The sequence below is a fragment of the Opisthocomus hoazin genome, chromosome 3 (assembly GCF_030867145.1).
Source record: "Opisthocomus hoazin isolate bOpiHoa1 chromosome 3, bOpiHoa1.hap1, whole genome shotgun sequence".
Taxonomy (NCBI): Eukaryota; Metazoa; Chordata; class Aves; order Opisthocomiformes; family Opisthocomidae; genus Opisthocomus; species Opisthocomus hoazin.
Window position 1 is genome coordinate 46,497,169 of NC_134416.1, and position 72,089 is coordinate 46,569,257.

The 72,089-nt window shown below is 41.1% G+C and overlaps 1 protein-coding gene across 1 annotated transcript; it reads left to right on the forward strand.

Annotated features, from left to right (window-relative positions):
* The first annotated feature begins 17,507 nt into the window (after positions 1-17,507).
* OPRK1 (opioid receptor kappa 1) lies at positions 17,508-44,112 on the forward strand. The gene is made up of 4 exons (XM_009937685.2): positions 17,508-17,924; positions 18,424-18,749; positions 32,179-32,531; positions 36,844-44,112. The coding sequence occupies exons 2-4, from the start codon at positions 18,490-18,492 to the stop codon at positions 37,374-37,376; spliced, it is 1,146 nt and encodes a 381-aa protein (XP_009935987.1). The 5' UTR covers positions 17,508-17,924; positions 18,424-18,489; the 3' UTR covers positions 37,377-44,112.
* The last annotated feature ends 27,977 nt before the right edge of the window (positions 44,113-72,089 follow it).

A 72,089-nucleotide genomic window follows, 5' to 3' on the forward strand; every position in this document is an offset into this window, starting at 1 on the left:
CCGGTCTTAGCACTGAAGACTGAAGCAAAGAAGGCATTCAGTAGCTCTGCCTTCTCGGCATCCTCCATCACCAGGACACTCGCCTCATTCAGCAGCGGCCCCACGTTGTCCCTAGCCTTCCTTTTGCTGCTGATGTAGTTGAAGAAGCCCTTCTTGTTGTTTTTGACATCCCTTGCCAGATTCAATTCCAAGTGGACCTTAGCCTTCCTCTTCGCATCCCTGCACGCTCTGACCACATTCCTGTACTCCTCCCAAGTGACCTGTCCCTCTTTCCACATTCTGTAGACCGTTCTCTTCCGCCTGAGCTCCGCTAGAAGCTCTTTGCTCATCCATGTGGGTCTCCTGCCTCCTTTGCTAAATTTCTTTCTCAGGTGGATGCACCTATCCTGAGCATGGGTGAAGTGATGTTTAAAGAGCGACCAGCACTCTTGGACCCTCCTGCCTTTGAGAGCCCTGACCCACAGGAGTCCTCCAAGTAACTCCTTGAAGAGGCCAAAGTTAGCTCTCCTTAAGTCCAAGGTTTTGATCCTACTTATCACCCTGCTTCCTCCATGCAGGAGCCTGAACTCCACCATTTCATGGTCGCTGCAGCCAAGTCTACCTCCAACCTTCACATCCTCCACCAGTCCTTCCTTGTTTGTTAGTACAAGGTCCAGCAGAGCGCCTTTCCTTGTTGGTTCCTCCACCACTTGCATCAGAAAGTTATCATCGATGCTCTGCAGGAACCTCCTGGATTGCGTGTACCTGGCTGTGTGGTCTTCCCAGCTGATGTCGGGGTGGTTGAAGTCCCCCACCAGACGGTGCACAGTAGGAGCGCCATATGAGGGAGAGGCTAACGAAGTAGGTTTTAAACAGATCAGGAACAGTTCCAGTACTGCTAGGAACACTTATTTTGTTTTCAAAGCATTTACTAGTTCTTAAAGGTCTCCAGAATGATCAGTGCCCTGGCTTGGCTTAGATTAGTTGTCGTGGGCACAGTACCCTATTTTAATATTTGTATTAGGAAAGTAGAAACAGATAGAAGTGATGTATGCCTAATTCCTTCCAAAGCAAGTACACTTAAAAATGTACTATATGATGAAGGGTTTAATAACATTGTGTTTTCCAAATGTCAATTTGAGCATCATTTATCCACTTGGAACAGTGCATTTTTGCCAATCCATTACCGCCTCTAATTCTGTGATTGAATGGTTCTCTGGGAATAGCATGTTGATTAACTTCAGTAGCAACTACATTTTTTCCTAGGCTGGAAGCATGTCATCTCTGTGGAACATATATAAACCAGATAGACTGCTGTGTGGGTTATACAGCTTTGCATTCTAGATTAGCCATGAAGATTACACTAACCTCATTGCAAAATAAATGTTTGTTATCTGTATATTTTTTCTAGTAGTAAAAAAAATTTACTTGCTATCCATCCTTCGTCCCCCTGTCAAATATTAAATACTTTATTTAACCATGTTCATAATCAAACTAGGCTTGAAAATAAAAAAACCCCATGCTTTCACACTAAATTAATGTTTTTTTCCTTAGACACTTATGCATGGTGTTTAATTTATGTAGATTTAATTAGAAACACTCAAATGCCAAAGTAACGGTCCTTCCAAACTCATATATTTATTAGCAGGAAAGAAGCAATTCACCAAACTCTTGTGAAAACTTCTGTGCAAGGTTTTCCATGTAAGAGTTAGGTGAAAAACTGTTTAAAGATTTTTTAAAAAGGCAGAATATGCAGTTAGGAACAACTCAGTGTAGATAATGTCTATCTTTCACATACTAAAGTTTCCCTTATAATGTTTTCTAAAACCCATAAATACTGGAAATTACAGGTATAGTCATGATGGTGAAGCATTCAATGGGTGTTTTTCTGTTGACTGGAAAAAGGTCAGGATTGTCCTTCTATTTTTACTCTAGCCTTTAGCACCTCAGTTTTATTAGTCCTGTTGGCTACTGGAAGTACCTAGGTGGTTTGTGAAATAGTGTCTTTTTTTATCTCCAAATACATTATTGGACCAAAGACTACAGTTTGGTTTGAACAAATCTTTGTTTTGCTAATGCCAAGAAAGAAGTTAATTTTACTGTAGTGGAGCTGAACCACCAGGCTGTCAAGGCATCTGCAAGCAACAGAAGTTTATCACACTGATGCTCCTGACTGAGACAGTGTACTCTCATGCCTGTAAAAGGTTCTCCATATTAGGCTGCAGAACAGAAGGTATCAAATGAGGGTAGCAAATAGGGTAGCAAACAGACTCCACCAGACTACAAGGACAGTATCAGTTGCACTGCTGAATAGCTGCAGACATCAAGGCAGTGAAATCACAGAGAAGCACAGGACTTCAAAGGATCCTTTTTTCCAAGTCTAATTTAAATTTATTTGGGGGATTTACTTCAGTGCATCTTTATTTTTATAAACCTATAAAATACCATTGTAACAAAGGATAATTTTATCATCCACTTTGTAATAAGGTGGAAAATAAGTAATTTTATGCTATTCCTTATGGACCTCGACCTAAAGTCTCAAGCTGCATCCGGAGAGGTTTAGGTTGGATATTAGGAAAAATTTATTTACTGAAAGAGTGCTCAGGCATTGGAACAGGCTGCCCAGGGAAGTGGTGGTGTCACCGTTCCTGGACGTGTTCAAAAAATGTGTAGATATGGCACTTTGGGACATGGTTTAGCAGCCATGGTGGTGTTGGGGTGACGGTTGGACTTGATGAGCTTAGAGGCCTTTTCCAACCTTAATGATTCTATGATTCTATGAAAAAGTCAACATGAAGGAAAGCATGAACATAATTCTTGAAGGTTTTGTTTGTGCGTTGTCTTGCTGGACGTTGCTTGTAAAAGAGAAGGAAGAACAGTAAGATAGACCATAAAATGGTAGTAGTAGCAATTCCCTGTAGTAGTAATTCCCTGTAGTCTGACTTGGAGAGGCTTGAGACCTGGGTGATTCCAGGCCAGGCAAACCCAGCCTTCTGAAAGTTACTGCCCTCTGGCTGGATTTTGGAAAATTTTCAGGATATATCATTCCAGTCTTTGCATTTTCAGCTGCATTTATTCTATGTTATTCAATTATTTCTGTGCTGAGTGGCTACTCAAAATAAGGATATGCTACAAAAGAAATTTTGAAATGGAATAGGTAGCAAAAAGTATTCAAGAAATCCAGACTATAATGTTTACTGTCTCTGTCAACAGGATAAAAAGTAATCACAGCCTATTTTCCTAGACTGCAATCTCTTTACAGAGACCCTAATTAAAAATCAGTGTTTCCATGTAGGTTCTACAGTTATTAGGTTTTATTCTAAGTAGAGGCAGCAGGCAAACAGCCACCTGCTTTTGTTCGCCACTGCCTCTTTATTTGTCTGATTTCCCCAGCCTTATAATCCTTTCCCCTCCTTTTCCTCTGTGCTTCTCTTTCTTTTCCTCCTTGCTGCCTCGGCACCAGGGCAGGACCTGACGAGCTGAGATTGCTGTGTTCAGGTGGAGTCAACCTGCTCAGGGTGAGGCGAGTCTATGGAGATGTCACCTTCCTCTGGTCTGACAAGTCTCTTCAAGGCACTTACTAAGTGAGATTTTTCAAAAGCTTTCAGCATAGCACCATTTGGGGAAATTTCCATATGAGCAGTGCTCTTGTAGCTCAGAGTGATTCCATTCTGAAAAAGATGAAGTCTTTCTGCTAAGAGATTTTAGTACCAGAGAGCCTCAACAAAATACAAGGCAAAACATAACTGCTTAACTTTGTTCTCTGAAGTGGCTAAATGCTTTACTTCTTTGCCAATTTATCTCAAAATTATTAAGCTAAAAGCAGAAAGTTAGCATGAAGAAAAAACACAGATCTAGTATTAAAAATTTGTCTGAAAATTGAAAAATAGTGTCTCAGAGAGGAGGAGGGGTGAGTGTCTCTACCTGCTGCATCAGTAATTTATTTAAAGGTTGATTTTAATCCCCCTGGGAACAGCCCTCCTCCAAGGGCTGTGGCAACGGGCAGAAGGAGACTTTCTTTGCTTGTGGTAGAGGGAGGTCATTCATCGTTATCCAGGGACTGCTGCTGATGCTTTTTTTTATGGCTGCTGTGGGGCAAGGCAGATGGGGCCTCAAACTTTTGCCTATTTTGCTGAATTTGGTGATTCAGCAAAAGGGCTTAATCCTGCCAACTAATTGTAGTCACCAAAGTAACTGGGAACATTTTTCAATAGAAGAATTTTTTTCAATGTTTATTCTGTTCTTCAAGTTTTCAGTGAAAGCATATTTAGACCACAGTCGTTTAAATGTGCTTTTAAAATATCATTCATTCTAGAAGTGTTCTCCTCGCTAGTCAGGCATTATCTGTCTTTTGTGAGTTTGATGACTTTTAACGACTGACAATTTAACTTTACAGGAAAAGGGGAATGACAGTGTTGGTAAAACTGTGTAAAACTCCAAAGATTTTTAATATTGCCTATCAGTGTTTTTTATATACAACTGTATTTATGCTGCATAAATGAAATACTTGATGCGTGTAGAACAAAAGCTTTTTAAGTAAGGAGGAGTTGCTAAGCTCATTAGGTTAGGACAAATTTGGTGCTCTAGAAGGTAAAAAAACCGTATTTGAACCAAGGAAAATATTACCTTCCTTCTACACATGTCTACGTCTCTATCTCATATGGCAAATATGTGTATAGTGGAATTTAAGTTTGGATCTCACAGCAAAGAGATGAGTACTTATAAGTTCAGAATTTAATTGCAGCAGAATTGATTGAAAAGAAAATATTTCTTTTCTGCTAAGTGTATAATGAAGAAAGACAAAAGAAAAAAACTTTCTTACTAGTAAGAATGGGAAAGATTTAATGCCAGTGCAGGCTGGGAGATGTTCATAGGAAGAAGGATATGTCTTCCTATAGTATTTCAGGAGCAAAAATATGTGTATCTTCTATTGTAGAAGGAGAGCTATGGAGATAATTACTTAACAGTGAATATATTACTTTTGAGCCATTTTTCAATTCTATTTGAATATCTGATAGAAGTTTAAAGCCCCATATTTGAATCCTCCCCAACAGGGGTAAATCATAATTTGGCAATTGTATTTCATATCTATGCTTGTTGCACCTTATAGATATATCAGTGTCAGAATTAGATGTGTCATCCTTTCTTATTTTCTGGTTTTCTTGTTTCTTGGTTGCACTGAGAAGGTCATAAGGCTAAACCACTTTGCAGATCTGTTCTGTCTCGTGTATCGTTCACATTTCCTAAGTGATCATTTTCAAGCCGCAAAAATGTATAAAGCCTTATTGAAATGTAGGTTTGATAAAATCATGTGCAATTCATTTACCTTCTGGGAAGTAAAATGAAAACTAGAAAGGCAAAGGGCCTATTTTTTCTTTGGTAATTGTAATTAATTGTTGCTTATATCTTTCAAAGCAAACTAGCAATGCAAGCACTAATTATCAATTATGTAGGTATTGAGTATATACTTTTATTTGTGGAAACGGGGTTTTTAAAACTGGTGACTGAGACATCAGATAGCTACTAGTACTGCTGATGTGCTCTTTCTGAAATTATTTTCGTGCACACAGATTAAGAATTCTTTCTATCATAAAGTTACACCACCAATAGGATATGGATTTTATACCAGTAAAATACCGGTTGGTCTAGAGTTGAATGGCTCACACAGTCCCTTTCCTTCTCCTGCATGGCAAAGAGCCGTATTCAGACAATGAATGTCACAAATTTCCTGAATATGCCGTTGGTGTGTGAAATACTAAGGACAGATGTTTCCACAGGGTATGGTGTTGGGCATGATTTTATTTTCTATCCTTCTTATTGATCTGGAATAATAGAAAAATAATCCACTATTTTAAACGGCCTGTCCCGTAGGGCCTTACTAACAGGGCTAATTTGACCAAGGCTTGCCTGTCTCTACTGGATAGCTGTTGATAGACATGGACTGTTTGACTCACTGAGGGTTCACAGGTCTGATGCATTATTAGCCTGTGATATTAACACAGGGAAAAAGCCTTAGGAAGAGGAATGACAGGAAAGGTTGCAGAAAGGCCAGACACGTAATCTGGTAAAGGAGAGAATAAGTAGAGGAAAAAAGAAGGGACTTTAAAGCCTGCTTCTAGTCCTCTTATTGATTCCTTCTGCATGTCTGGAAGCACAGTACACCCTTTATGTGTTTTCTCCGTCTTACAGATGGCAAGCCTTTTTACTGTATTTGCCTTACAGCAGTCTTGTGGTCCTTAAGCAGTTTGTAAAACACTGTGTTAGAATTAATCAGAGTGCACAAGATGCAGAAAGTCCTCATGACCAGTGGCATTTCCCTTCTTCCTCCATGCAGGACTGGTTCAGACAATTTTGTTGGCAGAATTTATCTAATTGTGGCCAGTTACACACAAAAAAAGGCCCACAGGGAAACACAAGGAGATATCAGGGATTTAAAAATCTTCTACCTACCTGGATACATAATTATGATGAAAATTACTTTAGTGGAGTGTAATCCCAAAATCCATTTAGTGCATTGCTATAAAGTGACGTCGAGCAATCACAGAGGGAAAGTAGTAGCTGTGTGTATATATGGTACATAGGTTCAAAAATGTTTAACCTGTATCCTCTCCCAGAAACACCTTCTCTCCAGAAGGAATTATTAATATGGAAATGGTAGTCTTATTTAGTGTTTCAAGTGACAAAATCTGCAAAAGAAAAATCATCATGAACATAATCTGCAAAATACTAAACAAAACTGGCCTTTAATTTGTTGAAACAAGTTGCTGCAGAAATGCTGTCTGTAGAAACTTGCATTATGTAAATAAGATTACTATTTCACCTGATTATCACTATCTTCTTACCTTAGGTGTGCAGAAATAGTTGAGTTACAACAGTTCATCATTAAATATTTATTGTATTTCTTTATGAATTTTTCTTCATTATACATCTATTTGCTATAATGTACTAACTCATAGGGGTAAACGAGCTGCTATGGAATAGGAATTACAGGGAGAACGGGTGACTAGGAAAACCAGCAGTTTGAATGAAGAACTAACAAGTCAAGGCAAACCATGGGCACAAAATACTAGTGTCAGCTGAAACACGCCACGGGTCTTCAGATTAATCACAGCGCTGAGGGATTGTAGGCTTTTTGAGCCAAATTGCCAGCTGGTAATTGCACAGTAAAGGCTTATCAGAGCTGAGTTACTAAGAAGCTTCCATGGCAACATCCATGAAAGAGGACCCTCACCTAAAACCCCGCGTGCCTGCGTGAAGCACCTCCCGGGGCGGTGGGACTGCTCTTGTCCGCGGGGCTGGGCTGAACAGCGGGGATGACCGTGAACTCTGAAGATCCCTTGTTATTCTGTTGCCATAGACACACAAAGGAAGAGAAAATCTAATTATAAAAACAGCTTATCTACTCTTTTCCCCCAAAGAAACCCAGGAATGTAACTGTTCGTGGCAGCCTTGGGCTTGTTCCTTTTTTTTCTGAGGCAAAGCACATACAACTGCAGAGGCCTCTTTTTGATTCTGTCTGCTTTCAAATGGTTCAGTGCTGTATAGTCCAGACTATATACAAAATTTAGAGTGTCACATCTCCTGTAGAATAATAGCTCTTCTCTATTCTTTCATCGTGTTCTGTTCCTAAAAGCTGGTCCTGTATTTTCAGTTTTTCTAATAATGGTAGGAAGGTTAAAGACAAGAGGTATCCTGCATTGTTCTGAAAAGCATGAAGAAGAACATCCCATCACTATCCTTTGCCATCAGTAGATCTGCCTATAAAACCCAGACCTTTGTTTCCTTGGAACCAGGAATCACCCTTGTGATTGTCCAAGACGATTTCTGAAAATCCCTTCTGAGATGACATGTGTACGATGTGATATCTGAAACAATACTGTGTGGGTGGGTCACTGCCATGCAGCATTAGAAGGATACAGATTTTGCAGTGCTGCAATAAATATTTTGATCTTGTTACACTTGCCTGTCTATTCCAGAACAGTAGGACATCTTTTATTTTGAAGAAGTTTTTCTTTATAACTTTTAGCCTCTTCTATATCAATTTAAACATCATAAATTATAAACCTGTCTTGCTAGAGGACCCATAATTGTGTCAAAATTTATTATTGACTGCTAACACAGTAAATTTAATCTGAATATTTTCCGTGACTTTCTAAACTCTTCATCAATTTAAGAGGTGGATTAAACATTCTACAAGCATCGTGTGGCTTTAAACCATCACATAAACACTTGGTAGAATTCAAGGCAAATATAATTCAAAATTGTTACCATTTAAAGCAGGGCAGCAATAAACTGAGTGGCAGACACTCTCTATTAACCCCCACCCTCCCACCAGGGGAAGGGAAAAAGGAGGAAGAGGGAGAGAGACTGAAAAACTGGATATAAAAGGTTTTACTAATGACACTAATAATATTAATAATATTAATAATAAGAGAAATAATGCGAAATATACAGAACCGATACTGAGTTTCCCAGAGTTGGGTGCTGGGTGCAGGAGTCCTGCCAGCAGCTGCTGGGCTGTACCAGGCAGTCCCGAACTGGACTCAGCAGCAAACAGGAGCTGGACTCAGGGGTGCACGGATTGGGATCTGGATCAGGATCTCAGGCAGAACAACAAGCAGGGTCCTCTTCAGAAGGCAACCATGGACGAAGAGAGCGAGACATTCATGATCCCCCAGCTTTGAACTGAGTATTACGTGGGAGGCATGGAATGCTGCATTGGTCAGTATCAGTCACCTGTCCTGTCTGCCCCTCCCTGCAAAAGCGACCATTTACGACTCCTCGCTTGCGGAACCTAAAAGGTCTATCGGTGACCTTGGATGCTGTAGTGATAACTATAAAGAGGGGCTTTTTTCTGCATTCTTTTCCTACCATTAGCTCAGTGTAACTATAAACACTAGGTGTTATCAGCTTTGGAGCAGACAGTGTCTGCAAAATATGCAGCCAGCTTCAGAAAAATGCAGTTACTTAGAGGAACTTAGCTGTAAGGAACATTCACTAAAAGAGAATCTGTTCTGTTTTAACCGAAGCCCGGACAAAAATCTACAGTCAAAACTTTAGATTTGAATGACTGAGGTAAGATACAGATTCACTCCTAAAAATTCAGTGAGATGATTTTATTATTCATGTTGAAACATTTAATATTTTTTACTAGAATTTACAGGTTGAATTGCTATTGGCAGTTTAAATGTGAATGTTCTGGATGAGACCAAACACATTCCTGGTGGAACACAGTATAAAGACAGGCTCACTTAATCAGCGTGTGGGAGATCGAGACAGTTAGTATATCTGATTTGGAGCAAGTAGGTGAGCCTTGGCCTTCTGCATGTCCAGCAAGAGTTTTGGCTACTAGACTAGAGAGCAATCTGTCTTTCTCTGTATATTTGTTTATCTACAGTGGACTGGCTCCAAGAGGACAGGCTAAAGCCTAAAGACGGGTTGTTTCTGTAACCCTAAGCACAAATCCATTTGCCAGCCTCAGCCGCTGGAGCTCCCTCTGAATCTCACTCTTCCTGTACGTGGATATATGCATCCATCTTCCACCTTCAGCAGTAATAAAGTGCAATTGAAATAGATAGTTTCTACAAAAATTGTGCTCAGGAATGGACTTGAGGAAAACCTGGTATACAAGACAGTGTCTTTGCCAGCTGGACAGGCTCAGCGAATTTGTTCGTTGAGCAAAATTACTTAGAACCACTGGATAGCACACCTACAAAAAGCGTTTACATTCTCGTCAACTGTAAGTACATTTTAGGATTAACATTGCTTTTAGTTATGATGCAGATTTTCTTAGAAACTGAATATCTGCGTAAGCAGCTGGTTGCTGTGCTCCATCTCTCTAAGATGAGTATTTCTTAGGAGAGCTTCTGCCTGTAGGATACAAATGAGCCAAAGGGTTACATGTTGTCAGGAACTGCATGCGTGCCTTGCGTTCTCTAAAGCTTATGAGTGGTTTGTTTGTGTGATATGAGATAAGCACTTCTATGCATGTTGAATGCCTTAAGCTTTAATAGCCTGTGTGGACAAACCCCAGGTTGTTCCATCTGTAACAGTCAGCTGTGTAAAATGCCTGACTGGCCAACTCTCCCTGCTGGTAGAAAGCAGCAGTTTCTGCCACTTTGCATGGCAGAGCCAGTAAGAAGTCTCAGGCAGTGTGTCTTCACTTAAAGCACGCTATTGAAACAATGAAAATAAAATCACCGGGCACAAAAATACTCTCTGTTCTTGAGGTTTCAAAGCATCTTTGCACTTGCTAAAAAAAATCCTTCGGTACACGTAGAACAATTAGCAACCTAACATAACAAGTAATCTTCTCTTAGCACGATTGAAGAGTACTTTGGAAAATTAGCTGGTATGGGATTCTAATTTATTCAAATAGAAAGAAACTGCCATTTGCTTTATGAATATACTGATAATTTGTAATAATAGGCCGTTATAATAACAGTAAAAGAGGTGAAATCAGAAAAAAGGTGAAGACAACCCAGTCACGTGGTATATACTTCAGTGCAATGTTTAAGCCTTTGATGATTTCCTTTGTTCCTCTGCCAAAGTCTTAATTTATACTGGATGTTTCTTTTTGGTGCCACTTGCTTGCACTAATGATACCTAGTCAACACTTTCTTCTTCTGTAGGCTTTGTTCAGCTGGCTTGCTCTTGCAATTTCCTGTGCTATGCTTTTCTACTGATTTTTGTTTCCTTCCCCTCCACCGTGTCTTTCAGAAATTAAATTTTTAGCCTGATGTTTTTACTCCATAAGCAGTATTACTGAATTTAGTGGCATTAAACGCAGTAAGTAATTGCAAAAAAATGGGCTTTTCTGTTTTATGTGACCTGCTTAGTACCCTTCTAAGTGAAGCATGAGTTTTCCAGTTTGAAACCCGACTTGGCTGTAAGCAACTGATAAATTGAGCCCTGACTCATTTTCTTCTTACATCACTCATTTAAACAAATGTCTCAAAAGACACATTCCCATATGCTGCAAAATATTGGCATGAGTTTTCAGATTCATTTTCACACTTAGTAATCTACAGTTTAGTAACAGCATAAAACAATACAGAGTAAAATGCCCATTTGTCCTCTTTGTGACATTTTGTACATGAACTTAAATGTCTTCCTGTCTTTACTTTCTAACAAATGTTGCTATTTCACACACTGAAGCAAATGGCTGCAAAAGGCTTAATGTATGTGCCTTGCTTTTGCATGACACCACTGAGTAAATATAAATAGATGAGGAGCTACTGGAGAGAGTCCAGCGGAGGGGTACAAGGATGATGAGGGGACTGGAGCACCTCTCCGATGAGGAAAGGCTGAGGGAGCTGGGCTTGTTTAGCCTGAAGAAGAGAAGGCTGAGAGGGGACCTTACGAATGCCTATAAATATCTCAAGGTTGGGTGTCAAGAGGATGGGGCCAGACTCTTTTCAGTGACGCCCAGCAACAGGACAACGGGCAATGGGCACAAACTGAAGCAGAGGAAGTTCCGTCTGAAGATGAGGAAGAACTTCTTCACTCTGAGAGTGACGCAACACTGGAACAGGCTGCCCAGAGAGGCTGTGGAGTCTCCCTCTCTGGAGATATTCAAGACCCGCCTAGATGCGGTCCTGTGCAGCCTGCTGTAGGTGACCCTGCTTTGGCAGGGAGGTTGGGCTAGATGATCCCCAGAGGTCCCTTCCAACCCCTACCATTCTGTGATTCTGTGAAATATAATCAGGGAACAAATTAGCATGGGTATGTGGTGTTGCCAGGCGAAGGGAGGAGGGAAAAGACTGTACAGGGCCTGGGCCCAGCTGCCCCTGGCATCTCCTTCCCCAGCCGGGGCAGCCACAGCAGCCTGGTCCCAGCGGGTGGCACCCGTGCTCGATGGCACTGTACCAGGGCACCTTCACCCACTGCTGCTGCTTCTTCCGAAAACAGCATGGAGGACGGGTACAGCACCCTCCTCCCGTGGGTGCTCCCACCCCGCCTGGTATGGGGCCCGTGGTTTTGGGGGTGTGCTCTGGCTAGATGGGCTCTCTCTGCAGTTTGACAAGTGGCCCTTGTGTTGGAGTAATTGCTTGCTGGTTCCTAACCCTTGGTTTGTTGGGGCTCAGATAAACTCAAATAACCTCAAGTAGTTCAGGGTTTGTTTCATGAGAGTCCGTGGTGCGTATGTATTTAAGTGCTCCTTCTTTCACTTCACTCCTGTTCCTGCACTGAGGAGACCTTTGTCCTGGTTTCTCCTGATACTCTTCACTCCCAGCATCACTATTAATACACAGTTCACTCCCACAGCTCGAGTCGCTTCTCTGTGGTATCAGCTGAGCAACTAATAGGACTCACAGATTAGTGGGGAAAAGGGAAGAGGGAATGGCTAAAGGAGCTTTAGCCTTCCCCACTCTATCCTGGAGCCAGCAGAGACTGGCTTAGGCAGCCAGTGCAGGCACAACCCCTTATTCAGAGAGTTAAATTCACCCCTCTTTTATCACAACACTGTTGTGCTCAAGCAATTAATTATGTATGAATGAAGATGCCAAAATCAGGAGTCAGAGGATGTGGGAGGGGTGAGGTTTAAGGGTTATGTATGTAACGTTCTTTTCTCTAGCTCCAGCTACACAATTTTGTTTTCAGTCTGATTCTTACTTCTGGCAGGGATCAGAAAAAATGAATAAACAATTCTAAGTCTGAAGCAAAAAAGGTTAAGATTTGGGTATCATTGGCATACAATCAACACAGTTCTTACCTCCTGAACATGAATCATCTTTCTTTTCTTGTCAAAAATCTAAAGAGAAGGCTCTCCAAGAGCTTGAGCACTTTAGGGAGAAGTCAGTACTTATCCCACACAATCCACCGGGATCATTCCAGAAAGAAATGATCAGACTAATCTTAAAGTGACTTTTATTTATTCCCATAAAACTTATCAATGGCATTAGCAGCATCTTGTGTCAGAGCTGAAGCTGAGTGGAGGTTCACATTGTGCTAGCTGATCCCTGTTCTCTCCCTGGAGCAGCGTACCAGCTACCAGCAGAACTGAGCTTCCACATGCTGGGAAGCCAACCTGCTGTGAAAGATCAGTAACTGATAGTGCCTCACAAGAGAAGTAATTGTAAATAATAATTAGACAGACTTTGCTTTGCTTGGTTTTGTTTTGGTTTTTATTTAGAAATATCCACCTGTATCAGATGATCTGTCTGTAGACCAGATACCTGTATGCGGTCTACAGATAGCTGAGGAATATTATAATTTTATCTTTTAAAGAGAGTTACTAAAAGTTGTTCTTCAGCCCATGTTCAGCTGCTTGCAGCGTCCTTGCATCTCCTCTGGAGTCACAGCTGCAGCCTGCTCCAGAAAAAAGAAGATACAAAACTTTCATCTGGGAAACTTGATGAAATGAAATGCAGGGAAGACAGCAAAGTGGTGACCTGCTTTGACAGCTCTGCCCTTGCTCCGAGGTGCTGGCCTGTGTGCCATAGCCTGCTGGGGAGTGGCAGGGTGACAGCAGAGCAGAGCAGAGCAAATAGCTTCTTGTTATGATCTCCTGAACTTCGTAATCCCAGCCACTGACCTCCTTGCTGCCAGTTACCTCCTGTCTGTACGACACACCTCCTTTTTTAAGCCCTAGGGTCAGAAACCTTTCAACACTCACCTAGTGCCACCCTGCAATTGGCAGTTTGAGGGTGGCTGGTCTCGCCCTACCCTCCCAAGGATTTTCCCGTGGACGTGTCTTGGGACAGGCCACAGAGGCTGTCCCGATGCTCTGGGTCTCATTGGGTTGGTTTCTGAAGGTAACAATTGAAACCTGTACTAGTAATTTATTCTAAAATGTAACACAAACTTCTACCATCTACAAATAAACAACAAAGCACAAATCTTGCATTGAATATTTACAGTATGCTATAACCAAAATACGTGTACAAAAACATATACTACATATACTTTCCTGCCTTTCTTTTTCCCCTTCCTCTCCCTTGTTGGTCTTCAAAGAGGATAAAATACACCATTTCTCGAGAGCTGTGCTCACACAGAGAGCTAACATTTCTGGATGCAGAGAGACAGGAGAACTTTGTTTCCCTGGCAACTGGAGCCACCAGAAAGTGTTTCCAACATCTCCTCCCTTTACCTAGGTTCACTATTATTGTAGCCTTTGGTCAATAAGGTAGTAAAACCAATTACGAACTAAAAAAGGCAGCTCGATTGCCTGCTCCACTTAACTCATCTGGCCTCCCTCCCAACCTCTAGAATAAAAAGTGACCTCTGCAAATGATCCTGTATCAAAGTATCCAGTGTTACAATTAATGGTTCAACTCTAAGATCTGCCCTATCCTGCACATTTGACTTAAACCTAGAGAGTGTCATGGTCTTCTGGGAAACAACGTCAGCGACTAAGCAGCTTTCACTCAAAACCTGCATGTGCTGGAGTGATGGAGTTGGATCTCTGCTACAGCAAGGTAAGCGGGTGCTGCGCAGAGTCGTGCCGGTGATTCAGTGCGGTTCTTACCTCTGAGTCAGGGCTGAATTAATGTCCTGCTACATTGTTAAGGTTTTGAAGCAGTGTGCTGACGAGGACGGCTCTTTACTTTAGCTTTTGGTAATAAAAAAGACAATGCTGAAGCCCTTCCCACCTGCTATTGTTAAATATCACACATCTCCCTCCCCCCATGTTCTTTATTCATTCAAAGAATTTCACCAGGATTGCAAAATAAAACACTTTACAGATGCAAAATTCCCAATTTATGGTTGTCCTTCCACTTAAATATAGCAATGTCATGTAGCTGATCTGTGAATGAGGCAGAGAGCCTGGGGAAAAAACCTGGTTGTGTAAATGCACATGTATCGTAGTGGCTAGGTATTGGGTGACTGAGTGTGGTATTTCCTTATGTTGAGGGCTGGAGTGCACAGGCTAAACAATGTTCCATAAATATAGAATTTGGTATCTAGTTTTGTATTTTAATGAAAAAAAGTCCAGGTGATTTCTCTTTTGTCGCCCAAACTCCAGCGAGGTGAACACTGATTCTACAGCGGTGTAGTGAAAAAATCTGGGGGCATGTGAGCCACAGGTTTGTAACAGCGGTGCTGGAGGAAAGTTGTAGCTGAGTGGTGAGATTGTGCTTTTGCGCTGTCTGTCTTCCCTAAACCTTTCCTTGCTTTCCCTTGAAAGAACAGGGCCTTTTTTCTAACGTGATCCCGCAGAGGAAATAGGGACTTCTGGGGTTGTTGTGTGGGCAGGCCGGGATAGGTCACCTGCAAACCCTTGCTTTCTCTTCCCTCGTGACTGCAGGGGACTCTTGGCCTTTTCTTCAGGACTATTGGAAAGGGCACAGAGGCACTGAGCAGTTAGGTGTTGAAGGAGAGGAAGATGGTGATGGAGCATCGTTCTTCCTCTGCCCTTGTTTTTTCTGTTGACATCATTGCAGGTCTTTCTAGTACCTGTGGTGAGACCAGTTACTGCTGATAATCCAGATTTTAAAGCTGTCATCAAGAAAGGCAACACAAGAAAGGAAAAGATTATTTTTAAGAGTTTATGTGAATTTGATTCGACTTTCAGAAGAAAAGGTATTTCTCTAGCCCACGTGCTTTCTTTCTACTGAATTGGAAAGGCCTACAGCTACCAAGAGCCAGAGATGAGCCTCCAATGTGAAGCACACACCAACAGGAAGCACCAGGCAAACCAAACGTTGCCTCTGACTCACACTACATTTTTCAGCATTGTGGCTGAACCCCACCTCACTCCAGTCCCATGTAGTTGCAATGCACACTCTGTTAAGGGCCAGTGATGGCAGTTGTGAGCACATCTTTTTTGTGCTAACTTAAAGATCACTGGAGAGTTTCAGCGCAGAATTTAGCTGGAGAAAGAGTAGTTTACTGTCCAGCCACTGATGTTTGAAAAAGCTTGGAGTTTGCTATTAATCTTGCTGGGTTTTTAACATCACCTGTGCTTTAGATTTATGCAGAGTGGTAACAGAATTTTCTTCACTATACACAAGTTTCTGATCCACCTCTAGCAACTACAGTGTGACACACTGTTGCTTCTTTCTTCCTTACTTCAGCCTAACCTTTAGAATCCATTTTATTAATTAGTTTGTGGCTATATATGCTCATATTTAAGGTACTTATCCAAACAAAATGATTGCTCATAGGAGATGAATTATCAATGACCACTAAAATATTGCTGTCTTCCAGATCTCCTGTATATTTTAATTCTAGTTTGTGGAGAAGTCCAGGGAAGACGTTAACAAGAAGTCGAAAAGTGCCAAGTAAAACTATGAGAAGAAGTACCAGGAGTAATTCCCTTCAGTACAGTTGAAAGAGCCCATGTACTGCAGAGAATGAAAACAGGACAGGGGTACATTTTATGTAAGGATCTCCCTTTATCTTCCAAGAAGTTATTATCATCCCCAGTCTGTGTTCCATTTTTAAAATGTATTTGGCTTGGGGGGTGTTTTTATTGTGTTTGCTCTTTTGCATTTTTTTCCTGTCTTCATTGAGGATGAAACTTTTAGACAGCTTTATACAGATGGTAGTGAGCAGATGCTGGTATTCTGGAGAAAGCAGTGTCCACAGTCAAAGCCATAGCCACGTTTACACAAGCATCTGCCTCAAAGAGAGTGGATTCTATACCTTTCAAACCTCCTTCATGACTTCTGACTCTACAGCTGACATAATTTCTCATTTTGATTATAGGTTGAGGAAAAAAAATATGCAGAATTACAAACCGCAGCCTGATCACACTCAACAAGAGGAGTATGAAGTAAAGTTTCAACTTTAGAAAAGGATGAAGGAAACCCACAATCCCTTTCTGGGCTGTCTAAGCTTCTCCAAATGCCCAGAGTGGCACGACTGTCTGCTATTCGCTGCAGAGACCTGCTTTCTTGCCTCATGCTTTGAGATGCGACCAGGCTGGCTGTTCCCCACCTCTTCCAAGGAGTGGGAGCAACTCAGGATCTTGCCTCACCTCTCTAATTTGCCATCTAGAGGGACTCCTGGTGGGGATTTCAAGTTCTGTTTGCAAATTAAGGGATATCCTGAACACAAATTGGTACGTTCCCAATCCCTGCTTGTTGGAGTGTGTTAGGGATAAACTCTGAGGGATGTGATTTCAGCACAGAGTTAGGGATAAGCTCTGAGAGATGTGATTTCAGCACAGACCATCTCTGCATCTCTGGCTGCAGCTGGAGCCTGGGGAAAGCAGAGCTGCAGCAGTGCTACAGGGAGTACTTGGCTTCTCACAGTGTGTGGGCCAGCTTGAATAGACTAAGGACAGTAATTGGTGTGCCTCTCTGCTTTGCTATCCAGATTCTCACTTTCCTCCAAGTTGCAGATGTAAAGGAACAGGTGCAGAGCCACACAGAGAGAAGTGTTTTAGCTGCACAGCTGTGGACCTGAGGCACGAAATAGCTGACGGACCAGGCAAGGCATCCAAACTGAAAATTTCTGGTTTATTCAGCATCTGTAAAAGCATGTGGGATTCAATAAGGCAGAGAGGATCATTGCTTGAGGCCTGGGAGTGCAGGGGGAATGAGGAAAGGCAGCTCAGGAAAGTGTATTAAAAATAAGCATTCATTCATTGCAGAACTTATTTTTTGCTTTTCTTTTAATTTATCTGCCTCTCAGTGCTTAGGCAGAAGTCATGTGAGCTTGTGAGCTGCAGGGACGGAGAAGAGGAGAACGTGTGCATCAGTGCAGAGCGCTGCTGGAGCCCTTGCAGAGTGAGAGGGAGGCAGAGGGAGACGGGGAGGGAAAAAGCAAAGTGGTGGGAGCTGGAACAGCAGCAACTGCTGCTACCACGGTCGCAGCTCATGCCCGGGAACCCGCTCGGCTGCCAGCCCGCCTCTCCGAAGGTGCAGGTGCCTCAGGTTCAAACGTCCTACAAGGTTGGTGGTACTTCCAGGAGCCAAGTGGAGCTGTTTTATTTTTTCCTTTCCCTGCAAAGAACATCTGTTTGAGGACTCCGCTCCTTTTCTGGACTGAAAGAGGTATTTTGTGTCCTTAGTGTGTTTCTATTTTGAAAGCAGGTACGAGATCAGGGAAAAAATAATTCAGGGCAAGATGTCAAAGCAGACGTGCAGAGAGGTGGTGGGCTTCTCTCTCTCTCCTGCCTTATAGTAGAGCTTAGGCAGTGAGGAGCCCCTGTCATCAGGAGACTGTTTAACTTAAAACATGGAGGATGGGAGAGACAGGGTTAAAGCGTGGGGTGGATCTGAGCTGTTTCCCATCTGATTTGTTTCTCTATGCAATCTCTGAAAGTGGAGGAAAACTTTCCTTGCGCACCTGGAGGAACAGCACTTACCCGTTACATAGCGAGATGTAAAACTTGTAATTATTTAATATGAATCTGGTTTGCTTAAATCTCTGCTTGCTGAATTAGTTCCCATTGCAGCAGAGCTCCCCTTAACATGTACATATTTTGGAAGTCCTAATGTCCGGTGGCTGTCATAGCTCTTCTGTCTCTTTCCCTCTCTTCCCCCTTTGCAGCGTTCTTTCCTCCTGCTGTCTGCATTCTCCCCTGGTCTCCCTCCTGCCTGTGGGCGCTGTGCCCCTATGGATGCCCCTGTACAGATTTTCCGGGAGGAGCTGGACTCCACCTGCGCGCCGGGGCCCTGTCGTCCCCCCGGCACCAGCAGCAGCTGGCTCCTGGGCTGGGCAGACTACGAGACCAATGGTACCAGGGCCTTTGAGGACACCCAGCACAACCACACCAGCATCTCCCCCGCCATCCCCATCATCATCACTGCTGTCTACTCAGTGGTCTTCGTCGTCGGCTTGGTGGGAAACTCTCTGGTCATGTTCGTCATCATAAGGTAAGGGGCTTTGGAGTACCTGTTGGAAGAGATGCAAATAGCCATCCCTAAATTTGGTGGTGGAGGGAGGGGGGGAGGTTTATGGAAGCTCTCTGGGAGTGCTTAGGTGAGGAGCTGGAAGAAAGTAACTGGAACGGCCCAAACCTTTTCAGTCCCAGTGGTCTGCCTGGATGTGCAGTTAGAGACAGAAGGGAGATGCTGTTTAAAAGTGACAAATCCTGCCACCTGGGGGAAAGGCGCATCGTGCCCCGGAGCTGCGCTCGGCGGGTGCCCTCTAGGGATGAGAAGCTGCTGGCGTCCGAGGGAAAGCTCGAGTGGAGGGAAGAAACTTTCGCGAGGCAGCTTTTTTCCCGTGCGAGGAGTCCCAGAGGAATGACATGTGTGTCGAGTCGTGTGGGCACTTATACATTGCCGTCTTGTCACCCAGTGGCTGATTTAACAAGGTGAGGGAAAAGAAACGATAAAGATATGTGGAAATGCTTAATATAAAGCAAGGGATGTTGTTTCTATGTCTAGTGGTGTTTAGTTGTTGGTGTTGGATTGAAGAAAGCAAAGCAGACGCTGAAATATCTTTGCTATTGTTTTTCAGGAAACAGGAGAAAGGTGTGTATTGGTTTTAGTTAGTTTTTCATACTGAACCACTTAGTGAAATGCACCAGTACTTGTACTTACACTTACACTTGTGTATTGGTATATATTTTAGCTTGCACTACGATTTCTCTCTGTTTTTGTCCTTCTCATTTGCAATTTATAAAAATGTTTAGACAATGCAGATCAGCAGGGCAATAATGAGCAACCAAGGGGACTGAAATCATGCAGCTATTTGGACTCTTGCTTCAGAGTTCTTTTGAATCCTGAAGAAATTCTGAAAAAAATAATAGTAGAGTATGCTCAAATGAAATCAGCTTGTACACAGAAAGAAAAATGAGGGTATTGGGAGGAATCCTGTTAGTAAACATGTGTGATAAGGGTCAAGCAATTGCAGGACGGTGAAATAACTGTCAGACTTGATATAAGGGGAAGTTAACTAGAAGCAGCAAAGTTGTCGATGAGATACTTCTCAAAAGATGAGTTATAACCAGGTGAACACTCTTGAACAATGGAAATAAAATCACCTTTAGTAGTCAGTGCAATAAAGAAAAATGCGTGTGGTCAATGCGGAGAAACTGGTTAGCTCCAGCTCTGTGATGCTGTGATTTTTCTAACCCTGCAGGCCCTTTTGCCCTTCATTCAGAGTAGGAATTTAATTTCTTTTTGTATTTCTCCTGCAAGCAGAGAGACTCCATACTTGACACACACACAGCTGCAAAGGCAGAGGTTTTCTAAGCCATCAGTCACTAAAAATGACAGTTGATTAACTGGCCTGGACAGCGGAAATAAATAAAACTTAGCCAGACCCCTAAAAGTTAACATGTATGGATTATACTGGTGCATGTCTGTTTGCTTTTTTCTCTCATTCTGTTACCCTCCTGAGATTATTTTTGTGAGGGTCTAGCTAGCTATGACTCGCTCTCTTACCAGTTCCTACGCTAGCCTTTTTCTTCAGTTCCCTCTTGGTCCATCTCTTGATTATATGATCAAAAAAATAAACAAGTATGACAAAACACCTGTTGTTTCTTTCTTCTTCTATTTTTCAGTATCCCCCTCTCCTAAGTTTTCCCTGTGGCAAATGCTTTAAACACTGCTAGAATCATTACCTGAAATGCATGTATACACAAACTCACAGTTTCAAACCTTTCTTATGATTTTGAAATGCTCCAAATGTTCATGCAAGAGGTGTATTTTCTTTATATTTGTCCTAACCTCTCATCTCCCTGTCTCCATCTCTCACATCCACTCTCTGCACGGTTGCACCTCAAGATGGATTTCCATGACCTGTTGAAAAATGTAGCCTGCACTGATGTTCTTTTGTGTGGAAAGCCAAGGTCTGTGAGAATTTCGTGAAAGAAGATGGCAAAGGAGAGGGGGATCGTGTCCCCAAGCCATCCCCTGTTGCCTCTCCTCCAGCTACCACAATTCTAAATGAGAAAGGGGACAGACTGTGCCTCTTCTTTACCCTTCAGCTGAGCACAGGGTTTGTGTGAGGCCCCTCAATGACTTTTCTGAACATCTCTCTGAATTCCAGGTCTGTTCTCCTCCTCCTAACCCCATCTGGACTGGCAGGCAAGGCTCCTCCTCCCTTTGCTCTTTTAAACAGTACCTTATATTGTTAGAATAGTTCAGCTGGAAGAGACCTACAATGATCATCTTGTCCAACTGCCCAACTACTTCATGGCTGACACTGAGTCACTTTTTGGGTGACGCAAAAAAGATCCCTTATGTTCTGAAACTTTCAGTGAAACTGTTGAAGTGTCAGTGCTGTGGTAGGTTCAGGAGACTCCAAACAGTTTTGAGATGCCTCAGAAACAGGCTCAAATTCAGCCATAAGCTGTGGCGTAGGCAGGCCTTGGCCTATTCCTTGCCCTCAGGGGCAGTCTTGCTACTTCTGCACAAGGGCTGCTGCAGAATCTCATGGAGACCAGCAAGTCAACATCTCAGCAGCCTGCGTGCAGAGTGCTGCATGTCCAGAATCTCCTTCAGGTGTGATGTGTTTCTGCTGAGAGGGAAAACCCTCTCTGAGTTCCCTCGGAGGATAATATAACAGGAGAATGGCACTTTGATAACATGTACAGGCTCCTAAAGGAAAAGCAGCTGAGTTTGGTACAGCTCCTGTAAACATAGGTACGGTGGTGGCAGCATGGCCCATTAAACTATGTCTCAGGAGACTTGGAATCTTCCTTGGTTTTACTACCAGGCTTCAACGCTTTGTCCTGTCCTGAGAAGGTCACTTGAAGGCCCTATGACCTGGTTTCCTCACATGTAAAATGGAGATAGTGGTATTTACTCTCTTTACACACACAGCAACTGTTAGATTTAAAAGCCAAAGCCCAGTCACTAAATGTCCTAACAGAGCAAGACCAGGATGACTGTAAGCACCCCAGACTCCTCAGGCACATCGAGAATGGTTATTTCTAATGTGCTGAAAGAGCTCTGTGTTGAGATCTTTTCTTGTGAGATTAGCTTTACCTCTGAGGTTTTAGAAGATATTTCTGGAGGTGAAAATGTTGGCTGAGGTTGATAAATAAAATTAATTGTCCTTGGAAGCAAAGTCTTTTTCCTCTCTTTCTCCTCCCTTCTGACTTTATTCCTCTAAATTTAGTGCTGGCTTTAAAGAAAATGGTGCTTTCTTGTGACAGCTGGAGGGGAAGAAAAGTCTCCTGACTAAAGCTACAACTGTGGATTTGCCCTTACCAAAACCATAAAAATACTCTGGCAAAAACTCCTGGAGGTTCTGTCTCTTACCCACTCCACATTCACTTTTTGTATGTATGTTCCTTACTCTCATTGTTCCTGAAGTCATTTACTGAGAGCAGCTGCTATCATCAGGATCCTAAACAGCCAATCCCGTATTTCTTTTAAAATTATCTTTCAAGCTTCCAGTGAACTGAATAATTTTATGCATTCAAAGCCAGCTTTAACAAGAGGCTGTGTCACAGATATGTAGATTCATTCCTAAGGGAAAAGAGAAAGCTTGTATTCTTCTGGTTAATCTTACATTGAAGAAGAAAATATAACTAGTAATAACATCTTTGTTCTTATATTCATTGAACCGAGTGCCATCTTATATAACAGGGAGAGTCTATTAAGAAATGTTATACAAAATCAACTCCTTTCCAGACTGTTCTTAAATCTTCTCGATTATTTATTTCAAATGAGAATGAATATATGAGAAAAAGCATACAATAAATAATTCAATATACACATTAAAATCAATAGATTTTGATAACATCAAAAGATTATTTGTTAATTTGCTTTAAATTATTGTTCTAGTTTTATTCAATTATATTTGGAAAGAATATTGTTCTGAAATGAAAAATGAAGCTCCAGAAGAGTCAACCTAACTGAATTACCTGTTCCCTATTACTTGCAGCTGGTGTGGTTTCATCCTGCTATGAAATCAAGGGTTCAGCTGCTGAAAGTACAGGCCAAGCTGTACTACACTTTGTGAAGTTTATGGCTTTTTATCTTTTTTAACCAATCAAACATCTGACACCTTACTATTATCAACACAGAGGTATCAAATGGATTGACAGTAATTCATCACAGGAACTCAAATAAAGCTTGGCCTTACGTCACTGAATGGAGGTACTTTTGGTAGGTTCTACAGGATTTGGACAAACTTGGCATGATTTTCATCACAACTTTGAAAACTGATCACTATCAAGAGCTTTTACAGATGGCACAAAGACTAGGGTAACATGGAAGAAGACAGGTTTAAAAAACAGTATTGGTAGTTGGATAAGCTGACAAGAAACTCAACATAAGTTCCCAATACGATGATAAGAAGAGCAGATACTGAAAAGGCAGAGAGAACAGAGGAAAGAACTGGAAGGAATATTTACTAGAGATAGTATTAGAGAGAGGCTATAATTTATAGTGAATAATCTGTTTGGATTCTGGAAAGTAATTTAGTATACATCCAGGTACTTCCACTGGGCTAGAAGCCAGGTAGTCACTTATTTCAGAGAAAGGTCTGACTGGAATCAGTGTCTGGAAGCAAGACAAATTATGAGGGGCCTTGTTGAACTGGGAGAAAGTGAAAACTTGAAAGAACTTTCCAGTTTGGCTGCTGGCGAGGCAGAAAGCTTGAGATAGCACTCATGTCCTCAGCCAGGAGAGTGGTGGGGAAGCTCATGCTCCTGGCCGAAGCGTGGGGAGGGAGCATGGTCTGGAGATGGTGTTGGGGGAGCAGCTGGCTAAGCCCTTCTGGTGAGGGGGACAGAGCAAGGGAAGAGTGGGGACCTGTCATTTGGTTTTTCCCATCAGAGGATTTTGAATTTGCTGGAAGGGTGTTGTGACAGGATATTCTTAACTTGGTGACTTTGCATGACTTGGGAAGTGCCAAGAGCAAGGGAACATAATATTCATGGCTTGCCTACTCTCACTTCTAGTCAAACTGTGATTAGTTTGTTCCTTAAATGAAATTTTCTAGAACAGATGAATTCCCAAGGCGAGTTTTGATTTCAGTTACGTATTGGTTTCTAAAGGAAAAACATTCATCAAAACTTTGATAAATCTTACTTCTAGGAAGTTTATTTCATGTCTCTGTTCTAGTCATCCCATCTGTAAGAATCAGGTAATTCTTGCAAAGTGTGAACCCTGTGCTCTTCTTCTCAAGAAAGACTTTGTGCTTTGTGCTTTGTTAATCTCTTTTGTGGAGTTTGAGAGGCATGAGGAAATGGCAGTATGGACGTCATTTTGTCTACTAACAGACGTGAGTGCACAAACTGAATTAGCTGTGGGGAAGGGGTGTGTACAGATGGAGTAAAGGCACGGAAAGAGGAGTATCTGACCATGCTGGCATTCTGCAAAATATAAAAAGAATGTAAATAAAGAATATGTAAAGGTACACAGCATTTCCATGGTCCTATTGGGCCGTTTGCATTCTAGTCTGTGTATCATCTTTGAAATATTTATTTCTCCTGAAGCCAGAGGGTTCAGCTCTTGTTAGATTCACCTTCTAATCCCTAGAGAAGTGAAAATTAATTCTAGGCAGTTTGCTATTTTCAGTTTTGAGACATTATTTACAATGAAACCTCTGTCTTCTCTGCAGGACAGATGTCTAACATGATTTACTTCAGTAAATTTACTTCAGTTAGATGTCTAACATGATTTACTTCAGTGTATGTGTTTCCACAATACATGGCAAGAACATGTGCAGAACCTTTCTGTTTTCTCTGCTTCTTACACCGACCCACCTGTGCAACACACGGCGCTCTGCCTGGCTGCTTGCCTCTGCTCTAAAAGTCAGTGCCGTTCAGCAGTGCATTACAGGTGAATATCTAGGGTTCTCAAACCTAGCTACCATGCACCTGGAAGACAGAGAATTTCATATTTGTTGACTGATCACATAGGTAAATTCACTTCCCACTGAATGTAGATAGCCTAGCCACTGTGGCTACCATAAGGCAACAGGGAAAGGCCTCCTTGAGTAGTGACAGATGAGAATCTGCACGGTGGGATTAGTGTGAACAAGCTATTCAGTGTTCATTTAACATTCACACACAGAAAATTTTTTTTACCATGCTGCTGGCTGACAGACAGCATGAAGACTTATTCTTACACATGCCAGTGCACAGAAGAAGAAGAATATTTTCACCATGGAAGCTATCAGCTGTACTTTTCAGTTGACTGTATCATAAAGTTTCCTGCATTTCGCTTGTATTTTCTCCTTTGGGAAAGTGTGTGTTCAGTTGGTCTGTGCTGTGGGCTTCTCTGAGGCAGGTGAGCAAAACAGATGAACCAGTAGAGTCCAGAGAAAGCCTCCCAGCTGCCTCCTGTGAGGGACTGATGACTTTTCCCTGAACTGGCTGACTACTGATATATGCCTTTGTTGCCTTATCACATAACCCTATACTTGTTACAGAGTAAGGTCCCTTGTCTCCCATTCAACTTTATTACAGGAGCGCTGACCAGAGATTCAGGTCTCCGCACATCCAAGTGTGTAGCTGTCCTGTGAAACACTGACAGTTGTTATTCATCCCTGTGGCAAAACGGAGACCAGATGCCTTGTTTCAAGAACAAAAGTGATGCCCACTCCCTAAGGCCCCTGCGTGAGATATTTCTAAATTTTTTCCTTGTTTCTTTCCTGCGGAAACATTTAAGGGAAGCAATGTACAATAACATTTGGCTGTTTCCAACCAGCTTCTGCATACATATCTACCTATGGAGATCAGAGAGTCTCCAAAGAATAAGTAGGAAAGGAAGACCCTGAAAAATCTTCTGCTGGAGCTGCTCTCCCTGTTTCCTTGAGCAATGAGATTTGTTCTCTTTGCCAGGCAATCTCTGTTCTACTTGCTTCCCTCTCCTGCAAACACATGGGAAGTTCTTTGCCCAGCTAAGGGAGCTCATGTCCTTCACGAAAATAAAATTCTTCCAAGAGAGAACAATGGGAAAGGTGGACGTTTCCAGACACTCCACACTCACCAGGGCAATGTACCTGTGGCAAGTAAGAATTATTAGGATAGGCTGTATAACACCCTGGGAACTCCCTGTAGTATGACTGGTCACTGGAAGACATTTGAAGCAACATAAAGTTTCTCAAGAGACAGAGTCAGCTGTTTGACAAGGTCTAGATTCATTTTACCAACTGAGGTCAAAAAATCAGGTACATAGTCTAAGCCAATTATCTAGGCTCTCTAAAAATAATACTAAACATACTAGTTTTGAATAAAGTACCAATTTTGTGAAATTTTGCATCCTCACTATTTCAGCTTAAGCCACAATCCATCACAGCACCTTGACATTACTCTGAGGTCCCCTGGCAAATCATGGATGCACAAATTTCACAGTATTGGTGTTTCTAACATGAAGCATATTTCTTTAAAAAGAGGCTCTTAAGCTCACATAAAAATATTAAAATTCCTTATCATATGAGGAAAAAATGTTCATTTTTGTTAAGAAGTGTGAATTTTTCTTCTTTTTGACTAGGATATATGTAGACTTGAACTTCTATAGTTTCAGAAACTGGTTCTTTAGCTGAAGAAGGAAAGCTTCCACATCTAATCTAAATCTTCAAGATCTTGTTCAGGCTCAGTTTATGGCTAGTTCAGAAGAGTAATGGTAGTGGTAAATTGTAAGCATTTTAATGATACCTTCTGACATTCAGGTAGATTGTGCTCCCTGAGGGGAGAATAAAAGACAAAATCATGCTTTTCTTCTTTAAGTTGCTTAAAAATAGGTACCTACAGGTGCTTATTAAAAAAGAGAATTCCACTTTAGGACACTATATTATAGGCATGTACAATTTTTTGTATGCTCCTAACAATTTTGATGTTAAAGACAGGCAACCTTTAAATGTATACAGTAACAATGCTTGCCTTTATTTAAAGTGTTTTCTGAGGTCTTATCCCCTGTTAAATTCTGGCTGTCATTCAAAACGTGATAACAACATATTACTCAATATGAACAGGATAACTGCAGCATATTGATTTTTACAGTCTTTAAATGACTTCAGTCCTAGTTTCATAATGGCATAAGCCTTTTTTATTGACTTATAAAGATCCAAAAGCGAGTTGAGCCATCCTTTTGACATTATATGTGTTTGGAATAGATCCTCCTGGGTTGTTTTTCTGGGGTTCTTTTTTGCCCCTGTTCTGACACAGTATGATACTGAGTGTGCCCTGAATATAGCCTTGAGATTTAGAGCTTTCCCAACTAAGATTTTCAGCTGCTTGATCTTCATATACTTAGTTCAGAGGAATCTAGTGGAACACAGCCTGCATACTGCTGATAGGAGTTTTTGCAATTTGCTTTTAGGTGTGCTTTAGCTTTCATTTTCATTCACCAATCTGCCAGAAATATTTGTATGTTATACCTCGTTGTATTTCATGCTTTTATACTTTCACTGTGCTACTGGTGAATGTTATTGCAGTATATCTCTCAGTCTTGCTCCCCTCCCCATCCCTCATTTCATACTGCAGGGAACATTTCAGCCTATTACAGTTACATGAAAAAAATTCGACCAGAGCTGCCTCCTCAGCTTTTATTAGCTTTACTAATGTTACAGTGTACTTCAGAATCACATTTCTCTCCTCTGCTGGAGTTAATGACTTTAAGGGGCTCTACCAGCAGATTTGGTAATGCATTTCGATTTTTTTTCTGAATGCATACCAACTTCTTAATAGTATGCTTCCTTCTTCTGTTACCACAATTTCACTGATAAGCTTAGTCTGGAGATGTGATTTCTTCCTATTTACTGTCTTAAAAAAATGTGCAAAGTAAATTCTACTCCAGAAGGAAATGTACAGTAATGGTGAGTCAACTGAGAAACAGGAGAAATTTAAGGGTCAGTCTGAAGTCAGTCTCAAAGAACTTTGGGAAAGTGGACTCAGCCTAAGTTGTGATGGTTTTGTGAATTTTACTTTTGACGTGTAAGTAGACATCATTTAAATCTTGCTCCTTAAAAACTCTCATCATATATCCATTAAAAAAATACATCTAAACCCAAGTTTTATTTTACATTTACTTTTCTGCAGGGTTTCCATATATCTTCCAGTTTTTTAAAGTCTACAGAGACTTGAGCCCTGCTTATACCTTGACAAGCAGTCTTGAGATCCACTAAACAGCTCATGTCATCAGAGGTTTTTCTGCCTCTTGAAATTAGATTGTAGCACCTGATTTAAGAGAGGGAACTTCCATTCCTAAGTAGTGTTAGAAAAGATGTCATTTTGTTATGAAATCTCAGTATTTAACAAACCATTTTATAGACACACGATTTCCCATGAACAGTTTATACAACAATGGTTTATAAGTATTTTAGCGGTCTTTGAAAGCTATATGTCAAAGCCACTAAGAAAATGTTTGTCATTAATTACCACTGTACCGTCTACGCTGTAGTTATGTCCAGGTTTCCCCTACCTGTTCTGCTAGACTAATTAAAGTAGATAGAGCAACATTTTTTCCTTAAATGAAATTCAGGTACTAATTTTGCAAAAGAAGACAAGATTCCCTTACTCAATCACTGTTTTGACCTTGTTCAAGTGCAGATTTGAGTGAATGGAGTGTATGGTGGGAAAACCCCGAACCACATAGAATATTGCCTCCTGTATTTTGGTACAATAGAATGAGTTGTAGACAAGCAGTTAAATCCCTCATCTTGTGTTTGAGTTAAGACTCTGTCAGGGTCCACTTCAAAGTGTCTGATAGCTACAGCAGTCACTTCAGTACTTTAACTGGACTTTTGATTAAGCCTGCAAGCACATATGTTCAGAAGCATGGAGGCATTTAATAATTTTTAGGTTTTTAATTAAAGACGTTGAAAGGAGTTTGGACGATTAAGTCCAGATTCTCAAAGGGATTTCTGAATTACGTGAGTTTGTAAATGAAAGTATGATTTAATCTTTATCACCTAACAACTTTAAAGGCCAACATCTTATTTACATGGAGGCCTATACTTTCAGGTGAAAGTAATCAAGCTCTTTACATTACTGGTGTGAGATCAATGAGTTTTAAGGTTGCATAAGTAAAATGTGCTTGGACTTCCCATTGCTAAGGTTAACAAGTGCACCCTTCATCCCTGACTTAGGTACACACGATCCCTCAGCAGAACCTGGGAGAACTGATTGCATAAATGTCAGAAAGTATTTATTGGAGCAGTATTTATTGGTTTCCCGCCTGCTTGTTCAAAGTCTGCCAGAAAAGAGGTCAGGTGTCTACTCTGGCACAGGGTGAGTGGAGCAAGGAGGCATCTGTGGTCTGTGAACTGGGGTGGATTTGGGCAAGGCCAGCCAGTCATGCGACTGCCAGGCTGGTGAGCTGTGGGGAAGCACTAGATGCACACCAGGTAAGGTTATCAAAGCTGGGATTGTTCTGTGCATATGTGCCCCTGAAATGAGCGAAAGCTTTCACAGAGCTTTATGTGGGGAATGGCTCACTGTCGGTTTTTTGTTTCTCCATTGTGTTTTCACTTCACAGCTTTGATTTGGTTACAATGGAAGTAGTCTAAATGCTGATGTTGGGATGACTCTATATTTCTTCCTACCTGTGAATGACAAGACATCCTTCCTGTTAGATCAATGGTAGTGAGGAAAATTAATTTTCTTATATGTGCATTTGTTACATAGTAAAAAAAAAATTCAACTTTACATGGATAACATAAGCAGTACATATACAGAGAACATGCTTTATGTTGCAGTTTTAAAAATCTGAATTGTGAAGTTACCTAAAAAACTAGTTCTGTTTTACAGAGGGTCTTTCCTATTCTGCCACTGGAAGGCTGGGGAGAGAAGGGAAAGGGGTACTGGGAAAATATGGTATATATGGTCACAGTGTCACACACAAAAAACAGTGGAGTTAAGGTTGCAAGGAACAGGAAATGCCAGATATAAAGTCTTTCAGATATTTGATTTTCAAGGCTAATAAAATCCTCTTAGTTATTTTTTGCTATTTTTCTGATTGTCTTTAAGGAAAAAAGGTAAAACTACTTCTACATTCGAAAGCAAATTTTCCCTGTCTAAACCCTCGGGGAAGATTTTAAAGATCAACAAAAGTAATGATTCAGAATGACTATTAGTTACTTTGCCTCTGCTTACCACAGGCCATTGCATTTCATTTAAATATTCCTATACTGAGCTAGTAACTTGCATTTGACTGAAGCACACCCTTTGCAGCAGACATTGATTCGGAGACATCAAAAGATGGAAAAATTACTCCTTTCTTGTGTCATTTGTTCCCAATAATAATCACCTTAGCTGTTACGAAGAATCCGTCATTGTTTCTCAGCTGAATTTGTCTGGGTGACTTTTACTTATTTGTCCTTGTTGCGCTTTTCTTTGCAGTCTGAAAGAGCTCTTCAGTACCTGCTATTTTCTCCATGTAGAGGTCTTCAGACACTGTAATCAAGTCACCTCTCAGTGTTCTTTTTGATAAACTAAATGTGCTGAGCTCTTTAAGTTAGTCACAGTAAGAATTTTCTCCAGTTCTTTCACTTATTTTTGTGGTGATTTTTATGCATCCTTTCCAATTTTTCATAGTCTTTTTTTGCAATACAAACAAGACAATTCCAGATATCATCAGTGATGTCTGCAGAGGTAAAATCACCTTTCTACAACACCTTTTCAGACATTTAATGGAAATTAGTCCATTTAGCATAGATTTGCAATTTAGGCATTTAATGAGTTTTTGTTCAGTCTTACAGCGGAGATGCACTCGCACCTGCTTTTTTTTTTACCAGGAGGAAAACTCCTAGTCTGTTAAAGTGTCTTATATTTGTTTGTCCTACATATATATTCTTGCATTTGTGTTTGAATGGTGTCTTATGGGCTATAATGTGACCTGCAGGGCAGCCTGCCTCCTCTGCTGGAGGACCTGTTGAGGAGGTTGATCTGGGAGAAGGGGACAGATCTCGCAGAAGCTCAAACCATGGCAGAGGGAGTCTGGACGATGCGGGTCACACCATTAATGTAGACCTTCTGTTGCTGTTTCCTTTTGGCTGTCTTTGTCAGAGATTTCTAATGCTTCACTGGCTATGGCCAGCATTTGGTTTCATTTTCTCAAGAAGGTATAATTAAAGTGTTTGAGAAAAACTGATGCTATTTTTAACATTTTGTGTTGGTCATAAAATGACACTCTGTCCATATTTTAAACAATATCTAATTTACATACTGGGCAAATTTTGTCAATACTTCTCATATTTTTTTTTAAACATCAAAGTTTTACAGGCAAATATACACATTGCCCTATTTGTTTATCAGCGGAACTGATAAAATCTTATATTTCCACTGTAAATTATTAAGGACATAGAGCAAAATCTAGATAGATGTGTTTCTCTGTGTGTTATTTGTGCATATTTTTAGTTTGGGCACACATTCAAAATATGGGGCTGAAACAGTTTTGAGAAAGAAAATCCGTCATTGAATCTGATAATCAACTAATAGCAATGAGCAAAAGTAACTAGGTGGGGGGAAGCATTTCAGAAAGGACAGTTAGATCTATCCCCATGTTAATGGGCTCTCCTTCATCCTTTGTGTCCGTAACAGAGCTGGAAGCATTCCCCCACACCCCAGGACACAGGCAGTGCCCCAGAGTCCAGCTGTCATTGGGGCAGAATGAAGCAGGGTGCCATCTGTAAAAAACAGATCCTATTCTTCTGTGTAGGCTGAGGTTCTTATCAGCTGGACAAAAGAAGTGCTTCATTGTGAGGAAATTAAAGGATGCAGAAAAAATATCGCTATGATAAGTTTTTTCCCCACTGTGGTATTCTAAACTATAGTCATCTTTTACATTAGCAGTGACGAAAGAAAGCACTGTGAAAAGCTGATGATAAGAAAGGAGGACAAATTGGAAAGGAAGGGAAGTGGCTAAAACTTCTATAAGCTGGCATCATTGTAGGGGATTCAAGCGGAAAAACCCTGTCAAACTAGTAAAAAAAACTATCCAGGCAATCTGGCCTGGCAGACATAACATGGATTCTTACTGGAGAATGGTATAACTGTTCCTTCCACAAAACAAACCCAGAAAGCCCACAATCACTGAAAGTTAGCAATAAGAAAAGGAAACACAAAATATTTTGATGATTTGCAAATGTAGCAATGATATTTTCTTATTGAAGGACTTGAGAAGATAGAATTGAAACCAGCATTTGGTTAATTAGATTAAACATATTCATATACGTGGTTTTGCCTGTGGTTAATAGTTCTAACTGCTAATGCAGGTGCTGAGACACTGAGTCAAAAGTGTTTACTGCTATCTCAAGGGTCTTACGTTTGTGTACACTTCTGTTATAAATTAGAAATGACGGGAAAATACCCAGCTATGGCAAAGCCTGACTGATAGACTGTTACATAATCATATTTTGAAATAATGAAGCCTTACTTTTTTTGTTCTTCAGGTATACAAAGATGAAGACAGCAACCAACATCTACATTTTCAATCTGGCTATGGCAGATGCACTAGTTACCACGACGATGCCTTTCCAAAGCACTGAGTACCTGATGAACTCTTGGCCCTTTGGTGATGTGCTGTGTAAAATAGTTATTTCGATTGACTATTATAACATGTTCACCAGCATATTCACACTGACCATGATGAGTGTTGATCGATACATTGCTGTGTGTCACCCTGTGAAGGCTCTGGATTTCCGTACGCCACTCAAGGCGAAGATAATTAACATCTGTATCTGGCTATTGTCCTCATCTGTCGGTATATCAGCGATAGTTCTTGGAGGTACCAAAGCCAGGGAAGGTGAGTGTGAGCATTCAAAATTAAGTCTTTTTTTCCTCAAATGACATCAAATGTAACTTCAAATGTTGCTCAAACATGATTGATTCCTTCTTCAAAAAGTATGTCTAAATTTCTGATGTTTTGAAATATATTGTGGAACATTACAGTATGACATATAAATCATTTAAGCTCAGATGCTGCGGCCAACTAAAAGAACAAAATGGACTTTGAAGCATTGTCTGTGCTAGGATGAGATCATCAAAAACTACTAGCAGACAGCAGGGGAAAATAATCAGAAATTTGGTCACGGTGGACAGATCAAAGATCAGTTTAGGATGAAAATTGAAATGTGGGCTTAGGATGCTCTTTGCAGGTCTTGTGAGAGTAGTTCTGATGAAGTTCCAAGAGCAGAAAGCAGATTGCTTGTCAGTAGTATTAATATTAAAACTATCATTTGTATGAAGATTTGAAAGCTTATTATCAACAGCCATTTCAAAGAACTTGAAGGCATGGTGAAGAAAGACAAAGTCAGTAGCTAGAGAGAGAAAATCAAGCTAAATTATATACGACAGTATCTCAAATTCTTGTTTAAACAGTGATGGGGATGTATATGGAGACTTGGAAAAGCTGAGAATGAGGATCAGCAGAATAAATGAGAGTACAGACAGGGAAGTAACTACAACAACATGAACTCAATGAGATCTGTACGCAGATGACCTGCAGGGTGTGCTTGAAATTTATAACCTGTGAAGGACTGTGGATTTAGCCCCTATAACTGGTGACTCGTTACCAACACTGTCCTGCTATGGGGTTAATCTTATTTTGAAATCCTCCTTGAGAATGAAAGGGGAGAAGCATTCTCACATACATATACTTCATATCCACGGGCATGACTGCGGTGTAGGAGCACCTCAGTGTCTTCAGAAGGCTTGAGGCCTCTAATGATGTCCTTGGGTTGGGAACATCCTATTAATGGATGGCTGGATAAAACACAAGACACGTATTTATTTGGTGGTGGTCTCATCTGAGATGCAAATAATCTTTTGAAGAATGATTAATAAGTTCCTGCATTAACAACCTTTTCTATTAGAAAGGCTTCACTCCTCCCAAGAGAAATGGTAAACTTTATGTAAAGACACTGTCTTATCTGACAGAGACAATAAATGCTGTGTGTTAAACTTCTTGGCATAGAACAATGCAAACAAAACACTTCAGTAACAGATGATCAAGGGCTAATTTATTTGACTGAAGGTGTGTAGATTTTGTTTAAGCTGTTGGTCTTCTGGTGGGTAGGTGACAGGAGAGTCCTCTGGAAATTCTTCTTTCAGCCCTTTGGTGGATCAAGTGTCCTGGTCTGCAGCACTGTAACACTTCTCCCCAGTAAACTTTTGACGGGGTCTATAAAACAAAGTCTAGCTCTGGAAACATTCATTTCCAGGCATCTTCATTTGGGAATAATGATTGATGCACTATGCATGAGATTTTGAAGGTATGGAACATTGATTTGGCCAGGCATTTTGTTTGGAGTGTGCTTAACTAGCAGAATATTCCTGTCACTCACTGTAAATATCACATTTAGGTCAAAGGGCTGCTCTGAGGCCAGCAACGATTAAATGCCTTTTCCACGCCACGTGGCAGGCAGCCTTTTTCTTTTCTACTGAAACAGAGACTGGTAATACAAAGATCAGCTGGGCCAAAAGAGGTTGGAAATTATTGGCAAATGCTTGTCAGCTGCTACTGTTCAGCCCTGCTTGTTTGATCTAAGGTGTCTCTCGAGCATTTACTGCCAATTATCTTGTGTCCGTGAACTGTGCAGATAAATGCTGAAGGGGAAAAGCAAGGATCCTCGCTTTGCCTGATAGCTGGAACTCAGGACTGAAACTTGATGTCGTGCTGGTTGAATTAGTAGGTGTTTATATGTTACAGGGCCTCTGTTGGATTCAGAATTAAACAACAACTGAACATCAGTGGAAAGTGACGATATTTAAAGTTCCCACCCCATGCTCATTTCGTCCCTTTTGTTCTCACAGTACGGGATTGCTCCTAGTGGTGTCCTTCTGGATACATTTTCCCCACAGAATAAATTTTACATCTGTGTAAATATTCACTCTCTAGCCTTAATGGAGCCTTTCCTGCTGAAGAGTTGTTCACTTACTTAGAAAAGGAAATAAAAATTAGAGGTACTCTTAGTATTCCCAGTACTAGTATGAATGGTCCCTTTGAGTACAGAGGATTATGGACACCTGGAGGTGACATAATTAATAATGTATCTAACAGAAATATAATTCCTGTGTCAAGATTAAGATTAATAAGATGTAAGACAGTCATTAAATCTGTATTTGCTAATTTGGAACTCTAAAATACCACTGCCAACTACAAATTATATTAAAATGTAACGAGCATGACAACTATTTTGATAAATATATGAAATTCTGTGAGTAGTTCTTAAGAGGCAGTTTCTTCTGGGAGGGGATTTCAGTAAGTAGCTGGATGTGGTCTGGAGCTGTTGTCCCTGATCATATCTCACTTTTGTCCAAACTGTACATCAGGATGCATAGATAGTGTGCATCCTAGTCTAGATGCACACATCCTAGTGTGTATTACTAGTCTAGATATTGTAGCTGCATCCAGATGTACAGTATTGTAGCTGCATCCCTGCTTCTAGGCCATGATCTACTACAAACAATACTAATAATCAACAGGAAAACTTCTTTGAAGATGATTGTTGACATTTGTAGAATAAAGTAAAAGCAATTACACTTATGAAAACCTAGATCATAAAGGATTTAGAAAATTTGACTTTCAAGACCCTGTGAAGTCATACTTGTGCTGTCAGCTTAGTATCCTCGATCAGGCTTGAAAGATATGTCTTTTCACTTTTTAGCTTTCAGAATCATCTATTAGTTGCTATACTATTTAAAATAAAACTTCAAAATATTTAGCTTTGATTTCAACTTTTTTAAGTGAAAGTTTTAGTATTCAATATCACCCAGTAACAGCTTTTTGATATCTAACTGAGGAAATGTTTATATGATACCATAATGATAACTTTTCCCTAGCTGTTTTTCAAAAAATTGTCTGCAATATCATCTTGATTTGTGAAGCATTTTGACAGCAGGGAAATATGGCTTGATGGAATTTTTCTGACTAGTTCTGCTGGAGACAGATATGAAAAAGTGATGCACAAGAGTCTATTGAATCATTCCACCCTTAGATTTGATTCAATAGAAGATGATACATAATAATTTGTAGAGGAATGACAAATTCAGTAGGGAAAATGAAAAAAAAAAAATCCAAAGAAAAATGCAGTGGTCTAGAGGATAAAATCTAAGCTACAATTCAGAGTGAAAAATCCTTGTTACCTTGATTTGTCTTCAGTAGAGTTTAACTGCTGATAGTAGTTGTAAATTTACCCCTTCTCTTGCCTGGTCATTTTTCTTGTTTCTTGCTTTTCCATATGGTTTATATGCTGGAAGGGTCCAACGAGGTCAGCAAATGAAACCTAAAATATTTCATTCCTTAGCAGCGTCCTGTCAGACGGAGTATTTCTGGGACATAAAATCAAGTGACAGCCAGTGACTCTGAATCCTGGCGTGGGCAGTCAGAAAGGGACTGGGCTGGTGTCAGTGGCCCAGATCCTGCAGTCTCTTCACAGGCTGAATTTTCAATGACATGATCTGCAAAAAGAGCAGCTTCCATTTGTGACTCTGCACATGCACATATTTTATTTGCTTCTGTTTAAATGAAAAGAAGCTGTTGCCAGGAAGTAAGTTTTTCTGAATGCAAGCACTTATGTGTTTTCCATTTGCACTGAAGAAGACACGTGGGAAAATATTATTACCCAATTATCATATATTGGGAAAATCATCCTACAATCAAAACCTCATTTGGCTCCCACCATTCATGGTACCAAAGATCTGTCTCTGCCCACAGACAAAAACATATGTGGTTTGATAATAGTTATGAGATTTCTACTTCATTGAACATGGTACTCAGTCTGGCTTTAACTCTCAGTGAGATCCAGTTGGAAACACCTTTACAAATTCTTATTTTTGTGCACTGCATTTTTAGGTACTCCCATGAGAAACAAATTTTATACAATCTTATGCATTTTAAAAAGCCCTTATCTCTTGAAGTAATTTCAAGAGACAGCTGCATAAAACCAGTTTCAATGGTAATTGAAAGCTTTCCTTGGAGTCATTTAATGATAACTCCATTTATTAGTATCACATTACATGATAATTACTTTTCCTAGCTTATGCTATGATAATTATATTTTTTAGAATATCTAATAATAAAGCAATTGTCTTCTTCTTGCTTCTTTCATTCCTAGATACTGCTAGCACTGAATGCTCCTTGCAATTTCCAGACAGAGACTACGTGTGGTGGGACATCTTCATGAAAATCTGTGTCTTTGTCTTTGCATTTGTTATTCCAGTTCTCATTATCATTGTTTGTTATACTCTGATGATCCTGCGCCTTAAAAGTGTAAGGCTTCTCTCAGGGTCTCGAGAAAAAGATCGAAACCTGCGCCGCATCACCAGGTTGGTTCTTGTGGTTGTGGCAGTTTTTATTATCTGTTGGACTCCTATTCACATTTTTGTGCTGGTTGAAGCGTTAGGAGATGTGTCCCACAGCACGGCTGCTATATCCAGCTATTACTTCTGTATTGCTTTGGGCTACACCAACAGCAGCCTCAATCCAATCCTTTACGCTTTTTTGGATGAAAACTTCAAGCGATGTTTCAAGGACTTCTGCTTCCCCTTTAAGATGAGGATGGACAGGCAGAGCACCAGCAGAGTCAGAAACACTGTGCAAGACTCAGCTTATATGAGGGAAGCAGATGGGACAAACAAACCTGTATGACTAGTCGTGGAAATGTCATCTTACTGTCCTCAAGAGAGAGAAGAGTCCAACGACCTAGGACTGACACAGATTACCACTGCAGTTTGAACTAGACTCACCCAGACAGACATGCCTGGAATATTTCAGAAATCCTAGTAGCCTGAACTAAAACAAGTTAAGTTATCGACAGACAAGGACCTCCTGAAAACAGACTCAAATGAAAAGGACCTGACTGATGGTCAGATTTTGGCACCATGTTTGCTGTACCTGAGGAGGTACTAATACGTGCTTTTGGGGAGACAGGAGATAGTGTTGTACCAGCTGATTTTGAGTGAGAAAAGTTCTGGCTTTTCTCTGTACAATACATAAAGTTATATCAAGCAACTTTTGGTCATAATACCGAGTTATGCCAGAAACTTTTGCCCCAACAGTGATTGCTTCTGAACTATGTAGTTTGACGATTTGTCATAGTCTTTTACAGCGAAGAGTGTGGTATAGGTTTCTGCAGAGCAAAGCCAGAGCTACAATCAGTATTATCCTCAACTAATGTACCTGTAACATTTGTCTGTGCTGTGGAAATCCAATTTAAGCATGATCTGCCTACACACCAAAGTGATTTTATTGTGTCTGTGTATGGTAAAACATTTTGGCATTTAAAAATATTGGGATTTAAGGAGAATTGTTAGTACATTTTTAGCACATGTTTAATCACCTCTGTGTAATGTTTTCTATGTGTGATTTTCCAAGATGTTTGTATATTTATTGATTGTGAATAATATAATATGCATTTTCAGAGTGCATTTCAAACAAAAGGCTAGAAAGCTTCAAATACTTCACTTATTACACAACTGAAGAAAAACTGTGCTACATTCATTACATGGGAGGAAATAAGTGCATTCCATTTTCAGTAAAGCAGACAAAAGGACACCCTTAACAACTGTGCTGTACTTGTTTTCCTGGACAATTTGTAACCACACTAAAATAAATATTTGACAAATAAGAAAATAGTGAATTAGCACATGGATTAACTGGATGGATGCATAGGAAATGAAGCACAAATACAGGCTTGGCGGAGAAAGGATTGAGAGCAGCTCTGAGGAGAAGGACTTAGGGGTGCTCGTTGATGAGAAGCTCAACATGACCCAGAAATGTGTGCTCACAGCCCAGAAGGCCAACCAAATCCTGGGCTGCATCAAAAACAGCATGGCCAGGAGGTCAAGGGAGGGAAATCTGCCCCTCTACTCTGCTCTGCAGAGACCCTGCTGGGAGTCCTGTGTCTGGCTCTGAAGCCCTCAGCACAGGAAAGACATAGAGCTGTTGGAGTGGGTCCAGAGGAGGTCCACAACAGTGATCAGAGGGCTGGAACACCTCTCCTGTGAGGAAAGGCTTACTTAGGGCTGTTCAGCGTGGAGAAGGGAAAGCTCTGGTGAAACCTTATAGTAGCCTTCCCAGTACCTGAAGGGGCCCTACAAGAAAGCTGGTGAGGGACTTTTTACAAGGGCTTGTAGTGATAGGGCAAGTGGTAATGGCTTCAAGTTAAAAGAGGATGGATTTAGATTAGATATAAGGGAGAAATTCTTTACTATGAGTGTGGTAAGGCACTGGAACAGGCTGCCCAGAGAAGCTGTGGATGCCCCCTCCCTGGAAGTGTTCAAGGCCAGGTTGGATGGGGCTTTGAGCAACCTGGTCTAGTAGCAGGTGTCCCTGACCATGGCAGAGGAGTTGGAACTAGATTATCTTTATGGTCCTTTCCAACCCAAACCATTCTATGATTCTATGATTAAATATACAGGATGCTTTAATGGCACTGGATTGGGAAAGTTCCCATTTTATTGATGATGAAACATTTTGTTTGATAGTCCTATGAATTCAGCGAATTTCTCTGTTTTGCTGTGAAGATGGAGTTGCTGAGGCACAGCTACAGAAGTTACTGACTTGCTGAAGGTAAGTTAATGGTGAAACCAAGCCTAACTTTCAGTCTGTAGTCTTTTCTCTTGCTACTATTTGTATATTACTACCCCCACTTCTGTTATTGCTGAAGTTTGGAGGAATGCTCTGATTATCTTCACTGGGAACAGGTCTGGTCACCAGGCATCTCCCTGATAACTTTGTTCCTTATATGAAATAATGAAATACTATTTACATATGTATATTTGTGTTTCAGTAGAGTTATTACTCTATACATTATGTGCAGTGCTCCATGTTGTAATGAAAAATCAATGTTCTTAATTTGTAAAAAGGAGCTTTACAAACGTCTGTTTTTTTGGTGATTATTAGTAAGGAGGCCATCTTCCATATCATAGTGGGAGGAAAATATGAGATCCCAACAATTTTTCTGTGGTGTGGAAATATTAGGTTTGAAAAGTGATGTAAGAATGTGTTCTAAAATTTTATTTCTTTTCATGAAACATTAACAGACAAATTAGTCTGGGCACAGCAGAAGGGAGTCTCGGAGGTTTTCTTGTTGAATTATGCAGCTTACCACTCTTCACTGAACAGCAATGGAAAGTTGGCCAAGATTTTTTTCTATAGCTGAGGAAGTATATTAAAAATAGAATAATATCATGTTTTTGCTCACAGACTCTGCTTCCAGATGATTAAATTCCTATTGTTTGTTGGGCAGTTCCCAGACTGGAATTAGTAGCAGGCAAAACCAGTTATTCTCACAGAGACATGCCAGATGACTTTGGAAACCTGTATTTAAGCCTCGTAAAGCACCTTACACTCTGTGTAACTCCAGGCAAATGATTTGCCTTTGCTCTTGTGTAGCCACCTACCTCCAGGTGGCAGCGGGAGGTGGAGGAAGGTGTTAGAGCAGCCTGGCCCAGCTGTGGTCATGCTGCATGGATAATGCAGCAGGGACAGCCTGTGCTGCCCCATGGATCCTGGAGAATGGCAACATGGGGCAGGCACATGCAGGCATCCTAGCAACCAGCCGTATCTGCTGCATGGTCATCTGATCTGCTAGTGGAGTTAAATTCCAATCAACTGGTGTGGATATTAAGCTGTCACCTTCTGTGTTCCCTGCTTCGTTTAATTTAAAAATTCTTTGTATGGAAAACAGTGTTCTGGTTCAGCACTTTTGTCCATGCTTGGGAAAGCACAGCAAAAGAGCATTACCACAGAGTTACTGAAGCTTGCCGACCGAGTATCTTCTCTGAAATCTCAGACTTTTGCGGCATAGAGGCACCAGATTAACTAGAGAGTGGAGGGCTGTTTCAGTCTCACCTCTATCTTCACTGTAAGCTCAACTATCCTTAAGATTTCAATACTTTACAGCTGCCATTAGAAAATACCTGTAGCTAATTTGGTGTACTTTTTAATGCAGATTGTGCAAGAACCAGTAGGTGTAAAAAAAAAAAAAATACCCTGGAAATCTTTTTCAAACTTTTGTTCCTGGGGATTTAACTGAGACTACACATGTTTGTGTATTAGAGTTCTGCCACAAGGATTTAACTGAGACTACACGTTTGTGTATTAGAGTTCTGCCACAAGGAACAACAGTAGTTTTCTTTTTCATTTTTTTAAAGTTGGGGAAAAAACTCAGTGAAATCCTTGTGTGTCAAATGTCCTTCACTTTATGCTAAATATCTTCTACATATTGAAAGTGTCCTTGTTCAAATAAGAAAACTGTTGACTAGGTTTGATATTACCCTCTGAAAGCCAAGATGGCCACAAGGTGTTCCTTTTGCCTTCAGCTACAGTTCTGTCATTTGTTGCTTCTTATCGTCCAAGACATTATACCACATTTTTTCTTTAATGACAGTCAAGGTTTCCTCCTAACCTAATGAGAGCAAATAAGCACTGAAAGAGAGACAATTTACAAAACTAATTTCCAAGACAGAGACAGCCTAGAAATGGATAGAAAATATAATTAGTGTAATGCACAAGCAGAACATCTCACCTATGGCACTGAGAATGTAAGGTTGTTCAGGTGCATGAGAATAACTTTTCTTCCTGTGCATGTGCACATGGAAAACTGTTCAGTGTCTCACTGCTATTACATTCAGAACGCATTAAATTGAAGAGGAAACCTATATTCAGCATTATGCTTTCTGGCTACATGGATAAATAAAATATTACAGGAAGATTATGCATCATTACTCAAATGCAAAAAGTAAGATATGTCCTCCTACTGTTTGTGAATAGAAAGAGCTAAGTTTTCAGGTAGTTACTGCTCTCGTTTGAGCTAATTATTGCTGAGAGATGCTATCTTGTTTTGGACTTCACATTTTTGATTTAGCATCAGGCAAAGTAGCTAACTTAAGCTGCCACTCATACTGTCTTACATTGAACAACTGCACATCAAAGGAATCTTTAGAGCAATATAAAATACATTCCTTTCTGTGGTTTTCTGTGCTGATACCAGATGGTACCGAAAAAGCAAGTTTCACATACTGTGAAAACAGGCAGATTTTGTATTGTTTCCAGCTAACCAAGAGAAAAACTTGTGATCTGTGTTGCCCGCTGTCACAGAACTAAGGAAAGTACGTGATAGTGAAGGCATTTCAGGGAAAATGTATGGCTCTTAAGTGTCCTGGGGAAAAATGATGTTATAGAAACATCACAATTAGTTATTGTCCTTATACTCAGTAATAATAATTTTTAAATAGGAAGTCTGAAGATGGAAAATGAATTTTTTCAAGCAGCTTTTTTCATTTAAAATCCATGTTTCATCCAGCTAAAACAATGAGGTTTAGCTAATATTTTTCAGGCCAGAGTATCACTCTCAGCTTTTCAATGGTGACATTCAAAAGGAATTTATGTCCCAAGGGGCAAAGAAACTACTTTTAAAAATATACATATCACAGTGTACACAGTTTCTAGTAGGCCTTGCATGTCTTATCTCACTTGTGCCTTTAAACACCTCCCCCACACATCCATATAGCACTTTATTTTAAAGATAAGCTCTGGTAATGAATTCAATAAAAGACAGGGATCATTAATTTTTTTTTAAAGAATCTTAGACTTAGAAAATGCAGATGTCAAGGAAGTGATGCTATTTTACTGCAGATGAAGAAGCATCCCCTGAGGTGTTGCGTAACATCCAAAACTGTTTTACGGGTTCAAAGACAAAGTCCATTAATAGCAGCCATCTCTCAGAAAACAGAACCTTCCCTAAAAATTCAGCGCTTCTTACTTTTGTCAAGGTGTGGTCCATGTAAACAGGCATTACTGAAATGATGCTCTTGCTTGTAAAAACATATTCCATACTCAGACTTCATATTAAAATGCTGAAATGCCATTTTTTTTCTGCTGGCAGGCATTGTAGTCAGCTAGCAAAGTAAGTATATTAGGTTTCATCTAGATGTATTGGTAGAAATTGTCTTCCTCTTAAGCAGCCATGACCGTATGATAGGAATGGTAGCAACGCATTTTTGAGGGATTATGAACCTGTGAAACAATAGAAGGAAAAGAAGAAAGTGGAACAAAGCCAATTTACCTCACAGAATGATGATGACTGCTCAAAAGAGAAAGAAAAAAAAGAAGGCAAAAGTAAGATATGCTTAATTTATCTTTTCTATACTTTTTTTGGTGAAAGATTGCAGAAAATTCCTTCTTTATTTTCTTTTTCAGTTCCCCTAAAGTATACATGTGGGACTTTGTCAAGAAAGATCAAATTATTCTGGACTATTGATATCAAAGTGCTAGTTTGAAGGCTAATTAGTATTGCTCTCTGATAAGATTTGGTCACTCATTACGCACACCAGTAAAAGGCTCAAGGGACACAGAAATGACCATCAATGAGAATACCCTTTTTTCCCCTGTCCTATCTCCTCACAAGAATGTGATATTTTTGAACTGCTAGGATTTGGTTCCAGCTCTAAATACTTGTGATTCCACTTAAAAGACAGAGCCGTAAGGTGAAGGCTGTGTGGGAATGAGATGTCACAGCACGGGTAGCAATCTTTTTGAAACGTATAAAATGGTGAGACCAGCAGAAAAAAGAGAAATAATGCTCAGATGCTGAGAAACTCCAGGCTTAGTGAATGAGCAATATCTCAACATGCCGAGAAATTTGGAGGAAACTTTAAATGGAAAATTTTGTCTTGTGAAAGACAAAGGGAAAACTCTCACTGATGTAAACCAGTGCTTCTCTTGGTGCTGGTAAATGAATGTAGTCCTTGCAAAGACATTCAGGGGTGATTGTGCTGGGATATTCTTTTTAAATTGTTTATCAATTCATAACCAAACACAACCCTTGTATATCTGGACTATTTTCTTCAGAAAAATGTGGATTCAGCAAAACTGATTGAGTTTGCGATAAATTGTCAAATAAAGAAATAAATTTTGCCTGGATAACATTAAAATGCCTCATTTTTAATTGTATCTTGTAGATGTGTCACACAATGTAGTGATTACATCTATTAATTGCCAGAATGATAGACTGAAAGGAGATATTTTAACTGGCTGAATCAAAGTATTTTCGTTTGTTATGTTTCTTGAAAAATCCTGAAAGTTTGACTTCTAGTCTTGATTCAGACCCAAATGCAAAGTTTCAGAATTTCTTACAGAACAGGGAATTTGCTTGTTCTGTGTAATCTTTGTATTGCATGTATCCCTCAGGAAAAGGACCTGGCTGCCATGTGTGTGATTGTAGCCACCAGCAGCTGAATGTGAGGGAAAGTGGGGAGGAGAAGACCTCCCTGAGTGGACTGGAGCCTGTCTGAGTATAAAGACAAAGCAGCAGTGGCTGTGTGATGCTGCCCAAAAAGCACAGCTTGCTGCAGCAGCACCACAGCTCAGTCAACCCAATAAATGTGCAGGGTACGGCTTTGCACTATGTGAATGTTTCAGCTTTGGTTTCCATTAGCGAAGTTCAGGTTACTAAGGAAGGGGGGTGGGTGGGTCATACAACATACAGATGAAAATGGACATTGAGAGGGGATAAAGATGAGCTGTCACCATAGCAGATGAATAAAGGCACAGCTTTTGAATTTGAAAACAAGTTGTAAACTCAAAAGTACTTTTATAAATACAGCACATGTTGCCAGCACATGAAATTAAAGGCCATGGCTCAGTCGTAGTCCAAAAGATTTATGCAGTTGAATCACAAAGTTAGGAGGATTAAAACCTCCAAATTTTCAACCATCATTTCAGGCATTAAACCAACATTAACCTTGCCAGGAGTATAACACAAATTCCAGGTATTTAGGACACATAGCAAACATTAACACAAGGGAAGTTGATGTCCCGCTTTGTTCCAAGTCCCTGCTCAGCACAGTAGAGCATTTTAGTAAGTCTTGCTCTGGGAAGTGTACCCAGGAATTTTAGGCTGAAGTATGGTGTCTGATGGGAAGTGAAACTAGTTATAAAAAGCAGCTTTTCCTTAGGACCAAGAAACTACAGTTTAAAATGGAATCTAAAATGAGAGGTTTTGCTCAGGAAAGGACAGCTGATGCTGTACTTCGGTGTATGTGCCGAGACATTCTGTATCTGCTGGATAGTAAAGAAGCATTATTTTAGAAAGCTAAAAAAAGAAAAGACATATATTTTCATAAAGTAAATTCTGGGTAGTAAAGCAACACAGCAATGTTTGACCAACCAGCTAATTTTCACAGCTAATAATATTTTCCTTATATGTTTATATTCTGTACTAGATTTTGCTCTGTATACAACTTTTAAAAACCTTGTTACCATAACTCCAATGCTGTCTTATGGATGAAATGATCTAATTGTGAAAAATAGATGAAAACCATGGTTTCCCTTCAGTATTTGCAACATTGCTTTGCATGTGTGACATGGAAATAATTGACAAAATAATACAGTTTTCAAAAGGCACATGTTTTGTCTGTGTCTTCAAAATCAATACAAATGTTTGTACACAAATTGCTTATGTGACTGATTATAATGTAACTGGGAAAGTAAACAGCTTTGTCCCTCCTGCTGCGTTCATACCATGTGCAAACAGCAGGGTGTGTTGCTCAGCATTACTTGGTAATGCGTTTGATGAAAGTGTCTCAAGAGTCCAAGGTTTTTAATGTCTTTGCAAGACAATGCTAAGGCTGAAACTTTCTCAGAAAGCATGTATTTAGACACAATTACATCAAGGAGGTAAAAGATCAAGGTTTTTTTTTTTGTCTGAAATTCTGGGCCCCTTGGCCCCTATGCCTCCTAAATGGGAATTCTATGGCTTTGAGTAGGTCTTGGGGGTAGAACAGGACTCTGTCAGCTGGTAATTAGAGAGCTAAGATTTAGTACCAGATTCACAGTCTTCTGCCCACGTTAATATCTAGGCTCTGAGACTTCTTGCTTTGCCAGCAAGGAAGAAAATAATCTCCTCTTCTGAAGGGAAATGTAAAAATCTGAGCCAATATGCAGCAGTTTTGGTAGTTTGGAGTCATAAAGGTATCTTTCTTCACAAATGATTAGCTGTGATGGCAATGTAATACCGTAACTATCCAGAAAACCACAAGCTGTCCCTGACTCTCCAGATATGTGAGTAGCTGCCTGACAGACTGCGTGTGCCTCGGGAGCGGCTGTTGCATAAAGCCACTGACGCCCAAAGTATGAGTGATCTCTGACTGCCAATTTTGATCACTTAACCGAAAAGCGTTTTGGTGCCCAGAAACCATCCAATGGTTTGGCTAATGGAGGAAAGGCGGTGTGCAAGCCCTGAGAGCTGCTTGCTGGAGGAAAACGTCTGACTGAAGAAGCTCAGTCTGCTGCTGCACTGGGATGCCACCAGCTTCAGCAGTGGCTTCCTGGCTACCTTGCGTAAGTCCTGGCCAGTGTCCACTCACCTGTCCCAAGCTGTGTGCAAGGACTGCTCAGCTTTAGGTTACACCCCTTACGGTGGGTAATGATGGAAGTAACCAGCCTGTCCAGCGTGCTTTCCCTCCAATGCTGACTTTAACGAGGCAGCAAATACAAGATCTCCCATCCAGCTCCCAAAGCTGTTCATACCAATGGCAACACCACAGATGGGTTTAGGGAGTCTCAGAAGTAACCAAGTCTTGGGGCAGACTGATGGCTGTAAGGATCTAGATTGCTACTTCCCTGTTAAAAGGAATATCAGAAATATCTGCTGCTTTGTACTCCACTGCAAAGCTGCACCAAAAGCTATAAGCTCCTGGAGGTGTTACTGTTTGTTAGTGGTTTAATGGTGTGAAAACTTGGTAGTGGGGTAGCGGGTAGACAGTATGAGAAAGTTGTACTGACGGTGACAGCAGATGCTTAGGAAAAGAGTATAAAAGCTAGGAGACACGAGAAATAGGGGGTGTGAGCATGTGTGGGGTGTACAAGATCTCATCTTTTTTTTTTGATGAAAAACTATGTCTGTCTTACACGTGTTACATCAAAGAAACAGCTGACTTCATCATCTGTTTCTCCTCAGAATGGAAATATTCCACAAGATTCCAGTGTTAAATGTAGATATAATCTTGGTCGCGCTCATAAATGAAGACTGCAGGTAAATTCAGGTTTCGCAAAGCACAAAGCTTAAAAGGTCTTCAGTTTTTTGTTAGTTCCTCTCTGTAACTTCAAATACATTTTTCTTCCTATTGCTTGATATAAATATTTGGTTGTAGGTGTTCCTTCATTCACTGCAGCACAATTACCTACTCACCTGTCTGCTGAAGTAGGACTTACTGGGAATTTGGTGATGGGAAAGCACAGAACCCTGATCTCACACCTTTAGAAAGCTACTACAAAGCATAAGTCAGTAGCTCTGGGTAAAAAGAAAGTTGTTGGTAGCATCACGACTGTGGAGCTGAAGGCACCAGCGAAACATAAAAATGCCAGGTGAAAGTGACATCACTGTGACTTGTGCAGGCTGGCAGTATATGCAGAGATGGAGTTCCTGAGTGACTTCTGTGCCCAAATCCTCCCCACGAACCAGCTGTTAGCAGAGTTCAAGTGCTGGGTCTCTGTATCCATGCAAAGGCAAACCTCATTTATAGAACAATTTTGTCTTATAACAGTTGAGTGCTTTAAAATGCGGTTTTGCAGAAGACTGATCCTGGAATAATAAGGTTTAAGATGAAGTGTGCTTGTGAAGGAGAAGCTGTTAATGGTCATCAGCACCCAGTAGCACTGAATGAAATATTTTGTCCATGGCTGAGCTAACATTTCAGTACAATAGTACGTTTGCCATTCTGAGGTAATTTCTAACCTGCAAAAAGGAAGAGAGGGTTATAAAATATGGAGAAAAACTGTTACAAAGAAAAAATTTCAATGTGGCTTCGAAGACTAATGGAAGAGATGGGATGGCACTCGAAAGTGCTATTTATATCTCATTTTAAAAGATTTAAAGAAGAATTTTATATTTTGATCTGAAATGAGAGTTGTTTAATTTGCATTTTCTCTTATAGCACAACCAAAGAAGAATAAAAATATTTCCATTTTAAACTAAGTCACAATTGAAGAAAATTGTATTTGAAAAATAGTTTCTTTTCACAACAAAACTGAAAGAATTGTGTGTATTTTCTGAAAGATGGAAGTTTCACAGAATCACAGAATCACAGAATAGTAGGGGTTGGAAGGGACCTCTGTGGGTCATCTAGTCCAACCCTCCTGCTGAAGCAGGGTCACCTACAGCAGGCTGCATAGGACCTTGTCCAGGCGGGTCTTTAATATCTCCAGAGAAGGAGACTCCACAACCTCCCTGGGCAGCCTGTTCCAGTGCTCCGTCAACCTCAGAGGGAAGAAGTTCTTCCTCATGTTCAGACAGAACTTCCTGTGCCTCAGTTTGTGCCCATTGCCCCTTGTCCTGTCACTGGGCATCACTGAAAAGAGCTTGGCCCCATCCTCCTGACACCCACCCTTAAGATATTTGTAAGCATATATTAGGTCCCCTCGCATCCTTCTCTTCTTCAGGCTGAACAAGCCCAGCTCCCTCAGCCTTTCCTCGTAGGGGAGATGCTCCAGTCCCCTCACCATCCTTGTAGCCCTCCGCTGGACTCTCTCCAGTAGCTCTTCATCTTTCTTGAACTGGGGAGCCCAGAACTGGACACAGTACTCCAGATGGGGCCTCACCAGGGCAGTGTAGAGGGGAAGGAGAACCTCCCTCGTCCTGCTGGCCACACTCTTCTTGATGCACCCCAGGATTCCATTGGCTTTCTTGGCAGCCAGGGCACACTGCTGGCTCATGGTTAACCTGTCGTCCACCAGGACACCCAGGTCCCTCTCCACAGAGCTGCTCTCCAGCAGGTCCACCCCAAGCCTGTACTGGTGCATGAGGTTGTTCCTCCCCAGGTGCAGGACCCTGCATTTGCCTTTGTTGAACCTCATCAGGTTCCTCTCTGCCCAGCTTTCCAGCCTATCCAGGTCACGCTGAATGGCAGCACAGCCTTCTGGTGTATCTACCACACCTCCCAGTTTGGTGGCATCAGCAAACTTGTTGAGGGTACATTCTAACTCTTCATCCAGGTCGTTGATGAAGAAGTTAAACAAGAATGGGCCCAGTACTGACCCCTGGGGGACACCACTTGTTACCAGCCTCCAACTAGACTCAGAGCCGCTGATGACAACCCTCTGAGTTCTGCCATTCAGCCAGTTCTCATCCACCTCACTGACCACTCATCTAGCCCATACTTCCTGAGCTTCCCTAGGAGGATATTATGGGAGACTGTGTCGAAAGCCTTGCTGAAGTCCAGGTAGACAACATCCACGGCTCTCCCTTCGTCTGCCGAGCCAGTCATGTCATCGTAGAAAGTTATTAGATTGGTCAGGCATGATTTCCCCTTGGTGAATCCATGCTGACTACTCGTGATAAACTTCTTTTCTTCTACTTGCTTGATGATGGCCTCCAGGATAAGCTGCTCCATCACCTTTCCCGGGATGGAGGTGAGGCTGACCGGCCTGTAGTTCCCTGGGTCCTCCTTCTTGCCCTTTTTGAAGACTGGAGTGACATTGGCCTTTCTCCAGTCCTCGGGCACCTCTCCTGTCCTCCAGGACCTCTCAAAGATGATGGAGAGTGGCTCAGCAATGACATCCGCCAGCTCTCTCAGCACTCGTGGGTGCATTCCATCGGGGCCCATGGATTTGTGGGCATCCAGATTGCTTAAGTGATCCCTCACACAGTCCTCCTCGACCAAGGGAAAGTCGTCCTCTTTGTAGGCTTCTTCTCTTTCCTCCGGGGCCTGGGATTCCTGAGGGCCAGTCTTAGCACTGAAGACTGAAGCAAAGAAGGCATTCAGTAGCACTGCCTTCTCTGCATCCTCTGTCACCAGGACACCCGCCTCATTCAGCAGCGGCCCCACATTGTCCCTAGCCTTCCTTTTGCTGCTGATGTAGTTGAAGAAGCCCTTCTTGTTGTTTTTGACATCCCTTGGCAGCTTCAATTCCAGGTGGGCCTTGGCCTTCCTCGTCGCATCCCTGCATGCTCTGACCACATTCCTGTACTCTTCCCAAGTGGCCTTTCCCTCTTTCCACATTCCATGGACCTTTCTCTTCCACCTGAGCTCTGCTAGAAGCTCCTTGTTTAACCATGCAGGTCTCCTGCCTCCTTTGCTCGATTTCTTTCTCAGGGGGATGCATTGCTCCTGTGCATGGAAGAAGTGTTGTTTAAAGAGCGACCAGCACTCATGGACCCCCCTGCCTTCGAGAGCCCTGGCCCACGGGATTCCTCCCAGTAGCTCCTTGAAGAGGGCAAAGTCAGCCCTCCTGAAGTCCAGGGTTTTGATCCTGCTTATCGCCCTGTTTCCTCCACGCAGGATCCTGAACTCAACCATTTCATGGTCACTGCAGCCGAGTCTACCTCCAACCTTCACATTCTCTACCAGTCCCTCCTTGTTTGTTAACACAAGGTCCAGCAGCGCGCCTTTCCTTGTTGGTTCCTCCACCACTTGCATCAGAAAGTTATCATCGATGCTCTGTAGGAACCTCCTGGATTGTGCCTGCCTAGCTGTATGGTCTTCCCAGCTGATGTCAGGGTGGTTGAAGTCCCCCATGAGAACCAGGGCCTGTGACTGTGAGGCTGCTTGCAGCTGCCTGTAGAAGGCCTCATCAACCTCCTCCTCCTGGTCAGGTGGCCTGTAGTACACACCCACCGTAATGTCACCCTTATGAGCCTGTCCCTTAATTCTAACCCACAAGCTCTCAACTAGTTCCTCATTTGCCCCCAGGCCAAGCTCAATGCATTCCAGTTGCTCCCTCACATATAGAGCAACTCCCCCACTTCTCCTTGTTGGTCTGTCTTTCCTAAAGAGTCTGTAGCCATCTATGACAGCATGCCAGTCATGCGAGTTGTCCCACCACGTTTCTGTGATGGCGACCAAGTCGTAGCCGTCCTGCTGTATAACGGCTTCCAGCTCCTCCTGTTCATTGCCCATGCTACATGCATTGGTGTAAACACACTTGAGCTGGGCTGTCAATCTCACCCTTGGCCTTTGCACGCCAAGCCTGGGCTCATCCCTAGTGAGCTGGGCAATATCCCCTTCCCCCTTCGAACCTAGTTTAAAGCCCTCTCAATGAGCCCCGCCAGCTCGTGGCCAAGAATCCTTTTTCCCCTTTGAGATAGCTGTGATGCACCTGTCGCCAGCAGGCCCGGTGCTGTGTACACCTCCCCATGATCAAAGAAGCCAAAATTCGACCGATGGCACCAGTCCCTGAGCCACCTGTTAACCAGGTGAGTTTTCCTGACCCTTTCAGTGCTGTTCCCTGCCACTGAAGGGATGGAGGAAAACACCACCTGCGCCCCTGATCCCTCAACCAGTCGTCCCAGTGCCCTGAAGTCCCTTTTGATGGCCTTGGGACTTCTCTCTGCGATCTCGTCCCCGCCAACCTGCATTACCAAGAGGGGGTAGTAATCAGAAGGCCGCACCAGACCAGGGAGTTTCTTCGCAACATCCCTAACCCCGGCCCCAGGGAAGCAGCAGACTTCCCTGTGGGATGGGTCCGGTCGGCAGATCGGGCCCTCTGTTCCCCTCAGAAGGGAATCACCTATGACAATGACCCTCCTTTTTTTCTTAGCTGAGGCAGTTGTAATTCTTGGGGCTGTCTGACTCGTTCTAGGCAACCCCCTGGATGGAGCCTCACCTTCACCCACATCCTCTGTGGCCAGTCCCTCACATTCCAGAGCCCCATATCTGTTGCTTAAGGGCAACTGGGCAGGTGAGGGAGGCCGGGAGGGGATTCTCTTGACACCCCGAGCAGGGACCCGTTTCCATTCCCCCCCATCTCTTAGGCCCCCTCTTTCTGCTCGGTGGCAAGAGGGCAGAGGTTTCTCTGCTTTCTGTGGAGCCGCCTCCTGCTGCCTCTGCCTCAGGGAGGGCAGGGAGCGGCTCCACCAGTCGATCTCCCTCTCACACTCCCGGATGCTCCTCAGCCTCTCCACTTCCTCTTTCAGCTCTGCCGCCAGGCTGAGCAGGTCATTCACCTGCTCGCACCGAACACAGCCGTTGTCTCTGCTGTCCTCCGGTACGAGCGCCAGGCTCAGGCACTCCCTGCAGCCAGAGACCTGGACACCGGCGTTCTTGCGTGCGGCCTCCGTCTGGGTCCCCACACTCCTTCGAGCAACAGCTTTACCACAGGTGGTAACCATGGCTAGAATATCTCCTGGATAGGCGATGCCCACTACTTGAGTTGCCAGGAGCGGCGGCTGTACCCTGCCAGTCGCCTTCCCCGCTCGCCCTGCCTGCGCGAACTGCCGCGCAAACTGCCGCGCAAACTGCCGCGCAAACTGCCGCGCAAACTGCCGCGCAAACTGCCGCGCAAACTGCCGCGCAAACTGCCGCGCAAACTGCCGCGCAAACTGCCGCGCAAACTGCCGCGCCGCTCCCGGGCTGCCGCGCTGCCTCTGCCGGCTCTGGTCGCTCGCGCTCCCTGGGGGCTGCTCTTATCCCTGAGGGGGTTTGGCCGCTGTCACACTCGACTCCGCCCCCGCTGAGTCAGAGCTGCCGCTCGTTGGCACCTCCCGCTTTCGCGCTCGGGGGGGGCCGGGGTCTCCTCTCTCTCGGCGCTTTTTGCCGTCTCGCCGCTGCGGTTTTGCCACCGGAGAAAGGGTCCCTCGGCGCGAGCCTCTGCTCCAGAGCCCTTCACCTTCAGTAGCTTCGCCGAAAAAAAAAGTTTGTATTTCCTCATGTCATTTCAACAGAAAAGCAAATCTTCAAATCAGCTGAAATATGTTCTAAAAGGTTTGAAAACACAAACAGTTTAAAGGGCCTCAGTGTATGCAGATAAAGTAGAAAAGATGGGTGTTAGAGTAAAAAGGCATGAGATTTGGTGTGGTGGGAAAAAGGTGTAAGGTGAAAAGGGAGTTTAGAAACTCCTGTGAAATACTGCAGTATTTCTTGGCAGATACCATCATGTCTTGGAAGAAGACATGTCTTGAAAGAAGACCACTTATTACTCCTGATGCATTTTATTTCAGACTATCTCCTGTCAAAGAAAATACTTAGATGTCTACCTACAAAAAAGCCATGACCATTCTTAAAATGTTGTGCTGTACAAGAAGGTTTTCAAAAAGCAACACCAAGAGGCAATCATGAAGGTGGTTTAATGATAGACATGGGACTAAAAGTTCCTCTTTAGTTATTGCTTACTATGGGCAAGAAACCTATTGAATGTATTTATTTTCAATTTCTGAAAATCTGAAATGCAGCATTGAAGTTCTGCAGCTGTTGGACAATTATTTGATTGATCTGTGAAAATACTCTTGTACTGTGAAAATGTAATGTACTTGTCAAAGCCACTGTCAATTAGCCAAGGAAATAGCAGGACACATTTTAGGGACACATACCACCCTTCTGTCTTTCCTTTCTTCTAGAAGAATAATTTTGTATGGCCAAAAATGCCCTTATTTAGAACTGCCTTTATTCGGGTCAAAAATAGCATTAATATCCTACCCTCCATAGTAGGTAAACTGGTATTTCATGCCCTCAGAGCACATTTTTCCTCCTCAGTCTAGTGATGTTTCTTACCTCTGGTTTGTGTCATGATGCAAGAAGTGTCCAGGGTGGGATGGGGAGAAACATGGGATGATTGATGCTCAGCAATGGGCCACATCACCAGCTGAGGAAGGAGGTGCTGCTGGTGTTGCCACAGACAGCACAACTCCTGTGTAGGGATTAGGCTTACCTGATGTATCATGCCTCTCTCTTCTTGCCACTTCAGCTCCACCTTCTGTCTTCTTCTTGTTGGCTGAAAAATAGAGGTTTAGAAACTTTATACCTAGGCATAAAGCTGTTATTTGTGCACCAGTATCTTAGTATTATTTATTTATTTATTTATTTATCTGGGGTTTTTTTTGCACCTTAGGAACTCCTATAGACCCTCAAAACTCAATGATTACCTCTAACTATATGAGTCACGTTAAAAATACAGTGCTTTGGCCTGATGTGAACTATGGCAGGTGTTACAGCTCTGCCCAAATGTAAGAATGAACAGGCAGTGCTCCCTGGCAGCTGTTTCTTGGTAAGGAGTTTATCTTTTCTTATCTGACAGGGCAAAGTGAAGTTTAGCCACTCCATTGCACCCTGTAGATATCAGCAACATGTGACGATATAGATGGTTCTAGATTGCGTTTGTGTTTGTGCACTTTAAAAATGTTTTGTTGTTGATTGTGCCATAATTCGAATTGATTCCTCAGAGTGGTGGCCATAATAGTGAGTAATAATAATAGTAGTAATAACAAATAGATCTTATAAAATATTATGAAAGTAAATGAAATATTTTTCTTGACAAAAGGAGACATTTGAGACATTTTATTCATTTAGTGAAAAAACGCATATACTGTCTCTGGGATCAGGGGGAGAACAGAAGCCCTTCTCATCCCAGGTGAACTCTTCACTTATGACCAATGGGCTTTATTTGTTTTTATAGGGTGCAAAAGGTTTCATTTTCCGCTGTATAAAACTCTCTGCAACTTCCACTTTCCGTGAACCTTCTGCAACACGGAGGCGTTTCTGTGTGCGCTGTTGGTGTGCTTTCAGCAGAGTGAGTAATACAAGTTTGAACCTCATGTAGCAGGTGTCAGAGCTGGATTTGAGAGTGGTGTAGAGTGCTCTGTCCCCAGGTTAATGCTATAACTACAGTGCTGTTTTCACCTGCTAGAACACCAAATGGTGTCAGCTCTGACTGTACTTTCTGTTGAAGCCCCAGAGGCATGCGGGAGAGGTTTCAAAGCCACAACTCTCGGGCAAAAGCATGAACTAGGCAAGGAGTTGCGTGGGTTGGACACAGGTTTGGCATACACAAAGCAAAAATTTGGACATGTGGAGAACTTCAGGCACACGTATAGGCCTGTAGGTTTCTGTAGAGTTAAATGGCAGCTGGGCAAGATCTAGAAAGTAATAGAAAGTATGCTGCTGGCATATAAAATTTTGTTAAATTCTACCTATTCTTTAAAGAGAAGCAGACATTTCTCTTCACTGGCTTTGTACTGAAAGTAATTGTTCTGTGGGTGACAGAAACCACTTTTCTGATTTCACTCTGATAAATGAATTTTAAACAGAAAATAAAATACAGTTAAGTCACACAGACCTAATGATAACCCCATGCACATCACAGCTGCAACTCAAACCCCATTAACATCAGATGACTAATATAGAGCTCTTTTTATGAGCTTACAAGCTTAACTCTTCATACCAGTTCTGGCCAGGAGTACACAAATTTTGAATCCTACATATTCAAGTAATATGGACTGGTGTCACACATGCAACATGTCAGATTGGATTCTCTCACACAACCACTGTCCAACAAATGTATAACATTTCAGTTCAGTTCTTAGCCAGTGTAGGAAAAGGTAGAAAGGTTTTATAAAGGGTTATTTCTCATTTATACGGCTCAAAAATGTCAGATGATAGTCAGGGCAATCATCATGCTGTTCTATAGGAAGCATATTTGTGTAGTCTCATCAAAGAGCACAGCGCTTAAAACAAAATTAAAACAGTAAAACTGTATCTCTTTACAGCCCTTTTCATTTGGAGGGATCCCAAGTCTCACAGTTCAAAGCAGGGCATCAATAAACAGAGCGGCAGACACTCTCTATTAACCCTCACCCTCCCACCAGGGGAAGAGAAAAAGGAGGAAAAGGGAAACTGACAAATTGAATGCAAAATGTTTTACTAATAACACTAATAATACTAATAATATTAAGGATAAGAGAAATAAAACAAAATATACAGAACCGATACTGAGTTTCCTGGAGCTGGGTGCCAGCAGCTGCCAGGCAGCACCAGGCAGTCCCGGACTGGACTTTGCAGCAGACAGGGACTGGACTCAGGGATGCACTGACTGGAATCTGGATCAGGATCGCAGGCAGGACAAGAAGCAGGATCCTCTTCAGAAGGCAGCCATGGATGAAGAGAGCAAGACCCTTGTCATCCCCCAGCTTTGAACTGAGTATTACATGGGTGGCATGGCACACCACGTAACTATAAACTTTAGGTGTTATCAGCTTTGGAGCAGACACTGTCTGTAAAATATGCAGCCAGCTTCAGAAAAATACAGTTACTTAGAGGAACTTAGCTGTAAGGAAGATTCACTGAAAGAGAATCGGTTCTGTTTTAAACAAAACCAGGACTCCAAGGTACTTTACAAAATACATACAATGAAAAGAAATTTCTTTCCCGCTGAAGAAATGCAGAAAGTTATTTGGTTATTGAGAGAAGTGGAAAGATCTTTTTGCTGAAATATAAAGCCAGAGAACTTCAGGTAGGTGAATTGCCAGGCTTATAACTGTCCAGCCCATTTGAAGGAAATGCTGTGGTTTTGCAGAAAATGAGCAAATAGGGTTTCCATCCAGTTTGGTATTTACAGCAGAGAAGTTCCAAAAAGGCAAACAGTGGCTCATGACAAGGGAAAGTAATTGGTCTGACAAGAAACCACACATGAGGCAGGACTGGAGGTCAAGTTGGTTGGATAAAAGGGCATGAAAAGGGAATACAGAGAGAAATTGCTGGTGGCACCTGCAGCTCTAAAGAAGTACTTTCATTTCAGAAGTACCTTCCATCCAAACAGCAAAAGCTGTTTCCAGAAGATATTTAGAACTTTGATGACCTTTTGTTTTATGGAATAACTTTATTGTTTTAGGGCAATTCAAAAGACAAGCTTGAGAAGTGGGCCTGTGTGAACCTCATGAGGTTCAACAGGGCCAAGTGCAAAGTCCTGCCACTGGGTCAGGGCAACCCACGCTATCAATACAGGCTGGTGGATGAAGGGATTGAGAGCAGCCCTGCTGAGAAGGACTTGGAAGTACTGGTGGATAAAAAGCTTGACAAAAGCCACCAACGTGGGCCTGCAGCCCAGAAGGCTGACCGTATCCTGGACTGCATCAAAAGAAGCGTGTCCAGCAGGTCAAGGGAGGTGATTCCGCCCCTCTGCTCCACTCTGGTGAGACCCCACCTGGAGTCCTGTATCCAGGTCTGGAGCCCCCGGCACAACAAAAACATGGACCTGTTGGAGCAGGTCCAGAGGAGGCCGCAAAGATGGTCAGAGGGCTGGAGCACCTCTGCTATGAGGAAAGGCTGAGAGAGCTGGGGTGGTTCAGCCTGGAGAAGAGAAAGCTGTGGGAACACCTTAGAGCAGCCTTTCAGTACCTGAAGGGGGCCTATAGGAAAGGTGGGGAAAATATTTTCAGCAGGGCTTCTTGCGATAGGATGAGGAGCAATGGCTTTAAAGTGAGAGAGGATAGATATAGACTATAGATAAGTAAGAAATTTTTTACCATGAGGGTGGTGAAATACTGGGACAGGTTGCCCAGAGAGGTAGTGGAGGCCCCATCCCTGGAAACATTCAAGGCCAGGTTGGACGGGGCTCTGAGCAACCTGGTCTGGTTGAAGATGTCCCTGATGGCTGCAGGGGGATTGGACTAGACGACCTCTAAAGGTCCCTTCCAACCCAAAGCATTCTATGGTTCTGTGATTCTATTATTCTATGGTGAAGGCTGAGGAACCTACAGAGGTATTGCTGGAGTGGCATCTTCTGGCCTTGCAGCCATCACAGGAAACGCAGCTGAAAGCCATGGTTTGTATTTATTCCTGCTCGAAAAGCTTTGATTCCTATGCTCCATTCCAGTGAGGATGAGTTTCAGTGTTGGGTATCGCTGATTAAGAAGCTGATATAGGTAGGAGTACCTTGAGTACCTGGATACAGCCATTGTCAGGCAAGATGATGAAGTAATAACTGTTTGCATCCTAACAAGATTTTAGTGCAGGCTTTTGCTTTAATTGTGATACATTAATACACCTTACCTTGTGCTTTGTCACTATATTGTTCATAGAGGCTATAAAGTTGCTGTTGAGCTTATATAATTACTAGAATTAAGATTATTTTTGTTTCCTAGGGAAGTGTAGTGAAGTAGTAAAAGTAATAAAAATCAATTTTTCATCCCATCCAATCTGTCAGTATTGGTTCTAATCATAAGTAGTTGAACATTACACACTCTAGGAATTTTATTTTGTTTATTTTATTCCATTTTATTTTTTTGCAGTCTAACAAACTTTGTGGCACCTCATTGCAAGATATAAACAACATGTAAACATGCGTGGAAAAGACTATGATGTCTCAACATGCACCATGAGCAATTCAGTCAGCTAAACTGGAAAACATGCCTCATAAGCTAACAAATGTTACACCACTCTTTATTTAAAAAAATTCTGTTCTTTTAACTAACACTTAGAAGACACTTGTTGGCTATTGCTTTACTCTTTTCACCTTTTAACTGATTTCCTCCCAAAGCAAGTGATATGTGGTAATATTTCTGCACATATGCCTTGAAAGAAAATAAAATATTTTTTTACAGAATTCTTATCTAATTTCTCTCATTTCTGCAATGAGGCATTAAAAAGTCCTGCCTTTTAAGAGATTTTAGCTCCTTCCAGAGCCAGACAAAGCACTGACACTGATGGGGACACTTGGCTGTTTGCCAGTTATGGCACTGCGTAGTTGTGAGCATAAGCTGTGCTAGGGGATGCTATAGGAAAGACCAGTGTGGGCCGCAGCATTCACGTATCTATTCTGTTGCTGCCTATCCACTATTTGCTAAACGTTTATTTTCAGAATAATACGTGTGCTCTATTTTAGCTTCATCATGTACTTTTGTTACTCTTAAAGGCTTGGAATAAACTCAGGCAGGGCCTAGAGAGTCATATTTTTTTAACATGATTGCTTCGGGAAAGAGGTGTTCATGAAATGAGCATTGTGGAATGAGTTTTCTTCCACAGGCATTAACAGGGGTCAAAATCTGTTAGTGAGACATATTTGTGGATTACTATGATATTAACAGTTTTTTATGAATTTGTAAACTGTCTTGTGGCTTGGTGTGATATTAACATTTCACACATCCTGGGTGCTTCAGCCCTACAGGAACCCTCTGAGGTGTGAAATGAATCATCTCTTTAATAAACGGGGGAAAGAAATGGAAATTTGCTGGTTAGCAGGGAAGGAGTTGGTAGATAGGGAAAGCTGCCTTGATTAATACAGCTGATCTGAACATGGAGCAAGGAGGAAATGTTTTGTGACCTGATAGTTGCTCAAGGAGCTAAACTGGCTTCCTGAACAGCTTTCTGCTTGTGACATGTGGCTGTGGCCTATGGGCACAGGCATGTTAAGCTTTCTCTCTGGCAAAACTTAGGTAAGGAGCTTTCATTTTAAAATTTGTGGCTCTTGGAAAGAGAAAGATAGGGCAAATGATAAAATACTAAGCTCTAGGAAGAGCCTGGCTGCACTTTTGTACATCCCTTTATTAGGCAGTCCAAGGCAGTAATACATTCAATCCTGAACCTTCAATCTGCAAGGCTGAACAAACTCTGCTCTCCTAGCCCCTCCTTGTACGTTTTGGGCTCTCCCTCGTGGTGGACATAAAAGAATATATGCCCTTTGCAGCTGCCTTTCAGCTACTTGAAAATTCTTCTGAAATCTTTTTAAAAATTGCCATCGCTTTTGACTAAGCTCTGAAAATGCATTTTGCCTAGCCCGGGTTAAACACCTGTGGAGAATGTTTTTCCTGTTCCTGTTGCTTGTTCTGATACTAGTTGTTACCAATATGCTCAGGATTGAAGAGATTCATTTTCACCTTGAAAAACGCTATTCATTTTCTAGACTCATTACATTGCTCCCATGCTGACAGTACTGCAAAGGAACTTTCGGTATTTGCCAGCTACATATGAACAGAAAATTATTTGGACAGTATAACTCCACAAAAAGCTGAATGAGACAGGCTAGAAGTATTCATAGTAAGCTTCTGCATAGAAAGAGCTAACTAGAGAGAGTGAGACAACCGGAAGGTGTTATAAACAAAATGCCCATATGAAATGGACCATCTAAGCAATGCTGGGTTTATAACCTCTGACTGGTAGTATGTACTAGTATGGCTTCTAGGCAGTTTCCCTCTTAAGAAGGTACTTTGGAATTAGAAATTTAAACATGAACATTCTGTTTGACACGGGTCTGGGAGTCTTAAGAGTGGTGATGGGGAATTTTTCAGAAACAATCTTCTGTCATTGTGACAAAGACAACCAACCAGTTGGGAGCTGCCCTTTTGGTCCCCTTATCCCACCTCAAGAACCTTCCTCTTGCTGCCATTTCATGTTTGGGCAGTAGTAGCTAATGGGTAATGGAAATATTTTCCCGGTGAATTTGTCTCTCAGAGGGGCATCCATTCTTCATGTGCCTTTGGGAACCATCAATATTGGCTGTATATTTAAAGTTAAATCTGAAAAGACATTAAATCTGGCCTTTGAGGTATCACAATATTATTTAGAGGGACAGAGGAGAGCATGCATATTAGCGGACTGCGGGTTAGATAACAGTCAGTCTTCTGATGAGGTTTTCAATGAATAATATCCACACTGCAAACTAAATGCACTACTTAGGAAATTTCTATGTTATGGTGTTAATCAGGTATGAATTTGCCAGATGGTTCCCTCCTTGCTTTGGACATTGAACAAAGATTCATCTGGGAACACAGAGAGAATTTTTCTTTTAAGAGGGAGATTTACATACTGGAGTCTGGTAAGCAGCTCATAAAAGCTGTTGGAGTCATCATGTAATCTTTTTCGAAATTATCGTACTGACTTTCAACAAACTCCAAATACTCCATCTTGCATGTGTCTGAGATGGGAGCGTCTCTCCGGTTCTTGACCCTGTCCCTTTGGTACTCACCTGGCACCCCCTCTCGCTTATCTCAGGACAGTCATGTCTTGTCCTGTTCCTTGTTACAGCCCGGACAGTAATAAAAGGAGAGTTGTATATCCCTCAAGTGCTCTTAGATTGTTTTAATCTGGATTGTTTTTGCATGCCTTGTATATATTCCTGACATATCCCATGCTCTCAGTGTGAAGGCTTTTTATAGCTGTTTTCCTCAGTAACATATTCTTGCTGTAGTTACATATGATAGAAAAACAGTATTCTATATCATGCTTCGAAATATTTATCAGTGGTGTTAAAAGTCAATGAGAAATCAGGAGGTTAAATGCAAGTTTGATATGTAGTTCCATGAAGTCTGGGTTTAGATGTGTTGCGGTTTCCCCTCTGCCGTGTCGTTTGTCACTGCCTTTGTGTAGAAGTATACTGATCTTGCTAGAGCAACAGTCCAGTTTGACATGGTACACCCTACAGACTTTTGCAGCTTTTGGATGAAGTCTTTTCCAGTTCAGCATTCTTCGTTGTCATCAGTGGAGATAGACACATTTGTGTAGCAAGTGTAAGGTGAATTGCCTTGATAGATATGCAAAAATGGAGAGATAAGAAAGGGCTTCTACTATGAGCTATACCCAGAAATTTCCAACTTAGTAAACAAGGTAAACTGGATGCTTTAGACCTTCCTGCAAATTCCCATAATGCTTTTCCCCTCATCAGCTAATTTCTTCACTTTCTTCTCTCTCAACAGATATCTGTTTCTGTTTGTTTCCAATGCACATGGATGAGCTGTATGCAGTGAAACCAAGCCTTGTATTAAGCGTGCTTAAATGCTACACTTGTTTTTCCAGTCTGATAAATTTTCTCTTCTGATTTTCAATTTTCTGGTTGACGACTTGCCAGAAACTTTCTTCAGTGAGCACTAGCTTATTGGTAATTATGACAGCTGACATAAAGAGTTCATGCCTATGCTTTCATTTTTGTAAACAGCGAACAAAGCTCAACACATCCCAGTAATTAGCATACATTGATGCGCTAGGATGCAATACTGAGAGCTGTTCTTCTCACTAGGAAGTATTGTTTTGTCAAATCTGAAATTCTTTGTAAATGTGTTTGCTTTGATAGAAGTTCTTGTAGGGGAGGTTTCTTAGGGAATGGTGCAATTGCTAGTGAAAACAAGCACAACAGCCTCCAGAAGGTCTGCAGTTCACATCCTGCACGCACACTGGGGATGCAGAAGACAAAGTTTAGTATGGATGAAAAAGGGTGTTAAGAGTCTGTTAACATGGATCTCCAGTGTCCTAGATAGTGGTTTCATCCCTGGGCTAAATGAAATCTTTTGGCAGTCACTTTTCAGTTGCGCAGACCTCTCCTCTGGAGAGATGTGAGACCCAGGAATGGCTCATGCCATGGGAGAGATGACCTGCATCGAGGCCTTCAGACAAGCTATGTTATGGCAAGGGACTGTGAGGGCAGGACACTCAGCCTTTTAGCTGGGCTCCTTGGAAAGTGGGCCCTGCCCAGGCTCTGTCAGACCTGCTGTGTTAGACCCATATACCTGCGGCCACGTCTGACGCTGAGTAGGAGAGAGGCCATGACACTGTGTTGCAAACAAGTGGGCTACAGCTCTGCTCGAGGAGGCCTGCAAGACAGAAGCTAGCTGTATGAGTGTCTTGCCAAGTGTGGGAGGCTTGTCAGGTCTGTATTTGAAGATTTTTCTCTCTCTCACCCCGAAAGTTTTCAAGTGGTCTTGGTTTTGTTGCTACAAATTGAGTTCTTATTTTTCAGACAGCCTGAGCAGCTGCTTTCAGTTGAAAAGAGAGTTCTCCTCCTTTTCCAGTTCTTTATTTCCTTGCTCTCTGCTTTGTTAATAAGAGTTCGTGTAGGCAATGCTCTGGTTCGTCTGAGATTTGATGATGTAAGACTACATGTTTTGGCGCATCGTATGCCAAAGCACAGGGTGCTGGGCGTAAATGAATGCACAGATGCTAGCTCTGTTCCACACCATATTGTTGATATGTTTTCAACAACTGAAGCTAAATACTATCCATGGGAAACTTGCATTGGTGGAAACTGGCGGTGAATTCTGAATTTCCTTTTAACAGAAGCTATCAGTATATTCATGGCACTTATCAAAAAAGCTGGTAATATCCTTTACAAAGCTTGAAGTCTGGCTCTTTGATTAGCGGCTCCAGGAGTGGAAAGCTGATCCTGCAGGTATCCTGAACCAACGTTTGGCCACTGGAGTTTGCTCCCAGCCACTGTCACAGATACTTATTGGAAGATCAAAGAAATCAGGTGGGCAAATTTTGCAAGGTAGCTTCAAGCAAGATTGATTTGGAAATACTAAGACAGCTGACTCCCTCAAGGAGCTGGGTGCCAACATGTTTTAAAAATAACACTGGAGGCATATCTGCATTTTCATATACCTTTACAAAGATGGTCTATAGGATTTAAGTAATTTCACAGCTGTAACGGTACCACCTCCTGTTGGCTGAAGAAACCGTCTTGCTACAGGTCTTGCTGTGATGAGCTGGCTGGACCAGGAGCCCTCTGCCCTGGGTACGTGGCTGCGGGCAGAACTGGTGAAGGAGTGAACCAAGACCTAATGTAAGAGACACGTAGAGACGGAATTGTGAAAAAGCCTCTTTCTACACATGATAATCTTGCATGACTTAGGTACTGCAGTGATGGGTGGGGGTAAATGGGTTCCTAGCAAACAGATTCGATGATTTAAATTCTGATTTTTTTACATAACCCAATTAGCACAAGAAGTGAGCATGAGGATATAGCTAGCATGGGACAAAAAATGGTGAAGGCTGTGTTTGCATAACCTTAATTCTGCCCAGAAAATTTATGGAGCATGAATTCCCTGTGTAGGACAAGTTGTGGATCAAAAGCATATGAAATGCAACAGAAATTCTCTTCTGTAATTCATGCTTGGAAATGAAATAGTGCTTGCAAATAACATAGCAACTTAAGCAGTTTCAGTTATTGTTTGAGATAAAAAAATATAATTTTATCCATTTTAAGAAATAGTATACCCAACTGGAGAACCAAAGGATCATCAAACAATGATTGGCAAACTCTGAGGACAGCTTGTCAGAGCAAAGACAACAGCTGCTAAAAAACATCTTCAATAAAAAACTGTGGTTCAGCAGCAGAACAGAGATGTTAAAAACTAGGATTGCAAATTTCTTTTTCTGTACCAACCTATACCATCATGAATTGCCAGTCATGAAACTGAAGCAAAAGCAATATGTGACATGTTAATAAAACTAATTCAAAACCACTTTAAATCCACTTCTCTGATTTTGTGCTGTTTTTTATGGATTTCTGAGATTTATCATAGTTGGAGATGTGTCAAAGGCGACCTCCGGAATCCAATATTTAATGATAAAATAAAAGTTTATTTTTTAAGTCCTGCCACACAGATTTTACATTTATCTGTAGTTTATCCAGAACACCAGAAAAAAGTTATACTGGTAATTTTTTTTAGTCTTGTGTCTTTCACAGGATATTTTATGCTATATTGTAATGACATTGACAAACATTCCTCACTCAAGCATTTACTTATACTTTGGTATAGGATTTTTTTTTTGCTAAGACTTGGTACAATTGACTGTAACCTTCCTTGTCTATTCTCCTGTTCCTGTCCTGGGCATTGTTTCTTCCATGATCTGCACAATCAGTGTTCTTGGGATGCTGGTCCAATGGAAGCAACAGGGAAGGAAATGTTTCTCTTAACAATTTCATCCTTTTTAGTTAAAAAATTCCTGCTCTTCACAGGACAAAATGTAAAACCTCACTAAAGCAAAAATGAGGCCTCCAAATAGGAAAATGGAGGGGAATATGAGAGGACAGTATGCTTAACATAAAAGAATATTACAGAAGACAGTCACAGTCATATCTCCAGGGATTTTTTATATTGGGGCAGTAGAGCTTATCACTGACTGTGCTTGTGATATTATTTATGGTTTTCTGCAGGATCAAAATGTCATTTTGATTGCTATGAATTATTAGTCTGTTATTTAAAAGTCCTGGACTGAAAAAGCAACCCTCAGACTTGTGAGAACATAGCCAGCCTAATTCAGGCTCTAAACTCTTTGTCCAGGATTTGAGAAGTTTGCTTATTTTTTTCCAATAAAATATGAAATCTAATTGAATTTAGAATTGAATTATAATCTCTGTTCTAAAGGGTAGTTCATCTTAGATTGCTGTAATTCAGCACTGATAACTGTAAATGTAACAAATGTAACATGTAGGGGATGTTATCACTTCAGGTGGTCAGAAACAAGTCTTGGTTCTTTGTGAATAATTGGGATGGTTGCAAGACAAGGGACTCCTGAATAATCCCTTTAGGCGCCTGGGCCTTGGGAGAACAGGTATGCAAACTACAGAGATAAGGAGGCTGCAGGATAATCTGAAGACCCCTGCCGAGAGACGCCAAACAAACATGTGCGATGGACATTACCATATATTAATGAATTCTCGGAAAAGCCATTACTATGATAAACATTTCTTGGAAATGTAATGAATATGTATGTTAACATAGCATAAATACCTAGTAACTGTGTCTCTTCAGTGCACACGTTTGGAGGAGAGATCCCCTGTGTGCCCGGCGCTGCAATAAAGAATACCTGCTTAATAGTCTGCCGACTATTGAGTCTTCAATTCCGGCTTTTCACGGCATCACACTGTAACTTGTAAATTACTGTTTGTGTGGGGTTTATCTTGACTGTGGATACTGAATGCTAATTTGATAATGTAAATTAAAAATGCAAACATAACCACTTATAGCTGGATTTTATTTTGAGAGTAGGCTACAGCCGCAGTATGTTTTTTGGGGTGGTTTTTCTACTTACAATACATTCCAGGCTTATTCTCTTCCTTTTCTTAAAAAAGTAAATTTTTGCTCTTACTTTTGCTGTTGAACACCATAGAACTCTAAAAAGAAAATGATCTGAATACTGCTTATCCTTCCAGAAAAAAATTCTTAACTACAGAAATGTACTACATTCCTGCTGAAAATCTTTATACCTGTGCAGGCACAAAGGTAAGAGATCTTGTAGGTCAACAACACCCTGAAGACCAAGATGCTTCATGGTTAAAACTGGTATACGTCGGGGTGTGGTAAATCAACTAGTGCTCAAATCTGCACCTGTGTGACCACACAGTTGTGGTCCTTGACTCAATTTGACTAAGCTTGCTTGGGTAGCTATTTGCTTTTGTCACTCTCATGATAATTGTGTGTATATACTTTTAGAGTGGAATTTAAACTTTTATTAAAGATGAAAAAAAAGAAATCAAGTTGGCCTTCTTGTTGCTGGTTATTTGTAGGATTGAAAATCAGAGGAATATTACTTGCAAACTAAACACATCCATATGGAAAATACTGCATCAGTGAACATGGAGTGGGACAGATCTGACAGTGCTACCAGTTTTCAGAAAAAAACTGTAATTTAACCTTACTCAAAAAACTTCCCAACTGTTATCTTATCAGTGGCTGCCTCAGAACAGACTTTTGGAAAGGGATTAATCTGGAAAAGAAAGCTTGAAAATCATTCTCCCATATTTAACAAGCCATTGGAGTAAGGGACATGGATGATGGGTTCATTGTAATTTGCTTGGGTGGAGATCAGGACCAATTCAAAGAAGTTAACCTCAGGCTGTTTGGGCTCGCTGGCTCAGGTTGCCTCAAAAGGCTCATCCATCAGTGGGAGGAACGTGTCTCCCTGCTTTGCCTGCAAGGGCAATATAAGGAGACCAAGCTCGTAAAGCTAGTATTAGCCTTGGCCAGCTTGCGTACACAGGCTGAAGGCAAGGCACAGAGCTGCCATGTCTAAAGAGGGCTGTGTACCGTACAGATGCAGGGCTGCCTGCTGCTCATACCTAAAGAAGAATGTGATTAAGTGCAAGCTATCTCAGCCAATGTCACTGGAGGACTTCTTATGTCTTGAGTAGTTATGCAGGTTGCCTAGGCAATTTTCAATTATTATATAAGAACAGCTGGTGCTTTGATGAAATAAAACATTTAGTTTTGAATTATGTGGTTCCCTTTATTAATACCAAGAAACCATGGATGACATGCATTTATCAAGTTAGTAAAAACAAGTTCTTAGAAAAAGAACTGAACGTGAGGGGAAAAAAACCTGAGCATACATTTCCCAGCCAAGGAGCTTAGCAATATGTTTTTGTGGGTTTTGTAATGAAGAGCTCTCAAGACAAGGACATGACAAGGAAAGGAAGTCCTCTTCTCTTAAGGATAAATTAGAGATGAGTATCAGATAATACTGAAAACTTCCAGCTGCCAGGTGATTCAAATACTGTGGTTTAACATCTCGGGCCAGTACATGCTGCTGCATGTGTCTAAAGCGAGGGACATGAGCCTTTAATAGAAGTGAGTAAAAGCCTTTTAATAGAAGTGCTAATGATTTATTGATCCCTCTGAGTCTAATGGTGATGATATTGATGTTATGTGACTGGATTGCTGAAGTACCTCTGCACACATAATACACTACAATGCAACCTGGGAAATATGACTTTCACAAAAATCAGAAATTATTCTACTAACGTCGAATATATACGGTTGCTGTGAATTTTGCTTGGAGGAAATATTAGTAGATCTCCAATTTAACATTTGCATATCTATCTTTTCTGTTGTAATAGAAAATATATTTTCATGTGATAATGTGGATATAAATAAGCTTATGCTTTGCCTGAAAAAAAAATAAGTCAAATTTTCTGAGTGGTGGTAATTTTATTCATACAATATTCAAATATGAAAGGACTACACGTAAGAAAAAATTACATACTTTAAACAGAGTTTTTTCTAAGCTTGTGTACTGAAATGAAACAATTATGTATGTGAACATTTCCTACATCCGAGTACACATAACTAAATAAATCCAGACTGGAAAACAACTGCTTAAGCAGCTACGCTGAAGAAAGTTCTAGAGTTATAATGAGTAAATCTCTAAATTTCAGTGAGTGATGCAGTGATCTTGCAAAACCAGGCATAGCTCTAGCTGTGGATGTGCAAAACAGACTATAACCTGATACTATTAAAAGTAACTCTTCTTCCCCCAACAGTAGTAGATTTTCTGCTGAGGACTGTGTCCAGTCATGGACAAAGAAAGATGTGAGTCAACAGGAGCAAGTCCAGCGAATAGTCACAGACAGAAGTTCTATAAAATAAAATTATTTAATGGATTTGGTTTGCTTACATTAGAGAATAAACACTGAGAAATGTAGAACATTATTTGTGAGAGGCCACTTCAAAGTGAAAGTGAAAATTGGTGTGTGAACTTTGTAACTGTAAGGGGAGTTTACAAGCTACTGTGGGATGTCTGGGGAGGACATAGAGCCCCCACCATTGGACTTCTTGGCTTTCAATGAACCTACTTGCTCCTTATTCACAGACAAGGTTAACTGCAGTCCCTTCCAGTGTTTTATTCAATGCTTTCTGCACAGAAAACTGTTTTTTAAGGCATTATGCAACATTTGAGTTTTTAAACAAGTTAGCTTCATACTGAATTTACTGAAAAGCTGGCAGTATCCTTTAGCTATTAACAATAAATGCACATTAGAATTGTATTGAATTCCATGAGGAAATGACTGAAAGAATTCTACTTTAAAAAATATGAAGTACTATTTATTTTAATTGTTTTAGATAGGAAATTGATTAAACAGTGCAAGACTAGAATAAATCATGAATTTGCAATGTTTGGCAGTGATGTCCTCTGCTCTGTTCATTACCTGTTCTTGAGACATGAAGTAAATTTCACTGATGTTATATTTATTTACAGCCTAACTTTTGTAATTTCCTCTCAGCTCCCATTTGAGTGACTCATTTATGAGTATGCTTGCTGTTCATGAGAATCTTTTGGCATACGGCAGCAGTGTTTGCTACTTCACTTACAAAGTCTGATTCTCATCTCACATAAAGTGCTGTAAGTAGGCATTTTAGTTGTACACTATTGTAAAAGAGATAAAAATCAATCTTCCTTAAAGAGGTCAATTGAATGTTATTAAATAAGCCTATTAAAGTACTCTTATCAAAAGAAAGAACTAAATAAAAGGAGGCTAAAGTTCTCTAGGGAATGAATTTAGTCTGCTTTTTTCCAAGGAATTGCAAGAAAAAAATGCGTAGCTGAGACTGAAGTCGAAGAGTCATTGTTCTCCAAACATAATTCCATAGGGCGAATTTGGATGAAGAACTAGGGTGGAATATCTCATAATAGAAAAATGGCTGTGTCTGACCTAATTTTAACAAGAAATATATAAATACATATTTGCCTGGACTGCTGTCTTCATAAGCCTGAAATATCTGAATCATTAAATAACTTTATTAGTTAATAATCTTTCTTTTATTTGTTAACTTGAGGAGTAGTTGTTGCTAATTTTGTTTTCCTGTGGAAAAGAAAGATCAGAATTCAAATATCTCTTATGATTTTTGTTATGATTTATTAAGTTTCTGGGAGTTCGCCTTGCATAAAGAATACTGGATCTGACTTCAGATTTCCCATAAGTTATTGCAATTCTTTCTGGCTTAACTCAGGCAAGTCCAGAGAATAAACTAGAAGATGACACTAAGAAAGTAACTTTCAAAATTGACTGCTTAGATTACGATGAAAATCTACGGGGATTTTTTTTTTCTTGGGATTAAGACAGCTTTAATTTTGTTTTGCTTAATTCACTTTGAAAATGAATTATGCCATACCATATCGATGTCACTTTAATTTTGAATGAAAGTGTCCACTCAGAGATTTAATTCTGATTAATGTATTTAAATCTGTATCTAATTTATCTGATCTAAATTACATTTCCTGAGTAACACTATGTAGTCCAGCTCTCTCTTAAAGCTGACTGTAGAAAGTCCGCAATAATTTCTGCAGAAATTGCTAAATATAATGCATATTCATATAGGCTCTTGGATGCCCTTGGAAATGCTTGGTTATCTCTGGTACCTGCTGTGACATTTGCAAACCACAGTTTGTCAGCTTTCGTCCTTTTCCCTAGCATGAATAACATTAGGTTTGGCAGTAATGTGAATTGCAAACTTTATTGACAATATGTTGTGTTAATTATGAAGTTTACAAAAGCACTCTCTGTAGTCCTCGACCTCCTTTGTGGATGCAATGACTTGTAGGAAAATCAGCATGCATCTGTTTCTAGACTCTATTAGTCTTCTAGACTTCATGGATTTCTTTTTTTCTGAGTTACCTTCATTCTTATTTCCTGTAGACACATTTTTTCTCCTGTTCATTGTTTTACCTTGAACTGAGTAACATCCATTCAGAATTCCACCTTTATTTTGCCCCCTGTACTGTGCCAACTCTAGATCCTTACACAGGCCTCATAACTCTAAAACTCCCTCTGCATAAACATGAACCTGATTAAGATCGGTACGGTGCCATTAACTTCCAGCCAGGTTATTCAAATTTACTTCCGTATTGTTGTAGAGAGAACTGGTTCTCAGTGGAACAGCTGTGCCAAAATTGTCATTAATTCATGAGTTTATCTTTGTTTATATTTCTAAATTACTGATAAACATCACTGCTTGCAAGTGATCCTTTCCTAAATATTATCAGTTTTATTTTCTTGTGATCCCCAGAAGTCTTATTTTGGTCCTCAGAAGTCTTCCTTATTTTCTATTCATTTTGGCATCTCTCTGCAGCCTGGCACTCAGCTCTCTGTGCCTAACCCGGGCAGAGAGACCCGGGGCTGACTGCCCAGCTGACATGGGCAGAAAAGTCATCTACAAGCTTGCACTCACCACTTCAAGGTGAAGAAAGGGGCTAGAGGAACTGGACCCAGTGGTTGCTCTCTATTGCATTTCCCATCATGTAGACTGGGAACAGAGAGGCTCAGTAAGACTCTCTCAGCACTGCATACTGAGCTAACACAATATTACATTATTTTTGACATTCACTTCTAAGCTAGTTTACTAGGCACAATTTAAAAAGTAAGAATTTTCTGCCTCAGCAAAGTAAGTCATTTTTGGAGTGAAAAATGATCTGTTGTGAGCACACAAAAAGATTACAGCATATACTTTTAACTGTGATGAGTCAGAGTCTAGAAGGTCTAAAAATTGTCAGCTGTAGTAGAGCTATTAATTTCTCAGGTAATTTACATTTCTATTAATGCTAGATCTGGCATGGCTATAAATTGCTTGATGAAGCTAGATTTAAGTCCAGTATGACCCTGCCTAACCAGGATATTTATATACTAAATCATGGGGAGTTTGTTGCAAAACACCAGTTAGTTCAGATCAAAACTGTTTATGGAAAAGGATTTTTAAAAAGGATTTAAAAAATTATTCTCATATTTGATTTAAGATTTCTAAAAATTCAATAAAATTAGGAATCAAATTGTTTTTTATTATGAAATATAGGCCTTGGTTCACGTTTCCTAGCTGTATATATTGAAGTGTTACTTTTTTATTCTAAATTGCACTTCTAGGCTTCTTCAGTAGCCAGTGGAGTAGATCTTCAGGGAGTAGTCTATCCTATCCTACTGTGTCTGAGAACAGTGGGATAAATCACCATCTCAGTAATGTGTTTCTGAAAGCAACTTGTCTTTTACATAGTTTAAAAAAAATGAGCTGAGTCTCACTCGCTATTTCTAACTTATAGAAAAAAAACCCAAACCCTCTCATAGAAACATCCTCAGCCAAACCCAAGATGACACATCTTACTTAGATAATTTCAAATCTAAATATCAAAACTGAGTGGAAATATTTTAAAGTATCTAAATAGCATAGACGATTTAAATTTCAATGACTTCTGATAGATTTTTCAACATCATAGGGTTTCTTTTAATATGAGACAAGAAATCCTTTCACAGCTGGTTCTAGAGTTAGCTATGTCTGCATTGGCAGGTAGCATGGCTCAGTATGAGCAGATTTATAGAGGGAAACAGCTGGTGCTGAGAACCCAGTGTTCACAACATGTCTTCCAGGGGCATTTCCCTTGGTTTCATTGTGGGGCACTCGCCTGTGGCCTCTCTGCCCGTTAGCAGCTGGAGCAACAGCGCAGATTTTCTTCTAGAGCTGTCTGACAGGTTGGTTGCCAGATGCATCTTCGCAAGCCTGAGAGCTCTGTGATGTCTCTGTGAGATGAAGCAGAGGTGTGATAACAGTGATGGTGTGATAACAGTGATGCTAGCTTAGAAAGCAAACTCCTTTCAAGAACTAAAATGCAGAGTTGTTGTATCAGCAATGTTTTACTTATGGAGGTCTGGATACCCTCTCTTTAGCTCTGGGCACATCCGACAGTGTTGGTTATATGGGGAGCCTAAGGCAATGCAGTGTGTTGTGTGCCTTCAGTTAAGCCTGTTGGATCTAGCTGTATAGATTGCTTTATTCTAGACACTGTTGGTGAAAAGACCAAGGTCACAGGGACACGACAGGCTTCAGCAGCAGATGAGGTCTGTGCTAGGCTTGTGGAAGTCCTTCTAAAGACACCAGCACCATCAGGTATCCCCCAAAAAAACACATCAAAACTTGCCCTTTTTTGCATATAAATCCCTGAAGTTACCCGAAGTAAAGTGCAATTCATTAGATCTCCTTTTTAAATAATTGGGTCCATCTCACATTTCTATGGAAAAGGTAAATCAGAAAATTGTTGATTTCAAGAAACAACAGATTGATAGGTCTCTTTTGGGGTATAAAACCTCATGCAATGATTAACAGAGAATAGGTTCAGAAAA

Coding starts and splice junctions, on each gene's coding strand:
- OPRK1 (XM_009937685.2), top strand. CDS start 18,490: ATGGATGCCCCTGTACAGATTTTCCGGGAGGAGCTGGACTCCACCTGC. Junction 18,750..32,178: donor GTCATGTTCGTCATCATAAG/GTAAGGGGCTTT, acceptor TTTGTTCTTCAG/GTATACAAAGATGAAGACAG. Junction 32,532..36,843: donor AGGTACCAAAGCCAGGGAAG/GTGAGTGTGAGC, acceptor TTTCATTCCTAG/ATACTGCTAGCACTGAATGC.